The sequence below is a fragment of the Herpailurus yagouaroundi genome, unplaced genomic scaffold (genome assembly GCF_014898765.1).
Source record: "Herpailurus yagouaroundi ecotype Mexico unplaced genomic scaffold, PumYag 182, whole genome shotgun sequence".
In the NCBI taxonomy this organism is placed as follows: domain Eukaryota; kingdom Metazoa; phylum Chordata; class Mammalia; order Carnivora; family Felidae; genus Herpailurus; species Herpailurus yagouaroundi.
In genome coordinates this window covers 42610871-42682959 of record NW_024412413.1, presented here as the reverse complement: position 1 = coordinate 42682959, position 72089 = coordinate 42610871, and the positions used below count along the sequence as shown (strand labels likewise).

Below are 72089 nucleotides of genomic sequence, written 5' to 3'. Positions count from 1 at the left end.
AGGCAGGAGGAGGGAAAAGCACAGAATAAAGACAGATGGTTTTGAAAGTTGATAGAGGTTTTTGCTGTCTGTGCCTCCAGTGGATTGAAATAAAGAGGTCATGAGCTGGGGATGCTCTTTGGCATACGCTGGAGACAAGCTCTTCTTAGATGTTTTGCCTGAATAGACACAGCCTTCCCAGCAGGGAAAGAGGTATTTGGCATTGTATGTAAACATACTAGATGAACAGAAGAGACTGTATTTTGAACTATAGGTATAAGCTATAAACCCTTTCCTTTCCTGTCTCTCCCAATGCACAGAATTGACATAAAATCTCTCTCTTTTATTTGGGTATAAAATAGGTATAATGCATTAAGTACTAAAAAAGAAGCACTAGGTTGGGTTAGTAACATACTTATTGATCGCTTTTACTAATCATGTACTGCTATACAAAGCAGTTTTACATATATTATTTTAATCTTTTTTTTTTAATTTTTTTTTCAACGTTTATTTATTTTTGGGACAGAGAGAGACAGAGCATGAATGGGGGAGGAGCAGAGAGAGAGGGAGACACAGAATGTGAAACAGGCTCCAGGCTCTGAGCCATCAGCCCAGAGCCTGATGCGGGGCTCGAACTCACGGACCGCGAGATCGTGACCTGGCTGAAGTCGGACGCTTAACCGACTGCGCCACCCAGGTGCCCCTATTATTTTAATCTTCATAACAGCCTTATAGAACAGGTTTCATTATTCCCATTTTACAGGTAGGAAACTGAAGTTCAAGAACATTAGGTGATTTGTGTAAAGTCATACAGCTTATGAGAGGCAGAGCTAGGAGTAGAACCCAGGTGCTCCAAATTCAAAGCTTTGCCTTTTCATAAAAAGGAAATCAAGTCTAGAAGTAACTAATAATTGTAAAATATTATCATTGAAAGGGAGCAACTGAAGACAAATCTTTAGGCAAAATCATTTGCTTAGTATCACACAGCTCATTAGCAGCAAAGCCAAGTCTAGAATCCAGGATTCTTTGTACTACTCTGCTGACCCTTGAAGGAACTCCTTAAAGAATAATAAATTCTCGGGGCTTCTGGGTAGCTCAGTCAGTTGGGCATCTGACTTCAGTTTGGGTCATGATCTCACAGTTCGTGGGTTCAAGCCCCACGTTGGGCTTTGCTCTGACAGCACGGAGCCTGCTTGGGATTCTGTGTCTCTTTCTGTCTCTGCTCATTCCCCACTTATGTTCTCTCTTTCTCTCTCTTAAAACTAAATAAAATTTTAAAGAAGGATAAGAAGTTCTCAAGATGTAATAAACTCTTATTGAGCATGAATGAAAACCATTCATGTCTTCTCCTGTTTCCCTGATTAGGATCTTGTCATGGAAACTATAAATGGTGGTGGACATGAGGTCTCTAAAAGGGCTGGCTGCTGTAAAATCACCAAGCACCATTCTTTAGAGCTCCAGACTCCTCTGAGAAACTTAGATCTTTCTTGTATCTCTTATGTCTCTAGGACTCTGACACGAAGGCATGGAAAGTGACTACATTTGTTTTAAAAATCAAATGTAAAAAAGAACCAATTAAACATCATTACAACACTACCATATTTGAAAGAAAAATGTAAGATCTTAGAAGGAATTGTAGCAATACGTAAAAGACTACATGTTGATGTTTCTAAGCAACACCCTCCCCACCCACCCCTGTCTGCCAGAGATCTGGCTTATATTTTCATGGCAGTACAGCACATGAGCATGGTTTTCATAGGGCTTAACCACAAAGACAATAGAGTTAGATGCTTGAATGACAATCTTGGTCCCACTCTTTGCTGGCAAATGTCTTCAACTCCTAATCCTCAGTTTCTCAACTCCTAACTGGAGGGTGATAAGAACCATGGCTGAGAAGGCATCTGGGTGACTCAGTTGGGTAAGTGTCCGACTCTTGATTTCGGCTTAGGTCATGATTTCACAATTCGTGGCACTGAGCCCCCCATCGGGCTTCAAGGTAGTGCAGAGCCTGCTTAGGATTCTCTTTCTAACTCTCTCTCTGCCCCTCCCTGGCTCTCTCTCTCTCTCTTTCTCTCTCTCAAAGTAAATAAACTTAAAAAAAAAAAAGAAGAAGAACCATGGTTGAAACTGCTAGTTCTCTTCCCCAAAATCATTCTTTCCCCTCTTTCTTGCTGAAAGAACTTTAGTGGGGATGGCAATGTGCCTTGAATGAATACATTTGTGGCCTTCCTTGCAACTTTGGATGGAAAATAAGATGTAAGTGAAAGTTGTCATATGGGGATTCCAAAATTTCTCTAAAAAGAAATACTTATCTGGAAGGTGTTCCTTTTGATCTGCTCCCCATTTCTCTTCTTGCCTAGAACCCAAATAATGTGTCTGGAACTTCAGCAACCATCTTGGATCATGAGGATATAAGCCCTCTACCAACTGGGTGGTGGAAGAGAAAGAAAAAGGAGCCTGGTTCCATGATGGTCAAGAAATCACTATACCAGCCCCAACCACCCACCTCCAGATTTCTTTTATATAAAGGAGAAGTGAATCTTTAAATCTTAATGTGCTTATTTAGAGACACTTGTTGTATACAGTCAAATCTAATGCTGATCGAAGTATCTACATCAAAGACCTTTATACTAAATAAATAAGATAATTCATACAAAGCATGTAGTGTCGGGCCTGACATTTAGTAATTACCCAGTAAATGTTAGTTGCTGCTACTGCTATTACTAATGCTCCATTAACTATGATTAGTACTAGACCACCAATCGCATTGTCTTATCTTCCCCGTGCTTCAGATGCAATTTTCTTGAGAGCAAACCTTATATTTCCGTTTGTATCCCCCATAGGCCTGCCAGCTAGGCCCTGCACGCAAATTTTCTTAAAGCCATCTTCTACTTCAGTTTATTTTTTAGCTAAATCAGCTGAGGAGAATCCAGCTTATCAATCGTTGATAACAAAACCTGGAGCAAAAGGTCCAATTTTTATATAGGTGTCTGTATTTCCTAATTCTCGTTTTAAAGTATGTATTGTCTTCTTTACATGTGAATTAGCTACCGGTTTCGTTGAGGTGTGTTGTTAACGAAACATTATCTTTATTTACCAAAAAAATGGCAAAAAATCATGGCAAGTCTGCCTGTTGGACCCCAAAACCATCTGCCACGCCCCTTCACCCATGTCTAGCAATCTCACTGTTATTGTAGCTATTGTTTATTGAGCACTAACTATGAACTTGGCATGAGGCTAAGCCTTTTATGTACCTTGTCTGAATCAACTGCTGATATCAGTCCTGTGGGAGAAAGTATGATTGCCTTCACCCCTTCCTGTAGTTTAGTATAATGAATGTCAGCTTTCCAAACTCAAGCCTAATTACAGAAGATGTTTCTTAAAAGATTTGAGCCTATAGAAAACTCACAGAAGTTTCCCTTTCTTCTGTATTTACGTCCGTTTTTGGAGACTTATGTAGAGAAGAAACAGTTTTCAAAAGAGAGAAGGAGGCTTAATTCATTTCCTTTTTCCTCCAAAATAAACTCTATTTTTTAAAACTGAGGTTCATAATCACTTGTTAGAAACAAACCAAACCCTTAAGGGTCCGTAGGAACTTTACATCCTGAGTAAAAGAGAAATATTCATGATACTTGAGGAAAGCATGAATTAAGGAAGGCTTTAGAAAAATATCTTCCTTCCCCATCCATTTTCTTGCAAGATCTCCTCGCTCCCCAGGCATGCCTGCGTCCACCCTTACAATTCACAGCCCTCCATTCCACACCTGGCTCTTTTCCATATTTCTAATTCAGACACACTCTTTGTCTCTTGTGCCTTTTCTGCATGTTAGCTTCCATGCAATAACTTTGAAGTAAGAATACTGATTTTCTGTGTCAAGTTAAACGCATACAAAATAAGCCGATACCCTGATTATGACACTGGCATCGTCATAAATTTGGGGGCACCAAGGACCAGCTGATCCTGCAAAAACTACTCTGCGGACCGATGTGACACAGACACGCTGTTCAACTCGATACTGTTTTGAAAAGCCACGTTGAAATCAAAGTGTTTTCCCAGGCTCTTGAAGTGCCCGGGTCAAGAATGCTGACAATCTGCTGTCAGAGAGCGGCTGTCAGCATCCTCCTATCAAGCCCTTCCAGTCATCACTTGCAGAAGGACAAACAGGCAGCCCGCTGCCTTGTGACAAGCTCTGTGACTCCGGGAGGGAGCCAAGTGCTATGAATGAAGCCCTCTAAAAGGCCATTTTATGTAAGAGGAAATAACAGCGTCACCCAGGGCGCATACACAACTTTTCAATCAAAAACCTTTTTACTGGATGCTGAAGTAGTATACTTGTTAATGATCCCTCTTCTTTTCTCTCCCCAATCCTCTCACTAAAAGGTAGGATTCTGAAATCTCTAAGTTATCTGGTTTGGGTATTTAATGTCCTATGTTAGGTCAGACACTCTTACTTATGATTGAACTTGGGGCTATGTGGATTACACTCACCTAGTTCCCTAAAAGGGCAGCGACAAGTCTTGCCATTCTACCTATTAGGATTTCACGGATGCCCAAGGATCCATCACCCTCAGCAAACTTTTCAGGGAGTATTGCTTCTGACACCTACACGGCCAGGCTAGAAAAACCAGTCAGCTACCTCCTCAAGTAACTGTATAAACATTCAGATCACTTCAACATTCTCAGCTTCGCAGATAATTTCAAGACCTCAGGGATGACTAGTAATACTGGAAACATTCCATGAATAGTTCAGAAGTCGTATGATAAAATAAATTCCAAATAGCTTTTTAACCCAATGTCTAAATAAATGATTTTCAATAAATTAAATATATACATAAAACATATTATGTATATATACCTTTTGTGAATTTTCCTCTTGCTTAAGGTTTCTGTTAACCCATATGGATTATATTTGAAAGGTTTAAGTCACAGCTCACTTTTTAAAATTGTGGAATTAAATTAAATGTTTATTTTCAATATCTATAAACTTCTTAAGATGGTCTATGTAATGTAAACAAAAATGTGTACTTTTGGGGGGAAAAGATATGACGTCTGAATTCTTCAAGTGACAATCCACAAGAAGGACAACACCTTGAATTTACATAAATTATCTTCCATACCTCACAAAGTAGTGGTACAGTGGGAAAAGCATTAATTAAGAATCAGGGAAGTTGGGTGCCTGGGTGGCTCAGTGGTTAAACTCAGGTCATGATCTCACAGTTGGTGAGCTCAAGCCTGGCATCTCTCTCTGTTCCCTTTCCCCTCTCTCTCATTGCCCCTCAAAAAAAAAAAAAAAAAAATCAGGGAACTGGATTCTAATCTGACATTGACTTTAACTGGCTGTGTGACCGTGGGCAGGTCATTGACCCCTCTTAGCTTCATTTTTTCATCTGCAAAAAAGGGAAAGATTAAGGAGACTGTCTAAACTCCTAAAATTCCATTTTGCCCCCTGGTCTCAAACTCACCTCTCCTCTAGGAGAGGTATTATTGCCTACCACTGTATAGAAGGCAAATACAAAGGAGGGTCCACTAGCTATTGAGACAGCCATGCAGCTTCCAGTAGCTGCTGGGCCCTTTTTCTAGGCGTCAGGATCTAACTAGAACTTCTGGCAATATTTACAATTATTGAATAGTGAGCCTCTGCCTTGTAGAAGGATCACATTCACTCTCACACAACTCATATATTGATATCGACCTTAAGAGTCTCCTTTGTTGGGGTGCCTGGGTGGTTCAGTCGGTTAAGCAGCCAACTTCTGCTCAGGTCATGATCTCGCAGTTGGTGAGTTCGAGCCCGGCATCGGGCTCTGTGCTGACAGCTCAGAGCTTGGAGCCTGCTTCAGATTCTGTGTCTCCCTCTCTCTCTCTGCCCCACCCCAACTCACACCCAGTCTCTCTCTGTCTCCCTCCCTCTCTCTCTCTCTCAAAAATAATCATTAAAAAAAAAAAAAAGAGTCTCCTTTGTTGTCACAAAGGGTACAGGGTTGTCACTAAGGGTACAGTTACTGAGACCTAGCCATTCCCTCCAGTAGTGGTGTTAGAACAGGGAAACAGGAAATTGCTGAGGGATCTGTCTCTACCACAGACCACTGCTTTGTAATACGAGTTCAGGCAGGGTGGGGCTAAACCTCAAAGCTCGGAGGAAGTTAAGTCTGCCCAGTACTGTTTCAGATGTCACATTCCACAACAAAAAACTGATCGACCTGCCTTCATTAGCCATGAAAGTTACCAGCAAGAAAAGTGAACCACATACACACACACACACACACACACACACACACACGTGCACATAAATAATGGGAATTACTTAGAAGGATCATTAAAGGTAGGTATGCGTTGACAACTGCAGCCAAGCTTTGTAGAAATGAGCATTTCTTCAACAGTGAAAAACTAGAAAGAGAATATACCTAAAACTATTACAAGTTTGGCTGCCTTGACTGTGATTAGTCACAAAGCCGGTCTGCTCTTTTGAGGTGATGAGTCAGCCCTGACGGAGTCAAGCTGCACTACTTGGTAGAATTTGCTACAGCAACGTTCAAAATAATTGCAAAATAACTGACCTGTGTGAACTATGAGCGTCGGGCGAGAGGCAGCGGAGGACAATGACATAATTAAAACGTTGGGCCTCTTCAAGAGTCATTTCCTGTTTCTTTCTGCACAACAGTCGAATACTCATTCATCAGGCTGTGTGGCCCTACGGGATGGGAGTCCGTGTTTGCTCACTCTCTTATAAATGACTCTGGCAGGGTTTTGAGAGTATGCAACATAACCACATGGACTATTTTTCAAGTTTTCATTTCTGGAGTCTAAGCAAACATCAAATGCTTCAGGTAAATGCCCTGGCAGGGAATAAGCCACTTCCACATCTACTCTATCTCGGAGCAGTTAATTGTGACCTATCAGGTAACAAAGTGGACCTCCCTCTGTCCTCAGGTGCTAACGATCTCTTCAAACTAAAGTCAGATTCAAAACAACCCTTCTCAGACCAAGGACACCTGCCTACATCCCCAATCCACCCACATCCCTGAAATCTCCAAAGTCCTCTGGCCTCCACCTATGCCATCTTTGAGACCCAGACTCACTTTGTAGGCAATCAGGACCCAGGATCTAGAACACTCACACCATGACACTTGTTTGCCTTTCTATGTGGCAAGAGTTTCCAACAAGGTTCTGAAAAAGAAGCAAAGCAAGTAATAACACCTGTTCAATGGCCAGTGAGTTCATTCCTCAGGTTTTCCTCTGTCAATAATTCTGGATAGTCGTAATATTATGTTCACATGATTCTTTTGACTCTAATGTAAGTATAAATTTGGCTCAAATTCTATAAAAAGAAACCTAAGAATTACTTGATGCTATTTTTTTTTTAGTTGCAATAACCTTCTACTTCTTAAATCTAAATTATCTGGATTGGAAAACACATATGTGTATTATATATATATATATATATACATTTAATATCTATAGGTATAACAGATTTATAGACATAATATCTAATCTCTCTTAAAATGGTATCCAGATAGTAACAATGTTTTCATTTGCATAAAACTTTGCTGTAAGTAAAGTGGTTAAGTGATGGCTCTGGGACTCGAACTCATGCAGATTTCACTTACACTTCATAGTGTGTCCATAATATCTCCTCAAGGGCAGGGCTACTATTCCAACTTAAAATGAGCAGACTAGGGCTCAGAAAGATGAAATGAGCTGCCTAATGTCCCATGACTGAGCAGAGTCAGAACTAGAATCCACATCCTTGCTCTTTTCAATATGATGAACACGTGAAGATATTTATTGCAGCAATATTGATAATAGCATACAAACAGGAACTAACGGGGCACCTGGGTGGCTCAATCGGTTGAGCATCTGACTCTTGATTATGGCTCAGGTCATGATCTCATGGTTCGTGGGTTGAGCCCCAAGTCGGGCTACGCATTGACAGCATGGAACCTGCTTGGGATTCTTTCTCCCTTTCTCTCTGCCCCTCCCCCACTCATGCAAGTGCACTCTCTCTCTCTCTCTCTCTCTCTCTCTTTCTCAAAATAAATAAATAAACTTTAAAAAGGAAAACAGGAACTCACTAGATGACAGTAGGAAAATTGATGAAATAATATATCAAAACAATGGGATACTATGTTGCCATATGACTTTAAATAATAATAATTAGGATGACAGTTACCATGCTTATTTGTTGAATGCTTACTTTGTGACAGGAATAGCAATAGCCCTTTATGTGAACCACCTAGTATTGGGTTCACAACTCTGCCAGACAGGTACTATCATTGTCTGCATTTCACACATGAAAACTGAAGCTAAAATAAATTACTTGCCAAAGGGGACTCAACTAATAAGAACGAAACAATCTGATTCTAAAGCATGGTTTCTCAACTTTGGCACTGTTGACATTTTGAGCTAAATAATTCTTTGTTGTGAAGGTCTGTACTGAGCACTGTGAACACTGATACCCAACCAGTTGTGAAAACCAAAGGGTTTTGAAAACAGTTCTGGGAAACCACCAGTTGTGAAAACCAAAAATGTCTCCAAATATTGTTAAATGTCTCCTGGGGAACGAAATCTCCCCAGGTTGAGAGCTTCCACTCTAAAGCATAGGCCTAACCATTATGTTATGTATATACATTTATAAATATATTATATACATACATATATAAATATGTGTATTCATACATTCTTCCTATATATCTTAATGCACAGACATAGTCATAGATGGGGTTCCCTGAGAAATAGGTTCTGAGACTCTCAGATTTGATTGCAGGAGATTTTGGGGGGAAGAAGGAGAGGGGGGGGTCAGGCTTCCTGGGAACCTCAGCTGTGAGGAAACAATGGAAACAAGATTGGGCAGAGGGGGAGTTGAACTGCAGTGCAAATTCACTGTTGAGACAGGCCCCAACAATTCTATAGGGGTACACCCAGGTGGCTCAGTTGGCTGAGTGTCCAACTCTTGATTTGAGTTCAGGTCATGATCCCAGGGTCTCAGGATAGAGTCCCATGCTGAGAATGGAGCCTGCTTAACATTCCCTCTCTCTCCTCTCTCTCTTTCTCTCTCTCTCTCTGCCCCTCCCACCCTGTTCCTGCACACTCTCTCTCAAGAAAAAATTTTAAACATTAAAAAAATAAACACCAAAAACCAAATCTATAGGGAGCTATAGAATTTTCAGAGAAAGTTGCCTTCAAGCTAATCACTAGGTACCATTTCTCATCCTCTGGGGGGCTATGGAAAATCCAACACATATTCATTAGCATTCTGGAAGCTAGTTGTTTCATCAAAAGATCTTAGGGAATTACTATCTTCTTTATTAAAAACTCCCAGGTAATTTTTCAAAAAGAATTCCCAACCTTGAAAACGGTCCTTTCCTTCCCAGAATGGCCATGGCCTTCATAACAGCCAAGGCCTTTAGAACTTTTCTCCTAGGGGGACCACACTGTATGCACCACATAAGGCCGCCAAAAGATGCACAGATCGGTCATCTCCATAGATACTTTATTTGAAATGGAATGCATTTTGAAAATATGAAAAATAAATCACATCTCTCCAAAATCATTTGAGACATATTTATACAAACTATGACCACACTATTGAGTTCACAAATGGGATACTTTCTAAAGCATTTGGTACCTGGTGATGCTTGGTTTTCAGAAGCTGACATCTGCATATTCTAAGACTTTAAGCACAAGATCGACAGCGGCATGTAACGGACCATCGCGTCCTCTTCTCAAAATAAATACAGTGATCTTGAAGAACCACCTATTATTAAAATCTTCCTCAAAGCCTAACTGATCACCGACAGGTCGGCTGAAGAGCAGGCTGGGGAAGGTCTCACAGCTTTTCTGCTTTTCTGCGGATGTTTCCAGAGCCCTTCCGCTGCCCTCACTGGACAATAATGCCCTGGCAGGAAAACCCTGTTGGCTCCTATCCTCCATTCGGCAAATGTCCTGCCAACAAAGTCACAGACCACTTTGTCATCCAATCTCCTGTAAATCTAGATTGGCTGCTCAACACCGCAGATGAAAAAGTCACCCTTCGAATTGTGTCAAGAATTTAGAAAACAGTTCTTTAAAACCCATTCACCAGAATCCCACAATTAATACATCTTAGGTTGCTTTAAGTGAACAGGTATATTTCTCTCGGGAGAATCGCTGATATACTCAATATCAAGCTCTGTAATCCCCAAATTTAAATATGATTCTGCTGCTGAAGGCAGTTTATTGGTAAAGCAAAAGCAAATTAGTTTGACCCAACGAAGAGAGAAGGGATGTTCATAGGCCTGGTTTCACCTACAGAGCTCTGGGATCCACGGGTTTGCTGGCTCCAGCTTCACTCAAGCCTCAGACCCTCTTCTCAGCCTGCAAATGATTGGAGCCAAGTTAAAACCAAGTCGCTTTCCCCGGGGAACAGGAAACAAGCCAGTGTGCTCCCACCCACACACTGGCAACAGGCTCGCGGAGCGTCAGCTTTAAAGTGAGGGGTCTGTAGGAGAAATTCAGCATTCGTACACCAGGGCAGGAAGGAGTTAAAGCAGGCCTTTGGGTTTAAGCCAGATTTCCTCACGGTGTTTACGTGGAAAGGGATCTCCTTTAAGCAATGAGTTGAGGTTGAGTTTTTTGTTGTTGTTTAGACCTCCATTGGAAAAAAACATGTGAAGTGAAATTACACAGTTAGTTTGGTTTCTGCCATGCTGAGAGAATCCCAACTTCCTCTATGACGAAAATGTTCATTTTGAAAGGGTCCTTTATAACCGTTTACTCCCTGACCTCAGCACTCCCTGTAGGGCATACGCAGATAGATCTACGTGCATTTCTGCTAAGAAAGTATGTCTAAGGAGCTTCGTCATGAGGCTTAGCCTGCCCAGTATTACTTGTTCTTGGGGAACGACAAGAAAGCAAGTGAAGGAAGCACTGTGTGAGGCAAGAGAAACCACCTCCTGGATACTGGGAGTTACATATTTTTTCCTTCTTTCATTAATTTGTCTCCACAAATAGTTACTGGGCTCTCTGTGTACAAGGCCCCGGTGTCAACCCAAGTTCAAGGACAAAAGTTCAGTTTCCAGATGGGGACATTCCTTTTAGTTTTTCCAACTTTTTACATTGTGTTTATTTAAGGGGTGCGTCTTCTATGGACCTGCCCCTTCCCCTTTCCTTGTCTTGGATTGAAAGAATCATTTTTACCTTTTTCCATGAAGGTGATTTGTCAGGCCTCAGAATACCTTAAGTGGTTTGTATCGTTTTCTTAGAGAATATGGTAGAATTCTGCCACTGCAAATCACATTAAGTGATTTGCATTTGTGTTTTGTTTTGGTAAGCATGCTTTTTTTGTTGTTGTTATTCTGAAAAAATTATTCAGCCACAATCATTTCAAAGTGTCAAACAACAAAAAACATCCTATTCCTCTCCTTCCTAATTTCTGAGGTTTCACAGGTAAATGCTAAGAGGGGTTCAGACTAGAGAGCCACTAAGAGGGCCAACTCAATGTAAATATCACAGCAGACCAAGGAATAAGGGCTGTGGAAAGACAAGATAAGGAACCATGATTCTGGTGGCCCCATTAACAACCATAGCCATTGTGGTGGGGGAGGGGAGGGAGTGCCAGAGGAACCCAGCAGCCGGGAGGGAGCCCGGGCAGATTTTTTTTCAACAATACTACCTGGCCTATATGTGATCTAACAATGTAACAAATGTCTTTTAAAAGCCCACGTGAATCTCAATTTTTAAAATATTTGGTATGGACTTTACTATTTTTATAGCACAAAACTTGACATAAAAAACTGCGGTTTAATTGGGGGTTATATGATCTGCATGTATTAAAATGACAGTACAAAGAGGCATTCTCTAAAAATGCACAGCAGTAGTTTCTCAGAAGCCAAATCACACTTAAGAACTCTTCGGATTTGCTGTCTGAGTTGCCTGTATCCTGTACATATAAAATCTTTACAGCGTATTTTCACAACCGTGCCTTAGCCACTGAAAGCGAGAGCCCAATTCAGTTCTGCTTGCCATTTGCCTGACTTGTAGTCTTGCCCCACAACTTTTCAGATTCGGGTTGTGATCTCAAAGTTTCATCATTTCAATATTGTGCTAAACAGGAATCTGATCTTGAGACTCCTTTCTAGATGGAAGGAGAATAAAGACATCTCTAGCATAACATTCTATTTTCATTTCTTGACCACATAACATAGCAATCGCCTAATCCTGACCATTCCAATTTGGGTGCTGGAAAAATACTGATCAAGACTTTGCAGAAAAGGCAATGGGAAACAGAGACTGTCAGTAAAGCCATGCAGATAGGAAGTGATTTTCAGCCCCAGGAAGATTTGGTATCAACTATGCTCTTTTTAAGCTTAAGTAGCATCTGCCCTTGTGGATTCTGACCATCCTTTTGATTTGACACAGAGGAGGGCTTGTTCTACCTTTAAAAGCACATCCTCCCCCCTCCACCCCGCCCCTCAGACTCCTGAACAAGTGGCTGCTAAAACAAGACTGGGTTGTTTTCTCACTGAAAATCCAGTGTTTATCCTGTCCTTCCTTTTTCAATTTCTGAGTTTAGCTAACCTAACTACAAAACCTAGAACCCTCAAATTTCTCACAGAGCCGTGAAAAGTAAAACAGTGAGTTTCTCTGATCAACATTATTCTCAGTATGAATACCTAAAAGCAATGACCCCTGGTCCTTTGAAATATTTACAAACTGTATTTTAAGCTATGAGATTCTAGGGTGTATTTCTAGACCCTAGGGTAAAAGGGTCAGAAAATGTGGTTCAAGCGGAGCGTGCAAAGATCTTGGAGAAGGGTAATCTCTTGTGTGGATAAGAGCACAAATGTTCTCTTAAGCAAGCTGAGTGGTTTTCTTTCCCCCGCACTGTGTTTTTTGAAAGGAAACACCTAAGGCAGTCATACTCAGAAACCATGGAAATCTCCTTACTAAGCCCTTCAAACGGATGATACAAGCAAAGCTTTTCCTACATTACACCCAGCCCTACCGTACATTCAAGATATGCTCATCCTGCTGTCACCTTGGGTTATGGTTTAAATATTTGGAATTAGATATCACTACTATGAATTTCCTTTTAGAAAAGCAGTTAGATTTTCATAATTACACAATTTTGAACACTTAGCTTTCTTAAACTTCTACAGAAAATATATGTCTAAAGAAAAAAATCTCAAAAAAAAAAATGAAGTAATATCAGAGTTTAATTTCAACCACCTGGCATAACAATGAAAGTGTCAGACCTTCTGAAAATGCCTAGGAATAACGAATGAGTTCTTAATGGTTTTCCCCTCCACCCCGCCCTTCTACTTTTTTCTTTTCCAGGATTAGAACTTACTAGGGAATAGGTTTTTGAAAATAAAAGTTTCTCTTTTGGAAAACGGCCTACATTCAGAAATGTCTTAAAACAAGCATTAAAAAAAAACTAATAAATAATCATAAATCAAAATACATTAAAATAAAATTACAGTACATCATCGTTCCTAGAAGGTCCACCATACTGGAAGAGCCTTTCAAAGGTTCATAAATAAAGCCTTCTGGACTGAAACCGTCTCCTGCATTGTGATGAAGAGTATGCAGAAAACTAAGAGGAATCTCAAGTTATCAGTCGGGTGAGGTCCAAACTACTCGATCTCGTGCAGGGCGGGGAGACTTTTGTTTTCGATTCAAGTGAAGACAATAGACAGGTGTTCGTCCCACTTCAAGTCCTCAAAACCTGGAAAGAAATGACAGGCAATGAAGTAAGTGGCTCAGAATCCTCCACCACCCAGTTCTCTTCGGGCCAGTCCGGTGCACAGAGCGTGCTCGGAAAGACACCGGGGTCTCTCCCTCGAGTGCCCAGACACAGCGAAGCGGCGCACGTGGGAAGCGACGGAGGGAGCCCGCGGCGTGGCTGGGAAGCGCACCACGGGCCCCCGCGCGGGCCAGGGTCGGGAGGAGGCCGGTCCGCGAGGCCTCCCAGCCTGGCCCGAGTTCCCCATCCTCCCCTCTCTGCCCGGCCTTTCCAGGCTCCAGCTTGCTTCCCTTCTTTCCACATCTGCAGAAACTTGTAATAATTTCTCATTTGCCTCTTCAAGCGCCAAACCCGTGACTTAGGCTTCCTACTCCTCCGCACAAGACCTACTCCCCTCGCGCGCCCCGAGACCTACTCCTCGGAAAGGCCCTGAATAGCCCGCGTTGCCGGGACCTTACCTTGTCTGGCCCGGGTGCTGCCCCCTTCAGGCAGAGTTGGAGGTGCTGCGGAGGAGCCGGTGGCCGTGCGGCTGCGAGAGCGGTTGTGAGAGCGGTTGTTGGTGCGAGTGCGGTAGTTGGTGCGGGTGCGGGTGAGGGTGCGGATGCGGATATGGGTGGAGCGGCTGGGGCTTGGGTTGGGGCTGCGGCTGAGATTGTGTCTGGGGCTGGGGCTGAGGCTGGGGCTGGGGCTGGGGCTGGGGTTGGGGTTGGGGCTGCGGCTGCGGGGGCTGCTGCTGGACCAGGTGCTGCTGCTTCTGCCGCGTGGACTTGACCGCCAGGATAGCCTGACGGTTCTTGTACTGCACCATCTGCAGCGTGATCTCGGCGTTCCAGCCCTGGTCCTGCGGGCACCGAAAGTCGATCTCCTTGCCCTCGGCCATCACCACAGTGAAGTACATATACTTGCCCTTGCGCTCCACGCAGTCCACGGTCTTCATGTTGGAAAAGTGCAATTCCTTGAGCTTGACCGGCGGCTCGAGGCTGGCCACGGCGGGCCCTCCGGGTTGGGACGGTTCGGCCGGCCCCTGCCCGGGCTGTTGCTGTTGCTGCTGCTGCTGCTGCTGCTGCTGCTGCTGGTGTTGGAGCTGCTTGGGCGGGATGAGCAGCAGCCCCTCCTCAGTGAGGATGCAGCACTTTTTCTTCCAGAGCTGCAGCAACCCGTCGCTGCGCTTCTCCAACACACCCTCCTTCAGCGCTTTGCAGCCGCTGCTCTCCAACATCCTCCCGGCATAGGGAGGGGCGCCGATCGGCTCGGCCTCTCCACTTCCAGCCGCCCGGGCCGGGGGCAGCAGCAGCAGCCGCGCGCCGTCCTCGCCCCAGCGGCTCCCGCGGCCGCCTGCCCGGAGCGCGCAGAGAAGGCTAACGCGCAGGAAGCAGAGCGACGGCGGCGGAGGCGGCTCGGGGTCCGGGCAGGAGGGCAGCCGCGTCCTGATGCGCCACAAGGTCCCGGAGCAGCGAGCCTCCGGGCCTCTGCCGTCCTCTTGCGAGCGCTCACTGAAAGGCACTGGCCGGGCCCCCTCGCGGCGCTTTTGAATGGGCCATCCCCCCCACCCCCGAGTGACACCCAGCGGAAAAGGCGGCTCCTGGCGCCCGCACCGCGGGGGAAAGCCCAGCTCGCAAAGGCGCTCTGCCGCCGGCGCACGCCTCATTAACTTGGTGCCTTTCCAAAGCGGGCCGCGTCCACGCCCCCCGCCTCTTGCTCCGCCTCCCGCCGCCCACTCTCTTCCGCGCTCGTTCCCTGCGCTGGCTGCAGGGACTCCAGGCCCGGAAACTCCTCGTCTGTACGTAGGGCGACGGCCCTGGGCGCCCCAGCTGCCCGGCGACGAATGCCGACACCCAGAGGGCGCCGAGAGGCCATCCTCCGTCCCGCCTATCCCGGCCGGCGGGGCTCTGTGCTAACAGCCTCAGAAAATGAACATAGGGCTGCGAGGGTGGGTACGGCTACCAGACAGTGCCTGGAATGCCGAGCTGTCTCGCTGCCCTCGGGGACCAAACCCAGGCATTCGCGATGAGCCCGGAGATCTCGCAAAGCCAGTGTCCGCGGGAGGAGGCTGGGGATAAGGCTCGCGAGCCGCGGAGTCCCGCGGAAGTGTGAGTCCCCCGGACCCTACGTAAACAGCTCAGGGCACAAAGGCCCCAGAGGACACGCTGTCTTCACACTCCTATTTGCTCACAGTCATTAACTAGCTCTTCTTGGAGCAGAGAGGGCGATCAAGGCCATTGCGCTACGTATGTCCGATTTGGAAGGGTTAGAGAAGGGGGACTCACTTCACAGGACGTCTGGCCTTCCTTTTCTCGACCCGGGACCTCCGGCACTAGCCAATCTTTACCCGGGACACAAGCTCTCCGGATTCCTTCTTGACCCATCCGTACGGCCTGCAACACCTCACAACATTAACTCAACTCCAGTTACAAATCCGGGAAATGTCCAGGGCTGAGACACCTCACACTTTAAGATACAGCTTAGCGCTCCAAACAGCCGGTTGGCCTCCACGGGTCTCTCTCTTTGGGAACGCCTAACGGGCGAGATCTGTTTTTGCACTCTCACTTATCTGTGACCTGGGGGAGGTAATGCTGTACTCGCCCGTAGCTCCCTCCTACTACACTCATTTTTTTTAAAAATTCTATAGAAATTCTGGAAAACAAAACAAAATAGAGCACAAACCGAAACCAAACCTCTTGGTGGGGAAATTCATCCATGAAGTAAACAGACCCAACTGTGAATCCACCCTGAGGATACAAAGAAGAAACACACGAAGAAATGAGGAATGGACAAACCCGAGTTGGCCAAAGTAAGAGGAAAAGACTGCTCCTTGTGCCCAAGAAAGGCGGGAGGAGTTAGCTCATCAGCTAGTTTCCTATGGCTGAAAGAAAGAATTCAACAAGGGAAGAAATGAGATGAGCTTGTGGGAGGAAGAGTCAAATCCTTTATGTCATGCGAAAAATTTCCAACTGAATCCCAAGGTAATTGAAAACACAGGATAACTTTTAAACACGGGAGGGTCCTGAATCTTAACGTAAGAAACAGTGTCTGAGCAAATGAGACAATTCCGGCACCGTCCTTAGTCCCACTGAATTGCATTTGGCAGGTTCTCAGCGCCTTCCAATTGTTAATGGAGAAAGGCAAGTATTTGAATCATATAAAGATTTCTAGTACGATTGTTTAAAAATGAACGATTCCGTGTACCAGTGACAAACCCTGCACCTCACAGCTCGCTTCTCTGCCTGCCTTCGCAGGACAAGTGAACATTCCAGGGAATTTCTACATGACCAGCTGTTCATCTTTTTAACAGAATGTCATTCTTCTCATTTGGGAAGGATAGTGTGCAATTCAGAGTCTCTGAGAGAAGGTGTAGTTGAGGAAGACGTTTCATGTGGAGAAATGATACAATACAAACCTTGGGTAAAAAACTAAGATGTAATCTTGAAGTGGCAAGCCATTTTCTTAGGAGAAGGGATATTTGGTGTTATCTAACCTTTCGCAGCTAATCAGGATGGGGCAGATGCATTCTGAATTACTTCAAAATGTCTGAAAACCAGCATGGTTTTCAAAAGCACTTACTTTAACTAGATACCTTACCACTCCATTTCCAGCTGGGTATTTCACAATTATTTAGTCAGTCTACAATGTGCCTTCTCTGACCACAGTGCATCGATGATTGGAAATCGCAAGCGTGTAGGAATCTTGGAGCTCAGTGACAACTTTGCTTAGTTTACTTCAAAAGTCACTACCAATTCACAAAATGGCCCCCTTGGCCATTTTTTAAAAAGACCATGAAATAAATTCACACACACATACAAAAATAAATTACAGGAAATAACTGTAACCCAAATACCGCAACTTTAGCCATAGATATAATGAGACTCTACAACTGTCACAAGTTACTAAAGTTGAGAAAGCACACTAATGAAATCATTGCTTTGGTAACCAATTTGAAATGGCAGATTCAAACTGTCTACATCAGGTTGTACATCAGCAACACCTGACCCAGTTGATGATTTTCCCCTCTTGGATAGCTCTTCACCTGGCTTCCAGGACATTGCTCTAGTTTCCCTTCTACCTCCCTGGTCACTGTCTCCGGATCCTCTGCAGCTTCCTCCTCTTCCCCCATCTTTTAGTCTTAGAGTGCTCGGGAGCACAGTCCCTGCTTCTCCTTATCTCTACTCACTTATTGGTCTCGACCACTCTCATCATTTTCAGTGACATGCCAGACTCCCCAATCTGTATCCAACTACTTGTTGCTAAAGAAGAAAACAAAGGCCACCACACTTAAAAAAAAGTAATAATACTAACATGCCAGGCAAGAAAACAAATACTGGTGAACACATTCACGAGAGTTTACTAGAAGGAAGAGTCTAAGGGGATTTTTAGGCCATAGAAAGTAGGGTTCACAGAGCTTTTGCTAATAAAAAAAAAAAAAAGAAAAAGAAAAATCTCTCTCTGGGTAGGATGAAGTCCACCATAGGTTTATATACAACTGGTTAAAACAAATTCCTGGATGGAACTGATTCAGCAAGGATCTGGGGTTAAAGCCATGGTGTGTTTTTTAATTGTTTTGTTTCATTTAAAAAAATTTTAATGTTTTATTTAAGACAGATAGAGACAGAGCACCAGTGGGGATGGGGCAGAGAGGGAGGGAGACCCAGAATCAGAAGCAGGCTCCAGGCTCTGAGCTGTCAGCACAAAGCCCAATGCGGGGCTCGAACTCACGAACCGTGAGATCATGACCTGGGCTGAAGTCAGACGCTCAACCGACCGAGCCACCCAGGTGCCCCTATTTTGCTTCATTTTTAACAGCCTTCAGTTTTGATATGTTCAGGCCATGGTTACTGTAAACTGAAATTTTTTTGTTTTTACTCTTCTGTACAGTATCATTTGGATGTCTAGTAAAGGACTCAAGTATATGTCCTCCCAAACTTGTCTCCTCACCCTGATCTGCTCTACCTGCAGCCCTTTTCTCAGCTGATGGCAATTCCACCAGTACAGTGGCTCAGGCCAAAACCCTTGAAGCAGGATAGCCCTTAAAAGTTGAGAGGCCCTTATCCAGAGCCTTGAGCTTTAGACGAGTCAAAATGACATGCGTATCTGGAGTTCATACTCATTTTAGACCAACTCCAGGTACTCAGGATCCCAAATACCCTGCCTAAATGGCCTCAACTATTGCAGAGAATGCATTACATCACCAGTGTGTGTGCACTGGTGTGTTAAAGGGGTGGACGGATTTTGAACATGCAGGCTAGTATATCGAAACAGATGTGTAGGAGGCCCCTTGCCACACAATTCACAGACAGGGATAGGAAGAGAAGGAAGGACTGAGGATCCGCTCTACTCTCACGTAATGCTGTGGCACTGGACTTTAATAAATCAGACCTGGCTTTTCAGGTGCTTATGTAGATATAATTGTCAAGATATGTGCATTGAATATATTTTCATTCAGTGAAGCTTTTAAGTATTTAACCATTTGTGTCTCCATTGCAGTCTCGCCCCAGGACTGCAAATATATAGAAGCGTGCCTCCCTTGTAGTATATCCTTCACTCATGTGGATTGATACTCAATCCACAAATTTAGTCAGGAAATTCCATCAACTAGGCCTTCAAACTTTATACTCTGTCCATATCTCTCCACTTCTTTCATTACTGTCTTATAGTTTTCAACAAAGCAGTCAGGGTCATCTCACTTCCTCCAAGTCTGCTCAAGTATCATCTCAATGAGGCCTATACTATCACTCTAAAATTGCCACCACCCCATTCCCCTTAATTTTCTCCACAGTATGTATTATCTCCTAACATCTACTGAATAATTTATTATGCCTATAACTTCAGTTCCCCTTCCTATAGAATGTAAGTTCTTCAATAGAGCAAGGATCATTGTTTTAATGTGTCTCAATCACCTCATACAATTCTTGGCAAATAGGAGCTCAGTATATGTACAATTTAAACTGAATCAGAAGCCCCTATCTGTCCTAAAAAGAAAATCAGGGGTGCCTGGGTGGCTCAGTCGGTTAAGTGTCTGACTTTGGCTGAGGTTGTGATCTCATGGTTCGTGGGTTCCAGCCCCGTATCGGGCTCTGTGCTGATAGCTCAAAACCTGGAGCCTGCTTCGGATTCTGTCTCCCTCTCTTAAACAAACAAACAAACAAACAAACAAATAAATAAAACATTAAAAAAGAAATATAAAAGGAAAATCAAGCTCTTCAAAGGCTTGTAACGGATTTTTCATAATGCATCCCTTCAAAAGCTTTCAAACTGTAAAAGACTTTATGGAAAATTTTCCAAAACTTTCCATACCAATATGTACTTGGTATAATCTTTTAAAATGGGTAACTACTACACACACTGGGCCTCTCTCTAGATCTTCCATGCTTTTATATTCTATAGGTGCTATCTAGAAGTCCTACAAACTTTTCTGAGCAACATGCATTTTAACATTATGAAAGGTATTTATACAAACTGTCATCCTACTGGTTTCTAATAAGAGTAATCAAAAAGAGGGAAAAATAATGGAACGGAGTTGTAGCAGTTTCTCCTATTTGGCATATAGCCAACTACTTGTTTAAAAGTCCATTAGGGGCACCTGGGTGGCTCAGTTGGTTAAGCGACCGACTTCGCTCAGGTCATCATCTCACAGTTTGTGGGTTCAAGCCCCGCATTGGGCTCTGTGCTGACAGCTTGGAGCCTGGAGCCTGCTGCAGATACTGTCTCTCTCTCTCTCTCTCTCTGCCCCTTCCCTGCTCACACTCTGTCTCTCTCTGTCTCTCAAACATAAACAAACATTTAAAAAATTAAAAAAAAAAAGTCCATTAATCGATATTGACTTAAAGCCATTTAACAGAACTTGGTAATTTAATAACAAAAACTACTTACTTTCACTTACAACTTGATTACAAAGTTATAAAATCTATGAACTTCCTAATTTACAACACATAGTAGACTCAGCAATGATTAAAGATTTAGATACAGCAAAGTTCAAGTATCTTTCAAAAAATAGCTAAAAGTTCAATGATCTATGAAAATGTCTGGTCACTCTAACACCTGAAGGTCTTACACTGTAATTTAACACTTTTTAGCCATTCAGTTCATTTTAAGATACTACTCAGCAGAAATCCTTTATTGAAGACTCTAATCTTCAAAATGCAGTTGGAAATGTTAAGTATTCTCAATTAGATACAGGACTATCCAGACTTCATGGGTGCATCTGCCTACCTGCCTTTTTCAGCTTCTTAGTTGATGAACTGATGCCTCCTAGTGATCGATGTGTATAACACAGCTTAGAACAAGTGGGAATTTGAAAAGGGTGTTTGGTGCCCTATATACAAGGGTTTTAAAAACTATTACAACCCATTTGTGGTTAAAACATTGCCAATCAGCTATCTCTGTCCTTTCTGCCAATAGCCCAATTCAGGTTTTTCCTCTCATCTACTCTCGTAATAGCCTAACCACTTGAATCTATACCATTCCTGATGTTACATCGCTACTAGTTCCATTCCTAGAATGATAGAAAACTTTTAATCGCCTCGCACTGTACAGAACATTCCAACTCCTTACCCTGGCATGGAAAGCCAGGCTTTCTCAGACTAAGTCCTACCTGCCTTTACAATTTAGTTTCCTTCCAATCAACCCTACATTAGGTTGTCACTTACTCGTGCCGTCTTACTTCACCAAGTCTTTTCCAACCTCAAGTCCTTTGCTCTCCAAAGCCCAATTCAAATCCCACATCTTAGATTTCTTTAGGCTGAGTTGATTCCTTCCTAATCAGATCCCTCTACTTGTAATCAGTAGCTAACATCTCAAATGAGTGTTTTTAAATTGGACCTAGTAGCACAATGGATCATGCTAGAGGTTGGTGATGGTGCTGATTGACAGCACTGGCACCAAAGGACTCTAAAAGTTAGATCTGGTGGAAAATGTATTATTCAAAATAGAGAAGGCATGCTGAAGACACTATTGACGAGGTCCAACAAGAGTTCAGGACTAATTTACTTATTTTAGCTTTGAAGCGACGAATGAAAATATGAGTGGATGACATGGAGCAGGGATCCAGCTCTCCTTTTTACCCTGAATCCAGAATGTAGGAGATATTAAATCTGAGCAGAGAGGGAAGTAGCCCAATGAACTCTAAGAGGATATGATAAACTTGCTTGGGTACTGTAAATACTGTCAGAAAACTGCTACTACTCAAAAGTATTGATACTCTAGCCTTCAGGGTGGTAGTAGGGAAGCCTCAGGTACTCTAATGATTGACAGTGAGCACTGGCGAACTTGTTTTAAATTTACTTTAAGCATTGCCCTAGCTGAATAGCATTCAAGTCTCTACCCTCCATTAGCACCTAATATCCTTTCCGAAGTCTGCTTCTATTCAAAGGAGGTAAACGCTCTTGTTCGCAACTCAAATATTTATCTCAGTCACTTGGACTAGATTCCGAAGATGACTCCTTTTGCAGTCTTCTATTACAACACAGCACATAGTCTGAGAGAATATTCAATTTGACCATTATCGATTATCCATTAAAAAAACACATTTAGTAAATGAGCAAAGGCCTTTGTTGGGCATTAGAGGAAAAGAGAAGCAGTATAGATAATGCTTTCCAAAAATTGAAGGATTAAGGAAAACGGATATGATAAACTTGAGTGCTGTAAATGGCAGGGTTACTTTAGAAGAGGAACTCAGGCTATAGGCCAAGACTTGGAGGGCAGAGGTTGTGTCACAGAGGACAGGACTGACAGGATAACCGACGGAAGACAGGTGAGTGAAAGGGATGAAATGAATTCTGTGGGGTAGCCAAGCCCCCCAAAATGGAGGTGCTTTTACCAGACAGAACCCAAGAAATCTTTTTATGGCAAGCTTTCACATTGCCATTAAACCTAGAAGCAACCTCATGGTTGGAGGAAAACAAAATTGCTACCCAACTCCTAACTACATGAGAAACTACATTTGAGTTTTTAACAGGTCAGAATCTAGATCAATAGTTTTTTTTAATGAGATCCCATTTACACTTCTGCGAAAGTCATTGTCTCAACCTCATTTGTGTACCCAGTTTCAAGGAAAGCATCATGTGAGATCAAGTGAAAAGCCTCAGATGAAGTATAGGACTCTGGTCAGAACGCAATTCTTTGGACTGTATTCCTAAATGTTAACCTTACCAGGGCCCATTTACCTATGTAGTAGTTACTTGCCTCATGTGCTCAGGATATACATGATCAAACAATCCTTTTCTAAACCTGAAACTCTTTGGTGTATGTGACCAATGTGGCTATCTTAACCTCCCTCCTCCCAATTCCTCACAAACTCAGCTTTGGCTCTAGATGTCCAGGTCTACCCTATTTACCAGTCTCCCTCTGGAGCTCTAAACCAGGAATCACAGGCTCTTTTTTGAAGATAACTGCTGAAAATCTTTTGCCTACTTTAGCCCCACTGCTGCCTGAAACCTGGACATGATGGATAAGAGCCTCAGAAGCCATTTCAGCCAATAAAACAATAAAACAAACAAAAAAGGTGGAAGCCATATGCCAAGGACAGGAAAGCAGAAGCCTGAGAGCTATGAAGCACTCAAACCAGCCCCAGCGTCTATGTTTACACCTAGGAGAAAACGCTGTTTAACTCTCATTGCATTTGGTTTGTTGTTTGGCCAACATGTCTATGCAAACCAGGTACATATCTGAATGCTGTTTAAAATTAAGTCTGGATTAATCTCTGAAGTACATATCCTGAAATCTCCAGCTTAATTAAAGTGCTATATAACCACTAGTGCACACATAATACCTGCAAGGAAGCCAGTGAAAGCTTCTCAGTGTGTGTAGGAGCATAGACAGAGGCCAAACAAGTGGACATCAATTACTGGCTCCAAAATAGCCCAATGGTGAGAACTTGTTACTTAACCATCCTCAATCAAGTATAAAGAGTAAATAAAGCATTATTTCTATTATCTTGGTTTTGGATCTTTCAAAAATGGTTAAGATTTATGCTATAAAAAGTCGCACCTAGTTTTAAAACAGTATAGCAATGTTCTTCTCTGAACTCCTCACAATATATTACACCTAACCTTTAGAAATCTATACTTAATAGTTACCTTATACTTGCCATTTGTTTCTTTACTCATCAACCTTGACGATTTTATAATTAAGAATAAGCTAATTATGGGGCACCTGGGTGGCTCAGTCAGTTAAGCATCCGACTTTGGCTCAAGTCATGATCTCACATCTCGTGAGTTTGAGCCCCGTATTGGGCTGTGTGCTCCAGGTCCAAGCCTGGAGGCTGCGAGTTCTGGGTCTCCCCCCCCCTACGCCTCCCCCACTCACGCCCTGTCCCTCTCTCAAAAATTTAAAAAAAAAAAAAATTTCTTTTTAAAAGAACTAATTATGTGTATGTTTGGGAACCTCAATTATCAAGAATAAAGTCAAATGATAAAAGATTCTAATATGATAGAATAAAACATTCTTTCTCCATTAACAGGCATACAGTATGTAATTTAAACTTTCTAGGTTTCTGGTCATTTTGGAAAACTGTTGTAGCCAACTCTATTTTCAAAACATTAAAAAAAAAAAAACCATGGCCATTAAAAGATTTGTTCATTTACTCAAAATCTTATTCTTCCAGCAAGGTGTAGAGTCCCCTTCCAGAATTAAACCTGGGTGGATTTGTGACTGATTCTATAACCAATAGCGTACAGAAGTGATGACCTCCCAGACTAGATCATAAAAAAGATGCAACTCTTGGAACCCAGGTATGGTACCAGAAAGCAGTGATCTGGCCACATCCCAGCTGAGGGCTCATCCAGCATTAACCACCTGCACCTGTGCACGAAGAGCCTTCAGATGATTCCAGTCGCTATCCTTCAAAAGCTGCCCCTAATGTTGCTCAGTACAGCAGACATGAACTATCAAGCAGAGTCAACAAAATAAATCTCAATGTTTAAAGTTTTGAGAGTGGTTTGTTATGCAGTACTAGGTAACTGCAACTACCGATACTCTCCAGGATCTCCTAAAACCCAACCCAACACAATCCAACTTTGTCTATTTTCTCAATATAAGCCACCCAGCATGTAGGAATTTCACTAAAAAGGAACTTGGGAGTATCTTGATTGACTTAGGGAGACTGAACTAATGAGAACCCATCATTATCTTGCTATATGACCTCATACAATAGAATGGCTTGGTATAATGGAAAAGCGTCCTGATAAATCCTACTTGATCTACATGTACAAAAACTTACTGTACACCTACCATCTTCCAGGCCCAGTACTACAAGTTGGGAAATTCCACAGTGAGCACGCATCCCTAAATTTCTCAAACTGGGAGAACCAATTCACAACTGAAGGACAACCACAGTAGGTATTAAATCAATGCAAAGAGACTCTATGTTGAGTAAGATACATGCACAAGACTAGTGCCAGGAAAAAGGTGAAAGAAAAGGTAGCCAAGCAGGGCTGACAGACTGTGCAAATGCAGGTTACATAGGCTGGGCTGTTGATATCAAAGTTATCCTAAAGGTTGTAGGCCCACTCACCAAGCCAAGTGAATAGCAAGGAGTTTTTGCTTTTAGTTTTGAAACTTACACTGACTAGCTTAACTGAAGTCTAAAATCACATCTGATTTCAAAACAGACACCTGTCTCATTGTCCACCTTTAGGTCCTCTGTTGCAATGTCCAAAGTCCCAGGTAAAAGTCAGGGCTGAACAGTGACAACTTGGGTGTTTTGGAGCATTATCTAAATACTATCAAGACTCCATAAATTTTACCCTAGTTTCTGTATGCAGGCCAAGGCAAAAAAATCAGCATATGAAAACAAAATATAGGTAATGAGATTTTTTAAAAACCTAGCTGATTTCAGAAAACAAGTTTTCTATTTTAATTTTTACATCGAAAATTTTAAAACGGGGGAATAGGTTTATTGTCTATCATCCAGTCTTAGCCTCCCTGTTCTTTTGTAAACCAAGTAGGGCACTTCTTAGCCAAGAGCCATTTTGCCTTTAGAAAAACAAAACCACATCAACTATTTCTAAAATTAGATGCCAAAAATCAATGTAAAAGGTGATCCCAACTGTAAGTCCTAGATTTTCTTGTTTAGGAAGAAAATTTACTAAATGCTTATTACATACGTATCTATATGTAGATAGACACCGAGCACTCCAAGCACAAACACGTTATTAGTGCTCACCACAATCTTCACAAATCAAAACAATGAAGCTGGCTGAAGAGTGATAGATGAACCTCAAAGCCTGTATTTAACCATTCTACTACCCAATTTAAAACTATTTTATTCCTACATTTATTTAAAAATGAGTCACTAGATTAGGGGCTTATAAGGCTTTACTCTAAAGTTAGATCTTTTCCATTTTTATCCATAGTTTCTTATTCCTACAAAGCAACCTCACCTACAATTCTCATTCCTAGGTCCACCTATTTGATGACGGTAGTTACAAATATGGACTGGAGAAAGGGTAGGAAAAAATACTGTGTTGGAATACCTTACAAGTATTCAGTATGCATTCAGTTTTTAAATCTATTTTCACTGGCCAAAACAAATTTTACTGCACAGTAACATTTCCTGATTTTGATTACTTGTACTGTGATTCTGCAAGAATGTCTTCATACTGAGAAGATAACAGCATTTGGAGGATGTAAAGGACAGGATGTCTATAAACTGTCAAATAGTTTAGGAAAAAATGTGTATACGTGTGCGTAAGAATATGGAGCTATGTAGCAAAATCAATAAATGGTGATGTAAGAATACACAAGAATTCTTTCAACTATATTTTTAGAGTGAGAGTTGCACGATCTATCATGTCTTAGTTTAAACACTGCCTTAATGGAAAGGTCATCCTCACTTGGAAGTACTCAACAGGTGGTTTTTAGTGTTTTTAAATCGCTTAAAAGGACTTCTATGGCCCAGTCTTCCATGGCTTGGCCCCTTCTATCTCCATCCATTCTTTCAACACCTTTAATGTGCCCTAGATTGTCCTATTTCAGGACCTTCAGTGTATTTCCTCCAGTACCTTCCCCTGAACTGCTCTGCTCAAAGGCTCCTTGTCTCACTACACAAATGAAATCCCAGCTAAAAGCTGTCACGTTAAGTTTTGAGTCTTCTGGTAGAAACTTTACCACTCCATGAAAAATGTGTAAGAGCCACAATTGCTTAACTTCATTATGAATACCAATACCATTAAACTCTTGATATGAGGTCTGTCAACTTCTGGCACTTCCATTTTTGGTCATTTATCTCCATTTCCTTCTTCTTGGCTTAAGTTTAAAATACACGAAGAACTAAAAACTACTTTTAACAAACATCTTCTCCTGAATTTCAGAATAATAAAACAAGCAGTTAAGAAATCTACAAAAGCTACAAATTCTCAATTTCCAAAATGAAAATTAAGCAACTGGATTAATGACTTATTTCCTGCTGGCAATTTATTATTTCTAAATTGTTATGCTCAATTTCTCATCTATTTTACACTTAGTCAATACCTTAATTTTTTAACGGAAAAACCTAAAAGTACAGAATGTCAAATGGAAGAAACACAAGATACAAAGTGTATTGTATTTTTTTAAATATAATTAATACATCAATTAAAAATTTCTCATGGATAAACACTCATCCTTAAAGTAATTTCACACTCCAAAGATGTTTCCATTTCTCACAAGTCACATAAGTGATCCCTAAATTAGTCCAAGAACTTGGCTTTTCCCAAGTTATATTCTGATACCTGGATTTTTAAACCAGTATACAAAATCACCACTATACATCTATAAGTTAGTTAATTTCACCATTATCATTTACATTTACTTTTCAGCTATGAGACTTAGTGCTTTAAGTAGTAAATTACCTAAATTATGAACACATATTTTCAAAACAAAATCCAGTTCACAATTACGAAGTGTGTGTGTGTGTGTGTGTGTGTGTATATACACACACACATACACTGCAGAAGATTAAAACAACTAAAGTAGCTTATGATTTCTCTTTCCTAAGGTTCCTATTAAGAACATATGCTTCTTCTAACCTACCCACTTACTCGATACATTTAAAATTAACATTTGGCTTGACTTAGTCAAAAATATAGACTAAAATTTTTTTAAGACTAACCCATAAAAATGGACTCAAATTCTAAACCAAGCCCTGAAATCAAGCATTCAAAGGATATCTGAATATTAGTTTAATATTTCTGCATTGTATAAGGTTTTTAAACAATGATTCAAAGTTTTATTTTTATTTTTAATAATGGAAATGGCCTACAACTCAGATAAACTCAGATAAATTCATACTGTCTGACAAGCAGCAGCAATAAGAACAGTTAATTCAATTATCGTAGGGGCCTTATCATATACCAATCAGTATCATTAACCTATTCACAGAATAATGAAAATGTTTCTATCAAAGCTAGTATCTCCCCCCTTTCAGGTTTGTTATTAAATGAGCTAAAAAGGAAACAGAGGTAGAATCCCATTTTTCTTAAGTATTACTCTGTAAGCCAGTTCCACACTATTAAGAAATACTAATAACTGCTTCAGTGAACTAGAGAAAAGAATTCTGAAAAATTACATAAATTTAACTTTCAGACATCCGTGTTAAACTAAAAAACTAAGTGATTTATGAAACTGTTGTTTACTTACCATATTTTGAATGACCATAAAATGACAAAAAAAAATTTTCTAAGTATTATATATATATATATAAGATTTTGCCATTTCTAGACAGGAAAAATAGAACTTCTTGGTAATCAGTGCCTGAGCCAGGGGAAACTATAAACTCAAACTGTAAGGACAAAATTCAAAGTGTCTCAAAAATGTCTGTAGTTAACTAAGGGTAAAAATCTTTCTAGTCGTCCAATAACAAACTCCATTTAGCAAGGCTTGGGAGGTTGCTCTTGAAATAAATTCACAGGTCATCCTGGCCTAAGCACAGAATAGCATAGTCTAAACATCTCTACTCTCTGCTCTTCCAAAAAAAGTATATATAAATATATTCATATTTTTAAAAACCACCCAAAATATCACCAGTACATTTTATAAAATTAAATGCAAATTTTATTAAGGATTTCAAATTACATATTTCAAATTTCTAGAATGGAATAGAACCATTTTGGAACTGGAGAGATGGCGTAGATGAACACTGATACCCCTTGCAATGCCAACTTTAATGAGAAAACAATTCCTCTGCAAACCACAGCCCCTTTATATAACAAGATGAAATCATATCTGCCCCTTCACTTTGGCAATAGCTATTACCTAAAGGAGTGAAAGAAAAAAAAAATAGTGGTTTTGCTACTTAAGTTCATTAAAAATGGGATTCTATCTTTAGATTAAAATTGGCTGAGTTCAGAAAAGGCTGTGATCAGATGAGCTATGGGTACAAAAAAAAATTCAGCAAGGAATGTCTAATTAAAGCAACCAAAAGCATTTTGAAAATAAAGAGGAAAAACACAGGATGTTTTCATGGCATTTTTTTCTCCTACAAACTATTGCAACTGGTTAAGGATTTCCAGTAGTTAATTAAATTCTCAGGAGAGGAATGAATAGTATTATACAAATAACAAAATGTATTCACATTCCAAGATCTTAATACTAGATTTTCAAAAAGGAAGCTCTGTCACCTCTAAAAACAAACTCAATATAGTTTTATTAAGAGCAGGAACTCTAGGCCATCCTCTAGTCATAATCCATTTAATCCACCCTCACTGTCAAAGCTTTTAGGCTTGTCACAAAAAATTAACAGTAATTAGCCTGAGGTATTTTAAATGTGGCTCTGTAAGTCTCAATTTTAATGGCATTTTCCTCCCTAAAAATGGTCTTCTTTCTACTTCAGTCCCATGATCTCTGTAGTATTTCACTACAATATGGTCATAAACTAAAATACCTAAAAGCAATCGTTGGACCTTTTGAAAGAGTTGTTCATCCATCCACTTATATTAAGACAGGAGCCACACAAAGATCTGTAAGAGTGTTTGTTGCCTGACCAGATCCAGAATAGAGGTACTTAAACCTTTGTTTTCCAGTTGAATTATCAAACCCTGGTATGAATAAAACGTGAATATTATACTTGTGGTACAAATAGGTTCATATTTTTGAGCTTTAAATGAGATTGAGAAACATTTCATAAAACTTAACTTAATATGCCTTAACATATCTGTGAGGTAGTTAGGTAAACAGTACTACCCATTTTAATACACAGTAAACAGAAGCATGGGTAAATGACATACTTAAGCAGTAAGAATTGGAATTAACTATAGAGGCATGGGGCCTTCTCTCTAGTTCTAACCAAATGAAATAAAATTTTAATCTTTTTTTTAAAAAAAAAAACATTACATCATTTAAGATTTTCTCTTTCTTTTCTATCCTCTCATATTAGCAGATGTAGTACCTCTCCCAAAGTTGACACTCTCTTCTTCCATAATATGGTAAGCTGGGTACAATGCTTATTAATCCAAGCTAGGCCTCTGTTTCTACCTGAATTAGTACAAAATTAAGACATTATCTTGTGAGAACTAAAATTATATGACATTTTTATTTTAGGCTGCAAAAACAAAAACAAGCAAACAAATAACAACAAAAAAACTTGAAATAGGCTTGTCAAATGATGTAAATTCATCCTTTCCAGGGAAGCGGAAGGTAGACCCTACCATAAAGAAAAGATGCTGAGTTAATGGAGGTTAAATTTAAAAGTACAGTTAAAATAATGAGGCTTAACTTTTGAAAACAGGTTTTATTCACCTCCCTATAGTAACCAATAACCACACTATGAGTTAGGTTTCTTTACTGTGGTTTCCTTACTAGGTATCTCTAGCTATGTCACCTAGAATACAAAATCCATTAATAATCTAAGTTATCAGATATGGTCTTACTGGAAATTCTTAACCATATTTGTCTTGACAAGTTCTGTTTTTTGTTTTTTAAATGATGAATTGTCTTAGTCTAAGTCACTGCATTTCTGCAACAAAGTAATGAAAGGCACAGCTAGTGCAAGCAAACTTAAACCCAATTCAATTACCAGCTAAAAAAATATTTTGGTTCTTCAGGGAAAAAAAATAAGCGAATCAAAAAAACTGTTCTTTTAACAGGGCTGTTCACTTTCATAGCTATAATCTAAATTCTTTGTTACATGATAAAAATTACTCCAGAAGAACCAAACCATGTAGTGATGAATGAACATGCATGAAAGAATTTATGCAATCGATAGAGCTGGCAGAAAAACTACAGTTAAAATGCTAAGTAGAACAAATTGGTCTTTAAAATTATCAGTTCCTTTCCTTTAAAAAAAAGTACTGAGTCTACCAAGAAAATATAAAAACATAAGGCTGTAAGAAAATAATAGTTGTGTTTAGGCTATTACAGTGCAGGTTATCCTCAAGGCCACATACATCCTGCTTCACTGCTGCTTGCACTCTGCTGGGTTTTGATCCTTCTGTTAAAGGAAAACAACAAGTCAATCTATCTTCTTCTACCTGCTTCAGTTAATTTTCAACAGTAATTAAACTACCTTAATTATATTATCTCACTGTTCTACCAAAATTTGTGCCAAATTAAAGAAATAGTATATAGCAATGATGGAAAGTTATTTATTCAAATATCAGCAAGTCACAAAAATGCTAAAATAAAGCCCAAATTTTACATTGTAGAATGAATTCCATAAAATAAAACACACTAAAGCCATAATCTTAAAAAATAAAATAACCAAGCAATTTATGTTAGTCATATTATCAGTATTTTCCTTCTTATAGATCAATTATTGTTAAATCCTAATTCCATTAATATTAACTTTCAAGAGTAATTCATACATATTAGAATACTTAAGATTATTTTTAACTACCCCCTCTCTTACCTGCTCACTAAAATATCTTCTGGATATTTTACAGAATTTAGCAAATGAGTGAATACATTTAACAGAAACCTTAAGTTTCAAATGAATCCTGATAAGGTACTTTGTATTTTGGGGGAGACAATGGGCTTTACTAGCCCTGATATGACAAATTCTCAATAACAGATTGGGACTCTCAGAAAAAAGGTGGTTGGGAGAATCTAACACAGTATTATTGCTTCCCTATTCCCAAGCACTTTTGCATCCAGGTTACTTAAAAACTGACCTTTGTTTATAACCTATCCTTTGGAGGAAAAACAACCTAAGAACACTAATAAGTAATTTTAAATGCTTTAAAATTGTGAAGAAGAAAAAAAAAAAAGCCCAACATAAAGGGCATTAGAAGTAGAATCTTAGGGTTTATTTAGCCTGAAACTATGGAAAATAGAAAGTCAGAACCAAAAATAAAAGTTTCTTAGGAAAGGTACACTGGAATATCATATACTATTGAAATACCAGTGAAGATTAAAAAAAAAAAATGTATGTATGTATATATATATATATCTCCAGTCAATAAGACTTACAAAATAAACTTTATATTAAGAAACATCAACTCTTATGTAATTTGCCTTAAATTTAATAGAAAGCAGCACTAATTTTGCTCACCTTTGAGTCATAGTCTGGATCATTTTCCTCATCTCCTTCTTCTTCCCCTTCCTATATTAAAGTTCAAAATGCATCCATGAAGTAGGTACACAGTAGGAAGAAATGGCTCATAACGTATGGAGAAATTTTAATACAAGTTACTCTATAGGTCAAAAGATTTTCATGATTACAGAGTTTGGTGACAATGCAATTTAATTTGAAAGCTTCTAATATGAAAAATTTCCCAACACAACTTGAGACATCCAGAGAGCTTTTATTGAAAAGATTTACTGCAGCCAACGTTGAAAAAGTTTACTGCAGCTTTTGACTTCTTCAAAGAGCTGATAACCCTGCAGCAGAACAGAATTATTTGAAATAAAAAAAATGTTCTGAGTTTTGCAATTTATTTATTGAAACCTTATACATACATTGTTTGGCTGTAGAATTCTAAAACCGTATTTTTTTCCAAAAAGTTTTTATCCCGTATCACAGAGTAATGATTATAGCAAAGGAATACATAAGTCACTCAATTCGCTTCTCAATGTGTTAAACAGAATTATTTGCTCATTTGGTAAACATTACCTCATCCGCTTCTTCACCTTCTTCATCATACTAAAAAGGGAAAAAAGGATGAAGTGTGAATGTAGCTAACAAACATTTGAGAGTAGCATTACTTACAGCCATCACTGTCTCCACTAAGATCTAAAAAGAGGAAAATACTTTCCCTAAGGTGACTAATTACAAATTACATAGCTGTAGGAATCAGTTCAGTGCCATTATCTAAATCTGACGATCTAAAAAATTAAAGAACACAGTACAATCGTGGGTGTGGTCAGACAATTATTACTATAAATATTACCTTCCTGTACTTATGTGAACACATTGCACAAAAAGGACCTAAAGCCTACTGGAATGATTGTCATTTAGCAATAAAGATATCCAAAATATTTGAGGGGAGCCTAATTTTACCTTAATTGTTGTTTAATACTCCTTTGGATAAAAATTCTATGTTTCCTAATATTTTTATGTTAAGTAATAAAAAACATCTTAGGCATGTTTTTTGTTTGGTCAAAGACAAGGGCATTATAGACCTCCAACAATGACCAAACACAATAAAGTTTTACTAATTCGGAGAAGTCTAAGATCCTAGGAGGACATATTTAAAGCAATTCAGGAAAGTTATCTAGAGGACATCAGTAATTAGCCTTTGAATTATTCTGTCTTTTAAAAAATCACAACTATTCATTAAACCTCTCATCAATTGTGACAATCACACCCTCACCAAATTATTTCACTGCAGGATTCAGATTCACTCACATCATCATCATCGTCTTCAATAGCTTCTCCAGTAAAGTATAACACTGATCTTGGGATTATACGCTCACGTAAAAAGTGACCAATTTCAAAGTCTGCAGCAAGGATAGCTTCAGCATCATCATCCTTTAAAAACAAAACAAAAACAAGCACAAAATTTAATAACTGCTATTTAATTAGGCACATGCAAGACTCTTGAGTTTAAATCCTACGAAGCAACACTCAACTTCACTTTTCGTCATTTTAAAATTAGCTTCTGTGTGTGATTCAGTAGTCATCTACATATACCTTAGGTCTACAGTTTTTAATAAAAAGAAAGGTAAGCAATGCAGTGTACATACTCAGAGAAATTTGGGAAATAAAAATTAGAATTGGTTATTGTTTAGTTTTTTTCTGGCTTAAAATTAAAATATAAAAGCAACTTTGTTATGGGACTGTAATTTTCCTTTTAAAATATTAATTACTGAAAACACCCAACGGAATAATACTAAGATACTAAGAATCTAAGGATTTATAACATTAGGTGTACGACACATGATGAAACAACATGGAGAATCACTACACACTTCCTAAAAGTAGTACTCTAGCAGGTATATAATGCCAAATGAGAAAGAATCCTACTTAATAAATACAAAGTCGATCCAGGATTTCTATTTAATGACAAAGCACAACACAAAATTGGTGCTGACATTCTTCAAAATTAAAATAATTCCATTAAAGTTCTACGATACCAAACAATGAGTAAACATTCCATGAATGTTCATTTTGATTCATCAACATAATCCACTATAATGAACATCCAAAAACACACAAAAGGGCCAGTGGACTTTGAAGTAAAGACTTCTAATCACAGGTGGTAGTCTAGCTGTAATTACTCAAGATTGTTTTGTTACCATCAATATTTGGAAATAGAAATTAAAAAAAAAAATCACTTGAACACAAACTCCAACCCATTTGCTGACATGAAAATAGCATGAAACTATCTCAATGCTCACAGGTAGGTCTTTCAACCTAAAATTCGGGTGCTGCTTTACAGCCCCCTTTTTTGTCCTATAAAAGGTATTTTGAGCCAAGCCACTTACTACTCTTTTCAGGCAGAAATACTTGCCTTTTACACATCTGGTCCAAACCTTGGCTGAAACCATTCTAATTCGAAAGTATTCAAAATAAAACATACTTTCTAATTCCATATGTATAAAACTATTTAAACTGAGTTAATTTAAGTTCAAAGATCTGGCCAACAGAAGAGCAAATTCACAACATACTTAGCCTACCCTGCCTGTATAGACCTCTCAGAGGTTGTTCCTCTTTCTAGGCCATACACAGGCACAATCGCAGCTCTTGGCATATAGTCACATAATACATGGCCACAGTAAGAAACCATATTTCCACTGGAATAACACAGAAAGAGTTCTGACCAGAATGGTTAGGAGTTCAGTAAACAGTACAAATGGTTTAATACCTTCTAGTTTCAATAAGAAAACTACAATCTTAACAACTTGAATCCCCTACACAATATTTGCAAGTCTCAAAAGAAAAGAAAGCCTTTAGCCTTTCCATTTTTCAGTGGAAGCACTATAAGCATTTTGAATGAAATAATTTCAGATGCATAATGGTCTTTTCCATGCACTGCAAGCCTCATAACAAAATTCAAGTAGCAACTATCCAACTCCCCACGTTTGAGAACCAATTCTCTAATTTCATATGTAATTAACAATTCAATAAATAAATAACAATTTAACTTACCAGGTCTCCACTCTCGGGAACTGCAAAATTGAGAAAAGAAATTCAAGTGAGTAAGAAATTAAAGAAAGCTTGTAATAAAACAACCATCAATACCCAAACTAAAACACTGTTTACCTTCAGGAGGGGCAAAAAAATTAAAGAAAGAGTCGTTGGAAACTGTTTTGGTCACAGTACGAACTGTCCCACGTCCCTTGTGTTTCTGCTTCTTCTTAATGGTTTTCAAAGTGACATTCTTTCCTTTTTTCCAATCTATCTGGCACCTTGCAAAACAAAGGAGGAAAAAAAAAATCTATCGCAATTAACATATTACATTTAATTGATATAAGAACTATGATTTATCTAATTAAATATTATATTTAATTACAAATTTTAGAGGGGAAAAATTGGCTTAAATGTTTTTAGTAGCATATAAAGAGAAAATTTTATTTCAACAAATTTTTTCAATAAGATATTGACAATTAGCACAAATTCACAGTACAATAAATTTAAACATGCACTCCTTTGGACAACTATCTGCAATACCGAAAGCCAAGGAGAATTCTAGGAAAATAGGTAAGCTCTTCCCAGAACATTTTACTGAAATGTTTAGTGATAAACTATGTATGTCTCTATGTATCACACACACACTAGGAAATACCAAGCATCACAAATTCTAAGTAAAATAAAGAGATAAATTCTGTGAAAGTAGTAAAATTAAACTCACCCTGTACAACCCATAATTTCTGGTCCATCAAAAGAAAAGGGATCAGAGTCATCTGGTTCTGACCTCATCCTGTATGTCTTTGTCAACACTTCATTTGTGAAATATTCATTGGGTTCAAAGTGAAATTCTAAGACAAAACTCTTAAAAAAAAAATAAATAAATAAAAACTAATGAAATTCCTACATCATAAATATCAGTGCTTTAGTAAATAAAACTTAATCTGTTGATTTGTATAAACATATAAACTTCTAGGTGATAATACTTTTCCCACTCTGGGAAAGGGTCAGATAAACCCCAAATTCTGTTTAAAAAGCAAAACAAGGTACAAAATAAAACTGGATAAAACCTAGTTCAGCTTATAACTTCTATTTAGTAACATGTTTACAAAACAGGTTAAAACAGCTGAATAAACTGACCAAATACTCCCTTCTTCCATCCCCACAAAGAGGACTTTAAATCTTACTCTAACCTGAATTTGACAGATGAAAAAGCCCAACTGGACCACACACAATAAAAGAATCTATAGCCTGTAGTAGCTCTGCCCATACTTCACATAATCCTGTTGGTTTTGGGGGAAGTGAGGGCCCTTTAACATCTTCTGTTTTATGTAATTCTCAGACACATGCCATTTATCTTCATTCATTTATTATTTGAGACAGAGACAGAGAGAGAGAGAGAAACCGTGCACATGAGACCAAGCGGAAAAGAGAAGCGGGGTGGGGGGGGGGGGAGAGAGAAAGAGAGAAAGAGAGACATAAGAGAAGGAGAATGGGGTAGAGGGGGAGACAGAAATAATCCCAAACAGGATCCATGCTCAGCTCAGAGCCCAACGTGGCGCTCAATCCTACAACCCTGGGATCATGACCTGAGCCAAAATCAAGAGTCAGATGCTCAACTAACTGAACCACCCAGATGTCCCCCAGACACATGCCTTTTAATGTGAAGTATTTTTTTAAATTCTGTTACCTTGCTATTATTTTTTACCTACTTTTAATCTAGTATCAAAGATTTACGAGATTTCAACAATAGTTTTGTGATCAGAAGGAGGGAAAGAAATAAACGCTGCATTTCAATTATCAACATCCAAACATTTATTTCCTACCAACAATTAAGAGTACCAAGTATAAGTTTTAACTTCTTTCTCATCCCCATCTCTAAGCTTTGAGTACCACCTCTTTTCAGAAACTTCCGTATATCTACCTATAAACATCTAATGTTACAAGACTGAAACTATTTCAAAGTTCTTTTACCATGGGCTGGCCAGCATCTGAGAACTTCACTTTAATATCTTTTAAGTGCTTCAGAATAGGTTCATCATGTTCCTGCAAATTAGGAAAATATTAAAATGAATATCTAACATGGCATTTTAGGATTAGTGTTGTTACTGGACAAAAACACTTAGCTAACTAAGACATTTATAGGGAGGTTTTACATAACAATTGTGAACCAGAAGACCTACTCTCCAGATTATGGCTTATACTAAAGCTAGTTTACTTACAAGCTCTACTTATTTCTACTGCCATTGGTAGAAAAAAAGTGACTCGACAGAAAACTACATCATCATCATCATCATCATCATCATCATCATCATCATCATCAGACTGAATAGGCTAAAGAATACAAAACCAAGTCTTAGGCATGTTTGCTTTAAAAACGCTTCCTTTTCCAGCAGCTTCTTTTTCCTTTCATTCTGCTGGGTCCTTTTCTACTTCGCCAAAGTAGAAATGAAGTAGTCATTGTTCCAAGATTTCTTTTTCTTGACATTAACTTCCAACAATCACACTACATGGCAACAAATACTACCACACAGGTGGTAGTGGCTCAAGAAATGCTTCTGATTAAGACAGGAAAAGTTTCCCAGAGAAGGAGACATTTAGGTTGGTTTCCCAGAAAAAGTGACAACTGTAAGAGTTAAAGATCTGTATGTTATTCTTTTAAAATGCAAGTGTTCCTTGGAATATTTGTTTCAGACTGAGAAAGTCATTTTGGGTAAGACAAATGGAATTTTAAGTCTCCTCCTTCCTATCTCCAATACCAAGCACCTAAACACAGAAGGCACAAGACTGTAACAAAACATTGCTCAATGATAAATAATTGTCAAAGGGACCATTTCATTATCTAATTTTTGAAAATGAATTAAAATTTATTTGATTACATTCATCAAAGACACATTTCCCTTCTACAGATAACACAGGTTTCAGAAGACCACAACCATTCCATAAAGGTCAATAATGGAGAGACTAGTGTCATCACAGCCATTTACACTTCAAAAGTACACTGGTGTTATCATAAATAAAATTACCTGAACCATATCACTGAGCAAGTCAACATTCTTAAAAACGGTCAACCAGAATTCAGGAATTCCCTTGGGGTCTTCTTTTTCTTCATCTTTTTTCTCATCTTCAATCTTGGCTTTTTCTTTCAGCTCCTCCTTGATAAATGACAGCATACATTACTGAATACCTATATCAGACCTCTGATAAAATATTACCCATCCCCTTAACTTACATCCAGTGGTGAAGTACAGAAACCAAAATATCTTCAATCACCAATTGTAACTTTCAATCAAATTATAAGTTCTGGTCCAATTGTATAAACACTGCTGTTTACCATACCAAACCTTACTTCTATAAATATTGCTAATTACCATACTCCTCCAAAAAAGAGAACCACTAGGAGAGAACCTTATTATAAACCATAGGGGTTGGGGCGCCTGGGTGGCGCAGTCGGTTAAGCGTCCGACTTCAGCCAGGTCACGATCTCGCGGTCCGTGAGTTCGAGCCCCGCGTCAGGCTCTGGGCTGATGGCTCAGAGCCTGGAGCCTGTTTCTGATTCTGTGTCTCCCTCTCTCTCTGCCCCTCCCCCGTTCATGCTCTGTCTCTCTCTGTCCCAAAAAATAAATAAACGTTGAAAAAAAAAAATTAAAAAAAAATAAATAAATAAACCATAGGGAAATAGTTTTAGAGAAAAAAATTTTAAAGCTTCAGGGGATAAGTAAATAAATAAATACCTTACCCAATGCCTCACCCCTTGGTGTTCTTGACCAAAACACTATATTTGCTTTATCAACCAACATTAAAACAGCAATGTTGGAGAAACAGGGTCATGTAACAGAACACTGCATTTGTGTCACAACCCTGCCATTTATTAGCTGTAGGCAGGTCACTTAGAAGCTTCCATTTCAGGGGTGCCTGGGAGGTTCCTCTTGATTTCAGCTCAGGTCATGATCTTGTGGTCATGGGATAAGCCCTGTGTGGAGCCTGCTTGGAAATTCTCTCTCCCTCCCCCTTCCCCTCCCCGCACATGTGTGCACACGCTCTCTCTCAAAATAAACATATAAACTTAAAAAAAAAAAAAAAAGCCTCCATTTCATCACTTGAAAAGAACAATCCTTTGCATGTCATCATGAAGTTCAAAGGAGAATTTTATATGAATCTATAAAACTTAAATACTATAAAAATGTAAGGGAAAATGAATTTTGTACCCAGATGAATTTGGGTACAGATGGTGCCAGGTCTAACAGTGGCTCATCTGCACTCACTATCCATCTTACAATAAAATATTTTCAAGGGATAAAAACACAAAGTTGGTACCAACCGAAATTTCATCCTCCTCATCTGGTTTCCATTCACATTCCTCTTCTGTAGGTTCATAAATTGCATTAATGATCTCAAATCGCTAAAATGATTTAAAAAGAAAAGCTTACATAAAAACACTGATATCCAAGGCAGAAACTAGCTGTTTCTTGTTAAAGACGCTTATAGTTTTAATGAATGCATACCACAACCTGAATTGCTATAATTGATTTCCCAAATACCTCTTAATAACCATCTGGCTGAGAGGCCTAAAGACTTAACCACCTGCAAGTTTGTTTATATTTCCAGAGCTTTATTATAATGTCATATTTCAGATAAATAATAGAAAGCATTACCTTATCAAATAGAGGCTGATAGAGAACAGCATACTTTCTTTCAAGATCATGAACTTCCTCATAGAATTTGGCTTCTATCTGTGCACATTTAACTTGAAGGTTTTTGAGAGCATTCACTCGTCTCTTAACTACCCTAGGCAAGCTGAAAGGTTGGAATGCACCAGTTACACAGCATCATAGTAAAATACAAGTCATACTTCTATCATATTGAAAATAAAGCAAAAAAGTCAGTGAATGATAGTTTCCTAGTTGAAGCAAAAGGTATACTCTAACTAAAATAAATACATGGACTTCTTGACTGAAATATTTCAAAAATGAACATTTAAATAGATACAGTAAGTTGATAAGAGAATGTAAATCGTATCAACCCTAAATCTTTCATTATAATCAAGTTCAGCAGTAGACTTGTCAATGCTGGCATCTATGCTGTAAAACAGACTATTTTTTAAGTTCAAAAGTCATGGGCTGATCATCTTAACTCTGAGAATAATGACAGTAACCTTGATTTTAAAAAGAAAAAAAAAAGTATGTGTATCTCACCCATACCAGCTATTTTTAGGGAAAAGGAGAACATATGTATATTAGAAAAAAGGATGGTATCCTACACTATTATTTCTTATTTTGGTCTCTGTATTTAATTTGGAATTTGAAATTTTATTAAAAATATGACTGTTATGTTCCATGAAGGGACTTTTAGTAAGATATAATTCATATATCATGCAATTTACTATGGGGGTGGGTATAAGCTTCCCGAAGTATGATTAAACTTAGGAATCCCCTACCACCCAAAACATTTCACTCAAAATTTATCTAACTTCAGGGAATCTGTACAAAAGATCCAGAATCCAGATTAGAATTTCCTGCCATAGGCAGATTGTTGTAACTCAAACAATTCTCTTACTTAACCACTATTTTAGTTATGTTAATCAGAAGTAGAAAACAAATTATCTACAGATACCATTTTTTTATTTCTTACAATTAAAAGTAAAAAGCTTAATGTTTAGTCAAGGCAGTGAAATAGCATGGTGTGCTGCCCACCCCCACAGCCTATCTTAAAGAAATAAAAATTTAAAAAAAAATTCAACCCTAGAAACTTTAGAACTAAGAAGGAAACAACTATTTCAGGCACTTGCACGCACACACACCATGGGCAACTTCTGAGACTAACAACTGCACAGGGTGAACTGCAACCTAGAAAAAGGAGGAAATGGCCAGAATGGGTAGCAGTGAGGACAGGCTAGAAGAAAGCTTTTTAAATTCTGCACTTTCCTTAGAACAGTCAGTGCCTGTCCCCTTCACCCTTCACAGAGCCCAGTGCCAACATTTTTAGGAGCTGATAAAAGCTGGACTGGCTGAAAGCTTACAAGCACTCATTCCTCCACCCCTCCACTCCAGGTACTCTTTCCAAAGCAGCCAAAAACAACTGCCTAGAATTGACAGCCAACTTTTGAGTCTAAGTTAACTGGAGCTCTCCTTAGGTTCATCCCATCCCCTCACCTCAAACTCCATGGGACTATCACAAACCAAAGCTTGATCTTTAATAATGATTACCGAGGAGTAACTGTTATCAGCCAATGAGCCTAAGCTCTAAGTCCAAATAACTAAACACTTGAGGAGTACAATCTCTAATGAAAGAATGAAATATTTATCATCTGAAGCCGTATTATTAGACAGAACAATGTAAATGTATTTAAGGAAATGAGGGAAGAAACAAGACCAAGAAATCTAAAAGTGGAAATATTAAGTATGAAAAATATAGTAGCTAAATTATATAACCAACAAATAGGATAAACTGGATAGGTTCAAGTGAAAGAAGTCCAGTAAAGTTGAAAAGGTCTCCAGAAGGCAGCAGGAAAGACATACAGTTATGATTTGGACGACAAAAGTAACAACAGCTAAAAGACAGAAGGGAGGTGGATAGCTCAAGAAATGAATAAAAAATTTCTCAGAGTCAAAGTAATATGGAACTCCTCACTCTCACCCCTAAACAGGTTAATGAAATTTATGAATATCAAAGACCAAAGAAAATTCTAAATGTATTCAATGAAAAAGCAAATAACATATGAAGAAAAAGGAATCAGACCGACATCAGGCTTCAAAAGAAAACACCATATACAAGAAATGCATTTTTAAGATACTTAAGAATTCTGAACTTACAATTTTATAAACCAAACTATTATTCAGATATAAAACAAAATAAAAACTTTTTATGAGGCTTATCAGGCTTCAGGAAATATGCCACAGATACTCGTTACATTGATTAAAATTAATTTTTGAAAAAGTTAAAAAAAAAACAACTCGGGAACACTATATAAGATATGGGCAGCCAAATATCTTGGTAAATTTTACTGATGTTTTGATGAACAAAAAGAGGACTAGAAGATGTATATTTATAAACAATACAGACATTGGTAAATTTAAGAAATCAATAGGGGTATTAGGTTTTGAGCCTCTTTACCATAATAACAAAAAGTAGAATGCAGTAACTTTGAAGCCAGCAGAAGACAACCAGAATTATTTAATGGAAAGCAGAAAAGGAGGAAAAAGAAAGTATGATAAATTACAAAATAAAATAATAGCAATTAAGTCCAAAAACAATACCACCTTCAAGAAATGCAAAGAGTTTGAAACCACTAATAACGAAGCGAGCAAACTTTCTTACTAGAGATAAGATACAAGGATGGAAAAAGACATGCCAGGCAAAGGAAGGAAGGAAGGAAGGAAGAAAGAGAAAGAAAGCAAGCTGGAATAGCTATCTTAATATCAGACAAAACTGAATTCATAACAACAACAACAACAAAAATAACACAAAATACAAAAGAGGACATTTTAGTCTTGTAAACTAGAACAGAAGGACAAGATGTATACGTCACAAACATATAGCTAATAATACAGCTTCAAAATATACTAATCCACAACCAATAGAGATTAAATAGAAAATTTTAACACATCCTTCCCAGAAACTGTTAGTTCAGGCAGATAATCAATAAGCAGAAATAAAGAGAACTTGAACACCACAATTAATAAATTTGCACTACTAATTCCAGCATATAGATCTTCACTCTACATTCATAGAACATTTATTAAAACAAAGTATTAAGACCATAAAAGATTTAAAAAAAAATCAATTCAAGCATTCAATTCAAGAAACTGGAAAGAGGAAAAGAACAAATTCAAATAAGAAGGGTTCTCAAACCCCTAAGGCCAAAGTCCATTTTTAGAAGAGTTCTACCAACTGTTCAACGAACAGTTAATTCCTATCTTATTCAAATTGCTTTGAAAACAGGGAAAAAAGTAAAAGCAGCTGTGTCTATTTCATTAAGCAATCGAAATCTTCACTCTAAAACCAGGGCTTGGAATTACCATCCCATTGAAAGTTTCTGTATTGTACATACATACCTATGTACATACACACCCAAGTTCAATTCACTAATGAATAACGACCTTACATAAAATTATTAAACTAAACTCAACAGTGTAGGTTTATTCCAAGAAAGTAAGGTGAGTTCAGTATCTGAAATATATTTCCAAACTGTATTTAATATGACTTAATAGATTCAAAGAAAAAGTCAAAAGACCATCTGAATACAGAAAAAAAGGTCACAAAAAATCCTACGTAGACACCAAATGTAATGGAGAGATTTTATATCCATTCCAGACTGGAAATAAGACAAAGATGCTCATGTTTAATGCTAACATTTAACACAGTACTACAAGTCCTGGCCAATACTGTAATGAAAGAAAAATAAACGTGGTGTGACATAACACAAAAGATTAGAGCTAAAACTGCCATTACTTGCAGACAGGATCTTTTGCCTATGGGAGGAGAACGAAGAACAAAGAACAAATTACTACCAAAGTGTAGCAAGATTTCTGGATACAAGATCAACAGCAAATAAATAAATAAAAATAAATCAATAGCACTCTTCTTGACATCAACAGCTAACATGGAGATACAATAAAAGATACTACATTCACAAAAGCAACACAACTAAAGTACACAGGAATTAACCAAGAATAGACTTTGAAAAAAAAAATTTAGAGTAAGAGAATATGATCTCAATAAATACAAAGATGTGGATGACACAACGTAACATTAAAAGGATAATTCCCTACCATGTTAATATGTACACTCAATGTAACTCTTATCAAAAATTTTAGTGTGTTGAGAGGGGCTGTTTTCTGTTGTTTTATGAAAATCCCTAGAAACTTACTAGCATCCATATGTGGGATGAAGGTCTACATACTGTTAAGCCAATCTTAAGAGTGTGTTCCATAGGGAATGAGGGGGAGGGGAAAGGGTGGAAGAAGATACTACAGGGAGAAAGATTAAATCATCACCCTGCTAGATATTAAAACATACTAAAAAGCCATATTAATTAAAACCAGTATTAATTAAACCAGAAGAGTGCTGTTCAAAGACAAACACAGATGTTTATAAGAAACTGGTATGTAATAAAGGTGGTATCACAAATAAATGGGTGAAAAATCAACTGTTCATGGTGAGGTGTGATAAAAACAAGCTCATCAAAACAAAACAAAAAAACAAAAAAACCTGAATGCCTAGCTAAATACAAAGGTGAACTCTAGAGGGATTATTAAAGACCTAAAGATGAAAGGCAAAACTAGTCAATAGGAACTACAGAAAGAACTAGGAAGGACTTGTTAAAACTTGAAAAGAATGAGCCACAGGTCAAAACCTTAAAATATAAAAATTAAGGATTGTTTAATGGAGAATGCTAAGGATAAAGTTAATAGAAATGACACGAAAGATTTACAAGTCTAAAACTGATGACAGATTAACACCTAGAATACACAGAAACTCCTGGAAAAGACAGTACACCCCAATAGGAAAATGGACAGAGGGAACAACAAAAGAGCAACCTAAAAAGCTCACAATCATGAAAAAAAGCTCAAAACTCAGTAGAAAACAGAAAATACAAACAAAACAAAATATGCCCGTACCTCTTCGATTGGTAAAAAGCAAAAAACACCCATAAAGGTGAATGATACCAACTGCTGGCAGGGACACAAGGATAGAGCAACCTTCAATGCACTGGCTCTAGAAAGCAAGCTAGAAGTATTTAAAGTTTGCATACCTCATATAACAATCCCTATGAGGTAACTACATAACCCAAAATAGTTCTTTAGGAGGGCATGCACAAAGATGACCATTACAATGGAATTTGTGTTGATGGAGCTTGGAGGCAATCTAGATATCCATCAAAGAATAAGCGTATAATAGAACATGGTGGACACAAATCACCGCCAAGTGACAACATTTAGAAGCTAGAAACTACTGACTAGAGATTACATACAGAAAGCAATGTGGATGGATCCTAAAACCATAAAGCCAAGTATGAAAAAACAATTATAAGCAAAATAAGATACATGTGCTATTGTTAATGATTTATAGGACCAGTGAAATAAATAAGAAATCATTATTTCTTGTAATCCTGTGCACTTCTAGCAAACCTCCAAACAAATCTCAGAAATGGTTAAGATCAGTGTATTTCCTGTGGAGAAGAGTCAAACTTTGAAAAGACCAACTCTAAATTGGTGGTACTCGGCAAAATTTTAAACTCCCAATAACCCTATATTAGATACTAACAGACATTAGCTTTCCACTATTACTAATGTAAGTCCTAGATGGTCTTAAAAATAGGTACACTTGCAATGTTGATTATAGAAGGATAAATAAGGACTATGGAAAAGAAGAACTTGTACCTTTCAATGTATCCTGTTGGTGTTTCTACCAGACCATCAAGTCTTTCTTGAAGGGCTGCAAGAATCTGAGGATTTTGCATCATCTGAACAGTCAGCTGACGCGCTTTAAAAAAAAAAAAAAAAAAAAAAAAAAAAAAAAAAGGGCATCGAAAGGATTTTATGAAAATGTATTATGCTATTTTAATAGGACAATCCAATCATGAAGTTTTCCTGACTAGCCCATAAATCATTGGTCTGAACAGAGATGGGCAGCAAGCGGAGGAAAATCCACTCTAGGAAAAGTTCAGATTCCTAATGATCTAATACATCACCATCTCTCAAGGCCATTGCTACAACTCCTGTGAATAATATCCTTTCTCTTCCTACTACAGTGCGTTTCACACACCTTCCGTTTTTGAGAAGCTCAAAGCTTCATCCGGATGCCTACCTATGACTGTAGATAATGCTTTGAAGCAGACAACACACACTATTAGAAAACTGCAAATACAGTTTCAATCCTGGGACAAAGACTGTGGAGCGAGTAACCTAAATGTTTTGTTTGATGCTTAATAGTATAGTGTGCTTGTGTATGTCTGAATAGAGAATGTTAACAGTTGAAACAATCAAGGTTGTAACTAAAGCCAAACAAAACATGATTCATTAATGGTGTCTAAAATCATACTTAAACCAAAAATACCAGATTTAGGTGAAACAAGTTATTTTGCTATATCCTCTCTTCTTCATAAACAGACATTACACAAAATTGATATTAGCCTTCCCAGTTGTGTTTTTAAAGGTCAATTCCTAATACTAATTTGATTATTGGATGATGTCCAGTTGTGATAACCAACATGCCTTTAGAAATGTCAATAAGGGCCACTAAGGATACAGACCTATATATCTTTCGAGAAAATGTTGTATGATGAAAGCTGAAACTAACGTGCAGTGGTCTTTTCACAATTAACCTCCATCTGGCTTAACAATGAAAAGTTGAGTCATCTGGTACTTCAATATTCTTGGCCCATACCCACAGGGCATAACCTGCAGGCATAACCTCCGCTACCATTGCTACTCCTCTTCCTTCTAGAATTACTTGCTCAAGAAAACTGTGATTGATTTTTGTTTACATTTAATACTTATCTCTTTTTTGGTTGTTTGGTTGAAATGGGTTTAAAAAAGACTGACATACAACTATAGGTTTTCTACTATTAAATACTGAACATTTTCAAATCACTCTAAGCTAGTGTTGTTTTTTTAGAAGTACCACCAAAAACAACCTGTAACATTTCTAAATTCAGACAAAACTCCTGGGCAGCTGTCTGACACAGTTAGGCCATGTCACTGCAGCAGCAAGAGGGTACACAGAGTGACTTCTGATGGGGCACTAACTGTATCTGTACCTTCCCCTCCCTTACTACCATTCCATCTCAACCCCTCTCTTCCCCTCCTTTCTTCCCCACCCGAATATACACATACAAACTGTTATTGAACTAGAGGTATGGGCTATGTGGGTAAGGCAAACAAGGATCCAAAAGGGAACAGTATTTGTTAGTACCCTCTAGAAGACATGTGCCAGCAATCACTGGCTCCTGAAGTAATTTAAAATAATACCTTTGATTTTTGTTTCTTCACCAGTTTCTTCTTCTTCTACTTCTTCAACATCATCCAAATCTTGATCAAGTTCAGACTGTTCTTTGCTACAATATCATAGTATCACACCAAGGTTCAAATGTACCAATTACCAAAAAATAAATAAAAAATTATAGAAAAACTTCAATTTATTTTCTAGGTTAATATGCCTCTTTCAAAAATATGAAATAGGAAATTCAAAAGGTAATTCAGTTCTCTAACTTCATATGTAAACAAGCACAAACTGGAAGTACATAAAATTTCATTTAAAAGCACATGGTCAAATATAAAGTTTGTATTGCACACTTTTTTTTAAGATTTTACTTTTAAGTAATCTCTACACCCATCCTGGGGTTCGAACTCACAACCTGAGATCAAAAGTCGCATGCTCTACCAACTGGGCCAGCGAGGCATCCCTCTATTTCAAGCTTTAAAAATGTGGTTTAGTAGGTTTTGGTACAGGCAATGAGAGGTCAGGAAGTTATGTGCTCTCTACCCAATATCCACTGATATCACTGAATAACAGCACCCTGATTTTATAGGACACGGCAATACACCAAGCTTTAAAATCCTACATTTCTCAGCCTACCTCTTAGCTAGGTGGGTTATGTGGCTCTGTTTGGGCAATGAGTTAAAAAGTCGTATAGAACTTTAAGTAAGCCTCCTACATAGGATGGTAGACAGCTGGGAGGCCTCATCTTGCTGCCTCCCTAGAATAGGGATGTGATGACTAGAGTTCCAACAGCCATGTTGGACCATGAGGCATCCTAGAGAGAGAATAAAAGTCAACAGAATGAGGGAATTTAGAAGAATAAGGAACTGGATCCTTGACGGCTATGGAGCAATCCCATCAGCCTGTACTCATTATCTTTGGACTTTCCTCCTTTTTCTTTACTTCACAGTAGAGATGGGCAAAAAGTTAAAGAGAAGACCCGAGTCTACTGCATGCTTGGAGCAAAGCCAGGAGGATGGCACCATTGAAAGAAAAGGAAAAAGCAGGAAGATAAAATTCTCCCCATTTCATCTTAAAAACCTAGTTTTTTTTAAAAAAATTTTTTTCAACATTTATTTATTTTTGGGACAGAGAGAGACAGAGCATGAATGGGGGAGGGGCAGAGAGAGAGGGAGACACAGAATCGGAAGCAGGCTCCAGGCTCTGAGCCATCAGCCCAGAGCCTGACGCGGGGCTCGAACTCACGGACCACGAGATCGTGACCTGGCTGAAGTCGGACGCTCAACCGACTGCGCCACCCAGGCGCCCCAAAAACCTAGTTTTTGAACATGCAATTTCAACAGGAATTAAAAAGGGAAATAAGGATATCTAAGTTAATGTATAGGTCTTCATATAATTCCTTGTGTGATTTTACATTTTAATATCTGGTTTAGAGATTTAGTTACTTTCATGTTTAGAAACAGCATTTGGAAAATTAATTTTCATATAGAGACAAATATAGAATAGGTCAACTGTGTTCTGCCAGCAAGATTTATGTTCCTGTAACTAAGGAAAAAATTCCAGCCTTCTCATCAAATATACAGATTATTCTGAAATTATACAGATTATTCTGAAATTATCTTTTATTATAAACTTCAACATACTCAGACTTAAGATCACTAAAGACCACAAAACTATTCCTCCAGTGTGATTTTATTAATTTACTGAACATCTACATTTTAAGGCTTTAAACCAGGGGTCCACAAACATGGGTCAAATACAGCCCATTATTTTTGTAAATAAAACGTTACCAGAACACAACCACATTAATTCGTTTACTCATGGTCTATGGCTGTTTTCACGCTACAACAGCAGAGTTGAGTAACTCCAACTAGACCCCAAGGGGCCTAAATATTTATAAATTAGGTCCTTTGCAGAGAAAGTTTGCTGACGCCTGCTTTAATTCTCCTTTCCTCCCATCCTCCTAGGGCTCACAAGCATCCAAAATTAAATAAGGGGATGGTGGGGTATCAAGCTGTCACAACCAATTTCTTTTTTTTTTTTAAGTTTAAAACAGAATGAAGGTTGCAAGGTTAAGATGGCAGATTGCACATACTCCTCTGATCTTAATCCTCCCCAAATCCCTACTACAATTATGATAAAGGGGTTTTAAAACAAAAAAATACATTGAAGGACAAGGAGACAAGAGCAGCAACTTCACTGAGAAATGAAATCCTTAAGTTAGCAATAGGAAAAGCTGAAAACCAGCCCAAACACAGAATCTTAAAAAGGACACTTCTAGAACTAGAGCTGGGAGACTGACAGTGGAGAAAATAGGGAGAACTAAACAAAAACAGGTAAGTAATTAAATCCCCAGATCCTCCCATTCTATCTAGCAGAAGCATGGCAGTTTCTTCTCTGGAAAGGGTTAAGCTGAGAGCTCAGCCTCCAAAACCACAGGTACAGCTAAGAGTATCTCAGATATAGGACTGTATCACTCTAGAATGCTGAATGTAGCAACCCTTCCCTAGCAACCTTTCCCTAATTTGGGTTCCACAACACTGAAAGCCAGATCTTTACCCAGACACTCTTCACTGGGGTATCTGACCAGCCCAGAAATAAAAAAAAAAAAAACAAAAAAACAAAAACACATCATCCTGATAATGCGGATTCTTACAACAAACGCCTACCCTGATGATCTTACATTACAATCTAAATTAAAAGCCTCCCCCACTCCAAGAGTCAAATTTTCCAAACAACTTTTTTTTAAACCTCCCTCAATTGCATGTTCTCCCCACCCCAGTCTTAGCAGACAATCAAGTATTACCTCCTATTTGAGAAAGGCTCTAACATGGAGACAAAAACAAATAGGGGAAAGAAAAATTTAGGAGTAAACATACTATAAAGAGGAAAAACATCCAGAGAAAAGATATGACAATCCAGAAAAAAGATATTACAATCAATGAAATAGGAACAAGATGCTATAAAAACAGGAACAGAGAGAAAAGACACTCCTGAAAACTAAAATAACAGAAATTTAGAAACTCAATTCAAGAGTTGAAAGATAAAGTTTCTTCAGCTTTGCCCAGAAAGAAGAGCAAAGAGATAAAGATGGAAAATAAGACAAAAGATAATTAGAAGAAGCAGTTCAACAATACAACATAATAGAAGCTCCAGAAAGAGAAAACAGAAACAAGACAATCAACAAAGTAAGTCGAGAATATTCCCCAGAACTGAAAGCCATCAAGTTGCCAGACTGAAAGGGTCCACCAGTGAATGCCTAACACGAGAAATTAAAAAAATAGATATAACAATCTGAAAATTTCAGAACTCTGAAGCCAGCGTAGCTTCCAGAAATAAATATATATGTATATATTTAAGACAAAAAGTGTCACATTACAATGATCAAGAATTGACTTTGAACTTCAACACAGCAATACTGGAAGCAAAGTAACAATGGAGCAATGCCTTCAAATTTCTGAAGAAACAGGATTCTCGAATCAGAATTCTATACTCAAACTATCAAACGTAAGGATAAAATAGTTATTTTCAGTCATGTCAGATCTCTAAATAATTTACTTCCTTTGTACTTGTCCAAGAAAGTACTAAAGAACCAAAAGAAAACAACATGGGATACAGCAAACAGCAAACCTGAGAGAAGGAACCAAAGGAAAGGAACAAAACCCCAGGAAGATAATAAAATAGATCCACAATGACAACTGTATAACCAAGGTTAAGCAATTCAAATTGGAGCAGGGCAATACAGGAGGGCAATCACTTTGAAAGCCATTATCACTAAAATACCTGCTGCCATTCTTTTTATGTGTGGAAGGACTGGCCAGATTCTTAAATGTACTTGAATCTGATGCCCTTGTGCTAAATTTTCTGCCTTCCTACCTCCATGACCTGCTGCCTGCACCTTGTGGATATATCATCATAGCATATGTCCTCCATCCAGAAGTGTACAGTTTTAATCCATTGCTAAGTTATGGGAAATCATAAGCAACAAATAGTGCAGTTCACCCATTCTCCCTTATTTCTTCAAGATACCCATCCACACTAGAACCCTGCCAGAAGCCAACTTCATTAAACCTGTTTCTAGAGTGAACGGCCTTGCCCAATGAAGTCTTGAGGAAACTTGAAGCCAGAGTATGACCCAGACAATCTTTTTGCTTTTTGTTTTCCTACCTTGGAAACTTCAACTAGTAGTAGTAATATTGCTTTTCTCTTGCAGCTAAGTTTGTGACTGCTTTTCAGATTTTCAAAATTAAACACTGATTAAGAATGTGTAGGTGTTAAAAATTAAACTGGTTAAGAATGCATAGGTGTTAAAAATCTAAAGAAAAACAAAGAAATGAATTAGACAAAAGCCAAGACAGTATTTACATGTCTGGAAAGGTGGGAGGATGCAATTGAGAAGATGGATACTGGGTTTCTTCTAATAGTAATGTTGTACTTTTAAAAACTTGAATGTAAATATCCTATTATTCTTAAACTCTATGCATACATTTTATAAACTTTTTATCTTGTATGTAGGATACACTACACTGTAAAGTAAAATCTCTGGGAAATACATGCATGGTAAAAATGAATTTCGTAAGTATTTCTGATTCATTATTGTGCTCAGCACTTTCCTAAGAATAAACACTAGCAAATGGTTTACCGTATTTATGACAATGATTATATATACTCTATTTTGTCTTAGATATGCCATACCCCACTTTTATAATAGCAGGTATTACCATACATTTGCATAATGTTATTAATACTGCTGTTAACCATACCACAGTACAAAGTGAAGCCTATCTCTGGAAAAGGAGAAAAAAAACAACAACAAAAAACCAATTATCTGGCACTTACTTGTCAATGTCTGCCATGTTGTAAGAACTCCAAGTATCTATGGAGAGAAAGGTCAATGTTAACAATACCAACAACAAAATACACACACACACACACACACACACACACACACACACACACACACACACGCCAAAATCTGCCACCACCTATTGTACTAATTATGCCCTCCTGGAGATCTCTTTTAAAAGTTTAATAATTCTTGTATCAAATGTCAGCCCTTTAAACAACTTAATGGCAGTTATAAAGCCCTGAGTTCCAACCTATATCAAGTAAACCTTCCCCATCCCTTCAAATGCACCTCATGTCTTATCACTGGTAACCACCATACCCCCAAGGCTATCCTGGATATGCTGGCATATTGTCAACAAACTCTTGGTTACCTGATGTCAACACTGTTAGAACTAATCAGGGCATATCCTAAATTCTTTCTTACTATAGATAAGTACTGTATTAACTTAGAGAATATGGGTTTTAGAGAAATAAAACTTAAGGTAAAATGTGTTATATTCAGGCAGAAAAATGGCTGAATGCCAGAGGTAATGCACAAATTACAAAAAAATAATCTAAACCAAGCTTAGGATCCCACATTAAAATCAAGTTTTTAATCTTTTAAAAATCAAACCACAGACTTTAACTCTCAAAATGCTACAAGACGTGATTCCTCATATCAGCATGTTTTATATGCTTATTACTTACAGAGTTAAGAAGAGTTATTGATTTTAGCAGTCAAGTCTTAATATCTGGAGTATTATTACTGATCTAATATTCAGACTTTAAACAAATTATGAAGAAAATATTTCTTCCTAATAATGTATCCTACTCTATTTTTTGTTTTAAATAATTTCTACTAGCATTAATATATTTCTCTAGTGATGCTGGGTAATTAGCCAACATTAACAAAATACTTAGCAAACAATAATGAAGAAATACTAATTCAAAAAGAAAAATATAGAATATTAGTCAAAGAAATACAAGTGGGATTCTAGTTTGTCTATCAAATCAGCAAGGATTTTCTTTTAATGCAGGGAAAATGGTGGCGAATATATGCATTTTTTTATGTTTATTTTTGAGAGAGCAAACGAGCAAGCGAGCGAGAGAGACACCAGGCTCAAACTCATGAACCACAAGTTCATGACCTGAACTGGAGGCTTAACCAACTGAGCCACTCAGGAGCCCTGTGAATATGCATTCTTAAATGTGGCTAGTGTTACCATGAACTATTTTCTTTCTGGAGAGTAATTTGGCCATAGGAATATAAAAAACCTTAAAATATCCATCTCCAGCCTTAATTTGAGACCCTAACATGAAAAAAAAACCTATGAACCTAAGGGCCTGTGCTTTTCATGCTGGCCTAGAAGGTTCTTCCACAACTTCGGTTAACACATCTTTTGGCTCTTAGCTCAAAGTTTAATGCTTCAGAGAGACTTCTCCAACCTGTACATTCTGGCTAAATAATTTCTTGGTTGTACAAACTCCTATAAAGCTCTATTTCTTTCCATCATAAAATGCCTTGGAGCGCCTGGGTGGCATCCAACTTTGGCTCAGGTTATGATCTCACGGTTTGTGAGTTCGAGCCCCGTGTCTGTGCTGACAGCTCAGAGCCTGGAGCCTGCTTCAGATTCTATGTCTCCCTTCTCTCTGCCCCTCCCATGCTCATGCTCTGTCTCCCTCAGTTTCTCAATAATAAACATTAAAAAATATTTTTTTTTAAATAAAATGTCTCGTTTGTAATTACAGATTAGTGTTATTATTTGACTAACGTCTATCTCTCCCAACTAACCAGAGCACAAGATTCGCATTTAAGGGATTATATGTGCTTTTGCCAGTCACTGCATCCTTCAAGACAGCAAGCACATACAGCTTACAGGCACAGCAGCTGCAATCACTTACCTCATCAAAAATAAACTTAGTATTAGCATGGAATGTGCATACAATGAAACGCTCTGCAGCCAAACTGAAGCAGATATGAGCTGATATGGAAAGAGCATAGGGTGTATGGCAAAATCCAACCTGGACAGGAGTGTGTGTGTGTGTGTGTGTGTGTGTGTGTGTGTGCGCCCGCACATGTATTTATATGAATATGCATACTCTTGCACATAGTTTATGAATAAAACATTTCTGTAAAGATCTACCAGAAACCTAAGAGTAGTTACCTACTAAGACCAGGAGAAAATGAGAACTTATGTTTCATTCTCCATTACTTGCTTTTCCCATATACAAATACATTTTGCTAAAATTTTTGAACTTGCTGGGTTGAATATATAGCCTAATAAATCCAGCAATTACCAAGAATATGAAACTCCTCAAAACTTCTAAATTCAAATTTGTGTAACATTTTAACATGTACTCAGAAGAATGGCTACACTGCTTTGTGGAGTTACATTTAGAATTGTAACTCTTAAAATGAAATTCTTTTGATTCTTTATTAAAGATGATTCAAGACAGAACAGGATGGCATTTACTTCTTCGGAGAGGCCTTCTCCAATCTGCCCACTCTAGCTAAATTAGATTTCTTGGTTGTACACATTCTTGTTTTTTAAAGCAGGCCTAATTTTGTACTCAGACCATTTGGGTTGACACCAGCTTCGTGAAAATCTAGCTCAGGCAAACAACTTCTGGTCTTATTCACCATCTCCAAAAAAATAGGAAAAAAAAATTGTTCCTTCACTGAACTGCTCTTATCAAGATGCAAATTCATAAATGACTTGTGTTTGGTATCCACTAAACACTCAATAAACACAAGCTACTTTTGAATTCTGTCCAGTTTTAATTACCTTAGCACAGGGTCAGTATTCTGCAAAATTAACTGCGGAGACGATTGTTAAAATGTACAGACTGACCAGTGAATGCACCGTGCTAACGTAAGATGTTAACATTAAGGAAAACTGGGTAAGGGGCATACAGGAACTCTCGGGAGTATCTCTACAACTTTTTTTGTAAATCTAAAATTACAAATAAGTTCATTTAAAAGAAAAAAGATTGATTCCCATGCCCAGATTCTGAACCAACAGGTCTGAGACCTTGGACCCAAAAATCTGCATTATAAACAAGAAACCCAGCTTCTGAGGCAGGTGGTTCTCAGATAATCAGATCACATTGAAGAACACAGGTTTCAGTCAATACCTACATTAGTTTTTTCACTGCACTCAATATTAAATAATCAATGAGAATTTTATTTATCAGACATAAAATTGCTCTCTAAAAGATCTGAAGAATTTCCATTTCTAGTAGTGACAAGCTATATTTTGCAGACCAACTCTACCAATAAAAAATAATTGAAAGTACAGAATAAGTATCTATTGAAATCTTAAAATCAAGGAAAATTCCAATAAGACAGCAAGGAATTACTAACCCCAAACTAAAAGCAAAATGATAATCAGAAAAAGACCCTGAGAACAAATGCCAATCTCAAATCTGAATTTCAGTTTTAACTACTGACAGGTGAAATCAAAAGCCCTAGACCTATTCAAGATGGGAAGAAATCTTTATAGTAACCCTCCATATCAAGCAAATGCCCAAAAGTGCTGCATTATCAGGGATAATAAACCAGTTCTCTTGGACAAAAGCCCAGATTCACTTTATCAGTGTGGTCCCAAAACCTCAAGCCCTGAGCTTAAAGCGGTCTCTGCCTGATAGTGTTCCTAAGCACCCACATATCCAAATGTTAAGTGAAAGGCACCTTCATCCTAGACCTCAAATAATTCATACAAGTTTTCAAGAGCAGTAAGGGCAAGAGAAAAGAATACAACAGAAAGCTGTCCTTATAAAGACCTAAACGTTGTCAAAAGGACTGTAAACAAACTTATAACTATCATAGACAAATAACTAGGCTCAGTATCTGCAAAGAACGGCCATCTATTAAACATCATACGGCAAATTTGGCAAAGAACTAAATAGAACTTCTAGAAATAGAAATAATGGAAATCAAACTAAACAAACAGGTTTATCATCACTTATCAGAGAAATACAAATCAAAACCACAATGAGATACCACCTCACACCTGTCGGTATGGCTAAAATTAACAACTCAGGAAATAATTGCTGGTGATGATGAGGAGAAAGGGAAACCCTCTTGCACTGTTAGTGGGAATGCAAACTGGCACAGCCACTTTGGAAACCAGTATGGAGGATCCTCAAAAAGTTAAAAAATAGAACTACCCTACCACCTAGCAACTGCACTACTAGGATAAATACTGATTTGAAGGGGTACATGCACCCCAGTGTTTACAGCAGCACTATCAACAGCCAAATTATGGAAAGAGCCCATGTCCATCAACTGATAAATGGATAAAGAAGGTGTGTGTACACACACACACACACACACACACACACACACACATTGGAATATTACTCAGCCATCAAAAAGAATGAAATCTTGCAATTTGCAATGTGGATGGAGCTAGAGTGTACTATGCTAAGGAAAATAAATCAGTCAGAGAAAAATACTATATGATTTCATTCATATGTGGAATTTAAGAAATAAGAAGTATAAACATAGGGGAAGGGAAGGAAAAATAAAACAAGATAAAAACGGAGAGGGAGGCAAACCATAAGAGACTCTTAACTATAGGGAACAAACTGAGGATTGCTGGAGGGAGAGTGAACTAAATGGGTGATGGACATTAAGGAGGGTACTTGTGAGGAGCACTGTGTGTTACATATAACTGATGAATCACTAAATTCTTCCCCTGAATACTACTACACTACACTATATGTTAACTTGAATTTAAATAAAATCTTGGGGAAAAAAATGGGGGGGAGGGGGGAACAGGTTTATCAGTAGACAAAACCAAGCTAGAAAGATAATTGAGGGAAGCAAGCTTAGAAGAAATCTTCCAAAATATGGCAGACACTAAAGGATACAAAATACTGATGTTAAATGATATTTGAGAATACAATGAAGTCCAACAAATATTTAATACAAGCTCTAGGAGTAGAGAAGAGAATGTAGAAAATATTTGAAAAAATTAATAGGCAAGAATTTTCCAGAACTGATCAAAGACAGCCCTACAAATCCCAATCAGGATACATAAAAAAGAAACCCACACTTAGATATGTGAAAAAGCAAGACATTAAAGACAAAGGGGTCTTTTAGTCACCACAAAAGCACGAAGAGAAAACATTCAGATTAATTTTAAACCCACAAAAAGACAGCTGTCTTCTCTTCAATAGACACCAAAAGACAACAGAATCCTCAATTTGCTGAAAACAGCCAAGGATCTTAGAATATTATACCCAACTAAAACATCCTCTAAGAATGAAAGTGAAACAGATACTTTCTGGAAAAAACACCTCTAGCACTTTCACTAAGAACACTCTGTTAAGTATATTCTTCAGGCAGAAGGCAAGTGATCCCAAACAGATGTAATTTGCAAGAAGAAATAAGGAGTAAAAAGGATGATTGCATTTATCTAAATAAACATTTTCAAATACCACCACTGCCTAGTGTGTTAAAAATGAAAACTATCACAACACTAAGTTGGGGTGGGGAGAGGGTGGGGGTAATGGATTAAAGTATTCTTACGTCCCTCAGCAGGCATGCTATAATTTCCGGGATGACTTACAAAAAATTAGAAACCAAACATGCAATTTCCAAAGTAGAAGAAAAATAATTTAAATTTATAAGTGTATTTTTATACCAACCTAAAAGAAAAAAAAGATAGTCTGGACAAACGGAAAGCACATAAAAAATATTTAAACCTAAACATCATAATAATGTTCAATGTAAATCAATTAAAACTCCCATTAAAAATTGTCAGGGAGGATTTAAGAAAATCCAACTACATCGCATTTATAAGAAACACATCTATAACATAGGATATAGAGTTGCCAAGTAAAATATAATCCTAACCAAAAGGAAGCTGGTATCACTGCATTAACATCAAGAAAAATAAACTTCAAGGAATAGCATTACTAGAAATGAAAAGGTCACTCTAACAAAAGATTGAATGAATTCACTACCCAATATATGTAGTATTTGGAAGATCTCAATTGAAAGACATAGCTCATGATATCGTGACTGAAGGCAAATCTTAACCTGAGAACTTGTACACAAAGAAAATCTTCCACTGAACAAAGAGAGAAAACAAGTGAGTGAATTAGACCACTGATTATTTTGTGGTCTTGTAGTAGCTAGACGTCCAGAGACGTGTTATCAAATAACTTCTCACCATTCCAGAAAACTGGATTCTGAATTAAGTCCTCTTTACTTTCAGTAAGAGAGCTAACCTTTATGAAGCCTACTCTGTAAGGGATTATTACAGGCTTCCCTTTACCTGCAGGTAGAATACTAAGCAACTTGCTCAGCAACAAATGTGACTCCCGAAACCCGTGCCCAGTCCACTATTCCAAAAACCAAAGTGCCTGCTCTATCAAAGCCTACGTTACATAGATTATACAGTAATATACTAGTTGTTATTCCTTTACAGAAAATGACTACTTCATGTGGAAACAGCCAATCACTAAAGATTACAAATGTCTGAAAGCAAGAGTTGAAGGGAACTGGTAATATCCCAAAGATAAGATTTCCCTTTACCTGAGACCTCACATCTCCCTCCAAATACACTTTAAACAAATCTATATTTAAGACACTGTTGTCCTATTAATACTATTTTTAGTGGTCCAGAGGCTCAATAACTTTATTTGACTCCAACACAATCTTATAGTTTGAGTACCATATTCTTTAGGCTCAGTTTTTCAATTCCGGGAGGTCAACAGCCGACTTAGAACGGACTTGTCTTTGAGACCCAAGCAAAAAGGACTTCTATTTGAGAACACCGCATACCTTCTGTCCAAGGGAGCTCATTATCTAGAGTATCATCTGATCCAACAGCAGAGAAACATACCTGGGCTGGACTAAAAACTTGCTAAAAATTCACCCAGCATTAATGAAACCAATTTATTTACATGGTGGGGGGAAATACACACACACACACACACACACACACACACACACACGCACGGCAGACAAAAAGCTTAGGAGCCATCACTTTACTATATGAAAACAAATTTCATGTTGGATGACTCCATGACCATAAATACTGTAGCTTTTCTACTGGAGCAGAGTGGAACTTCAGCAAGTGTGCTTTATGAATTCCAAGCTGATATATAGCTCACAGTTTAAATCAAGGGAACCCACTTTAAAAACCAATACAAAAGCCTCATAAGTCATCACTGCTCGGTTATGTAACCTTGGATAAGATCTTTGACTGCTCTGTACTTCAGTTTCCACATTAAAATGTTGATACTACCTACCTCTAGGATCATTAAATTAGTTAATAATACACAGAGTAATTTGTGCTGTTACGTTATTTATCCCTGTTGTGTTCTTCTGTACCCTCTTTACCTTAGAAAATTAAACGTAATAGGTAATTAAATGTAATTAATAAGCTCTTCAAAATTACAGCCCCCTTCCCCAATAAAAGTCAAAATGTACAAAATTTCTGAACAAGTAAAAATGTATCAAAGTGTGTAGCAGTAAAAGTGCAGTGTTGGTAACCAAAAGTACAGGGACCACTTTCTATGGCAAGTGCAATAATGTGATCTAGTGGTCTCATATCAATGTACTAAATAACTTACAAGGATGGGCAAAAGCAACAACGTTCACCTTCTAACCCCTACTCTGCCCAACAAGGAGAACTTCTTATTCAGATGAAATTGGTATGAAATGGCGCTTAATATTACTATTAAACAGGTCTTCCATAAAAAGAATGTTATAAATACCGTCCCCCACTTTTTCTTTGTAGCCTTCATCACAATTCAACATTGTATATCTATGACTCTTTTTCTCATGTGTTAAGATATTATGTCCACATAGATGCTAAAATATTTACTCTAGGAATCAAATAAAAACAATTACAGCTTTGATCAGACTTGAGAATCTGAATAGACTGATCATCAGTTTTCAAAACTGATCAGGATTCATCCTAATCTTATTTTCATTAACATTTCAAATTTATAACCAAAAAATGAGCAAAGTCTTAGTTCATTTTGACTTCTTCATACCTTAAAGTCAAATAGATTTTGCCTCTTTTAGCCCCTTTTCCTACAAAAGATCTGTTTTTTACATTTTTTTAATGTTTATTTTTGAGGGGTTGGGGGGGGGGGAGACAGCGTGCGAGCAGGGGAGGCGCAGAGAGATGGAGACACAGAATCCGAAGCAGGCTGCAGGCTCTGAGCTGTCAGTACAGAGCCCAACGCAGGGCTTGAACTCATGAACCACGAGATCATGAGACCTGAGCCAAAGTCAGACAATTAACCGACTGAGCCACCCAGGTGCCCCCCAAAGGGCTGTTTTTAATGTAATCTGGGGAGTTGAGAATCCAATCAGTTACCTGGACACAATAATGAGCAATAGCATTTTGGATTAAATTAATTCTGGACAAGTGTTGGGTTTGAGTTGTTTTTTTAATCTCTAGAGAACAAGAACAGTCATGTGCCACATTTAGCATTAGCTTAATATTGTCAATAAGTCCAATATCAAAAATAAGTATTTTGCAACAGATAAAATTACACATTTTTCAAACTGATAGGAATTTAAAATTACATTTATCAAATTAACACAATGTTGACCTGATATGATAATCCATAAAGTCAAGCTTTCATAACAAATGTTTAGTTCCATCTATCCTCCAAAGGACCAGTCGTACTAGAAGTAAATTGCCCATTTTAATTTTGACCATTAATTTGAACTCTTAATTTTTAAAAAATTGTTATTTTATGAATTTGAACAACTTCAAACAAGCATGAGACTTAGTCCCAGATGGTAACTGGAAAGCTTATTTACCTCCCAATAGTTTGAAACAAGTTACTCTATAGGTAAGGTTTCCCCCCTTATCCAAAGGTACAATGTTACTACTTCCTAAGTAAAATAAGTACAAGAGTGTTAATGTAACCTGACAAGAGAACAGGACTTAAATATTAGTCTTAAAAGGTATTTTGATGCTAACTATTTTCAAAAAACAGCAAATTTTGTTTTGTAGCTCTTCTGAAACCAGGCAAAGTGTTACGAGCTTTTAAAGTGCAGTCGTTACAGAACTAGTTACTAATCATTTATCAGGCAGTGAGGATCTAAACTAGGGGCTTCTTGAGCCGGATTCATTCTTTATGTGCTCTGAAAGCCTAGACCTCCCAGACAGACCGCATTCCCCGCCTCCTTTCACTGCCTCCATTTATGGGAAGTTGAGGCTTAGACAAGACAGCAAGCTACTAACTTGGCCCATTTAAGTTTACATTAATGCCTCCTTTCCACCCCATACTTCCTCCACCTCCCCATATACCTTAAAAACAACACAGCTAGGTAAGTAACCTATTTTGGGAACTTCAATAAAGGAACTAGTTTGTAAGAATGCAAAAGAAGTCCTAACAGAATTAAGAAGAGTGCAGGCCAAATCGTTTATTTCCATCTTAGAACCGTTTACAGGATTAGATTAATTAGGATAAATTCTCCCCTAATATGAAACCGTGGTCAAGACACCCATCCAAATTCTAAGTGTACTGGAGGTACACACACACAAAATTTTTGATAATAACAGCTACCATGAACCCTCTACGTGCGTTAATTCTTTAAGATCCTAGCAGTGGAGGCCCTACTTCATCATCCATCACCTACCACACCAATAAAAAGATAAAGACCAAAGATCAGCAGGTAGAAGTTTGAAAGCCAAGGGCTGCCGGACTTATTTACTCACTATTAGTTCCCACATCCCACCACCTCCCGACAGCTCTCCGGAAAGTTAAGGACAAGCCACCCGGGGGTCTCCAATCGAGCCCAGGCGGCGGCCACGTGTCGAGGGAAGCCGCCCGGGGTTTCCCCTCCCAGCACAGTCACCGCCTCCAGTGGGCGGAGAGCCCAGCAGCCTCGCAGCCTCCCCGCCCCCTCCGGGCCTCGTCCCTTCACATCCCCTCCCTCCCATCGGAATTCGCAGCCTCCGCCGTTCTTTCCATCCCCCAGCGGCCTCCCTCCGGGGATTATTTTTGAGGAAGCGGGGGAGTCGAGGAGGCGGTGGGCTCAGCACTCGAACCCGGCCGGCACGCCGGCCGTCGCCCGGCCCCCAGCGGCACGGCCGCCGCTCAGAGCGCCTGAGCGAGACCGCGGCCTCGCTCCCGTCCGCGCGGAGAAGCCGGTGGGGCTAAGGGGGCCGCGGCGCAGCCCAGCACGGCCCTCGGGCTTCCCAGGCCGCACCGACCCCCGCGCCTCCCCGGCCGCCCCCGAGCGTAGCGCCGGCCGCTCCGGAGGGCCCCGCGGGCTACGGGCTACCAAACTCTGCGGACCGCTCGGGCTCCGGCCTCACGGGACGACCCGGGAGGCCCCAGAGGCCAGCGGCCCCCCGCTGTCGGCTCCGCGTCCCTCCCCTCCGCGCAGGCCGCCGGACCACTTCTGCGCCCCCCCTTTCCCTTTCAGGCCCCCATCCGTTACCGGTGGTTAGCACGGGGAGCCAGGCGGCCGGAGCTGCGCAGGCAGTGACTCAGGGCGGCGGCGGGAGGAGCAGGAGGCGGCGCCGCGAGCAGATGGCGCTAAAAAAGACCCGAGAGCCCGCCGCTCGCGCTCATATACAATTAGCGTCAGCACGTAGGGCCCGCTCCGCCGCCCCCCCCAGGCCTCGCCGTCTCTTAGCAACTCGGGCGGGAGGCGGGCCCAGGACGGGTTGCCTAGCAACAGAGCTGTCCTTCTTCCCCGAAGACCTCCGCACCCTCCGCGGCTCGCTCGGGGTCCCCGGCTGCCCGCCTCCGCCCCCTGCCGCGCGCCGCGCCCTCTCTTTTCTCCCCGCCGCGCTGGGAAAGAACCCGCAACGCCTTCGGCTGCTGGGAAGGGCCGTGACCCGCACGCTAGCCCCTGGAGCACCTCGCTTTCCTCGGCCCGTTGCAGGGCCAGCTGCCGCCCGCCCGCCCCTGGCCCGGCCTGATTCTCGCACCTCCCCGGTCCCCGGCAACCATTTTCTCTCCCCGCTCTCTCTCTTTTTTTTTTTTTTTTTCCCCTCTAAGAACAAGAGTTCTTTCCTCCTGACCCCCTTGGCGGCGTCTTCTGCCCGTTTTGCTTCTCCCAAGTCGGCGGGTCTCAGTGGCTTCCGAGGCTGCCTCCTCATCCCTACCCCTCCATCCTTTTCCCTAACGTGCGGCGCGTTAGGTAGCTCGTTCTTGGGACGGATGAAAATGGCATTATTTGTTTACTGTCCGTGTCCGTATGCTTTATAATGAGGACACTGTTGTTTCATCTTGCTGAAAAAAGTAAATTTGATGTAAATCCTCAGGCCTGTGAAACATCATGGCTGTTTTTCAATTGGTGCTGGATTGACTAACGTTAACTCTTAAACCAGTGGTTCTCAAGAGTGTGCTCCCCAGACCCTTTCGAGGGGGGAAGTCAAAAGCATTTCCATAATCGAAAACGTTATTTTCCTTTTGCGTTCTCATTCTCTCATAAGTGTCCAGTGGAGTTTTCCAGAAAGTACATGACATGTGACATGGAAACATTGAAAAAGGAAGCAGATAATAAAATCCAGTCACCTGCAGTTAAATCAGACATTAAGGAGGTTTGCAAAAAAACGAAAACAATGCCCCTCCATTTTTTTGTTTTGTAACGTAGTTACTTTATATATAAAATGTTCTTTCATGTTAATATTTAACTGGTTTATTGTTTTTAGATGAAATAATGAATACTTTCAAAGTTTCTTAATTTCTGATATGATAAATATCAGTATCTAGGATGCACAGAATAGTTATTTGGGGTCCCCAGGTTTTAGCCTATAAAGGGGTCATGAGATCAAAAAGTTTGGGAACCTCTAAATGCTTCATTCCTTTACATTTCAAACTGCCTGGAGTCATCTATTGTAACGTTTACGTTTAGTAACTGTGTCTATTCTATTTTAGAGGGTACAGTTTTTCTTCTTGGCATCCCCAGCCTCATTAAAATTACTTGCCTTTCTCACTCTGTGCTACACATGCCTCGGTTTACCCTTTCATTTTGGTTCTTCATATGCGATCCTTTTTGTTTTTTCTCGATCTTCTTTCTTCATAAAGATCCTATTCAACAATGATGTAAGGTTAACAAATATTATAATAATATCAGTAATGACTCCTCATGAAGAATCCACAGTACATAAACTAGGTAGACCAGGGCCCAATATGTACATATACTTGGCTCTAATTTCAATGGAAGCCTCAAGAGCATTGCATTCCAATCGAAGCTATGCACGATGCAAGGTAATTAGCTTATTGAAAATGAACTAGATAACTTTCACCTCCGTTCCTTAAATCTTTGTGGTGGTAGAACTTCTGAGAGCAAATTGAGAAGTTAGCTGGTTTTCCATCCTGCTCCAGGAAGCCCCACCAATTTCTGTCACTGGTCTAAGGCTCCTAATTTCTGATGCTTCACTTCTCACCCCACTTTATATTCTTTCCCCTTTTCTCCAGCCACCTCCTCCAGCTCTTCCTCCAGCTTTTTCCTTCCCTTCTTCCAGTGTATCTTAGCCTAAGAAATGAAACACTATTATATTGCTAATAATGCATGCCTTTTAACATGATCTTTTGAACCTAGTTTGTAAATCTAAAACTCTACCATTTAAGTCAAGAGAAGGTCAATCATTTATACATTCATTCAACAAACATGTTAGAAACAACTTGAGACTGGAAATACAGCATTGCAGAAGAAAGACAAGGTTCCTGGTTTTACTGAACTTCTGTTCGAGTGAGGTAGGGCAAGTAACAGACAAGAAATGAAATAATTTTTGATATAAGTAAGTTAAAGAGCTATGAAGAAAATAAAATGAGACAAAGGGGTAGAAGGTGACTGACTTGTAGATACCGTTGAACTTTTCACATTGACTCCTCTTAGACTCCCAAAACACGTAATGCATTTAACTCATCTAATTTAATTACAATAAATGGTGGCCCTGGTCACTGATCTTGAACCACGCTAAATCTTTCATTTAAAGTTCCTTGTTATGGGGTGCCTGGGTGGCTCAGTTGGTTGAGCATCTGACCTTGGATTGGGTCATGGTCTTGCAGTCTGTGAGTTCGAGCCCCGCTTCGGGCTCTGTGCTGACAGCTCAGAACCTGGAGCTTGCTTCAGGTTGTGTGCTCCCTCTCTCTCTGCCCCTCCCCCACTCATGCTCTGTCTCTCTCTGTCAAAAATAAAAAAAACATTTAAAAAAATAATAAAGTTCCTTTTTGCTTTATCCCCCATTATTCTCATTTGGTAGATTTTTACATCATTGTAGCCCAGTGGTTTAGAAGAAGTGTGGCTTTGGAGTCAAATAGCCCAATTTTCATCTAGATTTTGTTGTGAAAGTTTAAACAACATGTAAGTTGCTTAACATGATATTTGACAGAGTTAACACTCAATAAAAGTTAACCATCATAAACTTCTTACTGAGCTTTTGTTTTGTTTTTATTTTATTTAAAGGTTGAGAGAACTCCCCTGAAGCTCCCTCTAATAATATCTGACACTATTTCTGTGAAATATTTTATCAAAAGCTATCTTGTCACAAATCTTAAAACATGTTTTCCTGAACTGAAATAATCCACACGAATTACCACAAAAGTACTATACTCCACATTTTAAAATACTGGATACAGACACTGTAGAAATCAACCTGAAAAACCGATGACAGAGATAATTTCTTAAATGTGCTTATGTCTGCATTTCAACCCCTAAATAATGGAAAAGTGCACAGGCTTGAAGGACAGGCATAGGTTCAACCCAACATTCTGTGACCTTGCAAAAGTATTTACACTCTCTGACCCCTAGGCTTCTCCATCTGTAAAATGCATTAATAATTCTTTTTTTTTTTTAATTTTTTTTCAACGTTTATTTTTATTTTTTTGGGGACAGAGAGAGACAGAGCATGAACGGGGGAGGAGCAGAGAGAGAGGGAGACACAGAATCGGAAACAGGCTCCAGGCTCTGAGTCATCAGCCCAGAGCCTGACGCGGGGCTCGAACTCCCGGACCGCGAGATCGTGACCTGGCTGAAGTCGGACGCTTAACCGACTGCGCCACCCAGGCGCCCCAATAATTCTATTTTTTAAGTTTATTTATTTTTGAGAGAGAGAGAGAGAGAACAAGCAGAGGAAGGGCAGAGACAGAGGCAGAGAATCCCAAATAGGCTCTGCACCTCCCTGCATCCAGGGCCCGATGCAGGGCTAGAACTCACAAACTGTGAGATCATGACCTGAGCTGAAATCAATAGTCAGATGCTTAACCGACTAAGCCATCCAGACACCCTATAAAGTGCAATAATAATTCTAATAAAATCAGGGGCATCTGGGTGGCTCAGTCAGTTAAGCGTCTAACGTTGGCTCAGGTCATGATCTCACGGTCCATGATTTCAAGCCCCACATCAGGCTCTGTGCTGCCAGCTCAGAGCCTGGAGCCTGCTTCAGATTCTGTGTGTCTCTCTCTTTCTGCACCTCCCCTGCTCATGCTTTGTCTTTCTCTCTCTCTCTCTCTCTCTCAAAAATAAATATTTAAAAATAATAATAATAATTCTAACAAAATCAACCTCTTCATTAACATGAGATAGAGAAATATATGTAAGTCCCCAGAGCAACAACTTGTACTTTAACTCAATGAACATTTATTGTCACCAATTTTTCAGTATGTAAAGTGTCTAATGGCACCAATAATAATTAGCATGTAAAAACTGCACAAGATATATATAAATAACTTATTTTAGTTTTGAATCTGGGTCGTTTTTCTTTTTCATTTTTCCCCCCAAATTATTCTGTAAATGCAACATAAAATCGATCAAAATTCCAGTGGAGAATTTTGGACAAGTTGTCTTAAATTTTTCTATCTTCTTCCAAAAAAAGATGAATAAATTTTCATTTGAAAATATATTTTGCTATCATTTCTAATTGAAGATTGTATAAAAATGACTGTAAATTCACATGCAGTTGTACAAAATAACACAGAAAGATTTATGTAAATTTCATCCCGTTTACCACAATGGTAACAACAATTCACAATCTTACTCAGATTTCCCCAGTTTCACCTGGATCCACTTGTGTGTGTTTCTGCCCTTAGCTCTATACAATGTTACAGTGTGTAAGTATGTGTATCTATTATCACTGGCAAGATACAGAATAGCTCAGTCACCACAAACATGGATCTCTTATGTTGCCCTTTGATGATAGTTTTTTTCCTAATTTACGTGACAAATATGGTTCTACCTTCCCAGATTTTACTTTTTTCCCCCACCTGCTTCACAAATAGACAAAATAGGCAGAAAATAGGCCATTCCTTTGTGTGGGTCTTCAATAGTTTTTACCTTAACTATTTGCAATAGCTTTGCAATTGGGCTCCCTAATACTGACCTCTCATTCTTCTCTGATTCACATTGCCGAAGTTATGGTTCCATATACAAGTCCAATCTAATCTATTTTGTCATAAACCCTGCAATGGCTCTTTGATGTCTACATGACAAAATAATGCCAACAAAGCCCATCTTAATCTGAATCCATCCTATTTTTCTAGCCATACCTCCCGCTACTCACTGTCATGAACCCCATACATTATGACTTTGAATTACTCACAAGACCCTCAACATGCCAAGTGTTTTTATACCTTCTGCTCTTCTCTTCAACTTTTCTTTCAAAATCAAGCCGAAGTGTTTATCTTGGGGAACCTTCCCTAACTCACCAAGGCAGATCTGGTTGCACATTCTTGTTTGTTTTCAGACAGCTTTTTTGTATGTATGTTCCCATGTTACCTTCTGCCCCAACACACACTATACTAATTAGTTTCTATAGGGCAGTGTCCTTGTTTGTGTATAATGACTAGAAGGACAAAGGCCTTCAATAAATATTTGTTTGATAGAATGAAGTGAAAGAAAGGAAAGAAGCAAAGAAGAAAGCACGTGAAGGAGGGAGAAAGGAAAGAAAAAAGTCATTGAAATCAAACTGGAAATCATAATACTTTATTAAGTGATCTTTTTTTGAAGAAAATTGTATCAATTCTACATTTATGATAGGGTCCATGTAAGAAAATTTGAATCTAGTCTATGCAAGAAGATTTTTGGATATGGTTTAGGTGTTGAGATACTGTTTTTCCTCATCTATAAAACAACTTGTTAGTAAAAATAGGAAATATTGAAATTTTTGAGATCATAATGAATAAAGAAAATAAATTTGTGGTATTGTTTGGAGATAATGGTGGTGTCTATTATTGGGAGACTAGTGAAATGTGGTGGATGCATATCATAGAGTATTAGGCAGCAAAATGTCAAATGTAATATGGCAACAGGGATAGATCTGTGAAATGTAGCGCTTGCAGAATAAAACTACAATTAGGTACTATTACACACCTCTTAGAATTGCTCAAATTAAAACAAATGGTACAAAATGCCAGTAAAGATGTGGAATAATAAAAACTCTCGGTCATTGCTGGTATGCATACAAAATGGTACAGGCAAGGGTACCAGCATGGGTCAGTCAGTTAAATGTCTAGATTCAGCTCAGGTCATGATCTCACAGCTCATGGGTTCCAGTCCCGTTTTGGGCTCTGCGCTGACAGCTCAGAACCTTTGGATTCTGTGTCTCCCTTTCTCTCTGCTCCTCTCCTGCTCATGTTCTCTCTCTCTCTCTCTCTCAAAAATAAATAAACATTAAAAAGAAATGGTACAGTCATCTTGGAAGACAGGTTGGAAGTTCCTTATAAAGTTGGATACACACTTACCATTTGATCCAGCAATTTCACTCCTGGGTATTTACCCAAGTGAACTGAAAACTTACGTACACACACACACACACACGCACGCACGCACACACATGGAGGTGAATATTTATAGCAACTTTATTCCTAACTGCCAAAAACTGGAAGCAATGAAGGTATTTTCCACAGATGAACAAATAAACAAACAACGTACAATGGAATACTACTCAGAAATAAGAAGGAACAAGCTAGTAATTTACTCGACAACATGGATGAATCCCAAATACATTTCTGCTAAGTGAAAGAAGCCATATTTAAAAGGTTATATAGGATATGATTCCATTTATATGACACACGGGAGAGGTGACATTACAGGGATAGAAAACATATAAGTGGTTGCCGGGGGTTGAGGAGGCGTGAAGAATTGATTCCGAAGGTGCTACGCAGGAGGAGATTTTTTTTACGGGAATGGAACTGCTCGGTACTCTTTTAGTCGTGAATACTTACAGGCTTTACACACTTCTCAAAATCTATTTACTGGGTTCAAATTTTTAAAGATCAACCAAGATGTTGAGGGTGAGGGATCCTAGGACGGTATTCAGACTGACTAAACTAACTGTATTACAAATACATAATACAGTACCATTAACAGTACAGGTAAAAAAGGAGCTGACTTTGAAAAAACAGAATTTTGACTAACAGGCTAAATAAAGGCAAAAACAGCTGTACATAAACACTGTATTCTGTTTGATGAATTTGTTTCTTAGAGAGGTAATTAGTAGAAATTCCAAAACTAATTTATCTGTATATGAGGCGTTTGTATTCATTCATTCGCCAGGGGTGCGGTAACCAAGTACAAAACCGGTGCCAAAGCAACGGAAATTTTACTGTCTTACAGTTTTGGAGACCAGACGTCTGAAACCAAGGGTTTGACAGAGTTGGTCCCTTCTGAGTGCCGTGAGGGAAGGATCTGATCTGTTCCAGGCCTTTCTCTTTGGCTCATAGATGGCCTTTTTCTACCAGGAGCTCCACATTGTGTTCCCTCTATGCATATGTTTGGGACCAAATTCCCCCTTTTTTATAAGGATGCCAGTCATATTGGATTAGGGCTCTTCCTAATGACCTCATTTTACCTTGCCTTCTCTTACCTCTATAAAGATTACCTCCCAGTATGAGGTACTGGGGGCTAGGACTTCAACATATAAACTTTAGGAGGACACAACTCAACTTGTACTTATTAGGGTCAAACAAATACGTAAATAATCGTAGATGATGGGAGTTAGGTCTGTCATTATCAGAGAAAAAGATCATAAATAAGCAAGTACAGAAGGCTAATATGAACCCTCTGGTGGTGGACTGGGCCAGAGATATCAGTATGAGTTCATGTTTATAGACAGATACATACATACATACATGCATAGACAGACAAAAAGATGTGTGCATAATAGGTTTAGTATATATGCATGTATTTCCTAGCTCTGTCCATTTAGAGGGCCTAGAAGCATTCTAGTAGCAATAAACATGCCCATCACCCAGATTTTGATTTCTAAATACCATTTTTTCCAAGAGAAGGAGATATAGCTGATTCTAGGACTAAGGAGGGAAAATACAAGATAAGTCTGGAACATCCTTACACCATTATAAGTTTGAATAAACATAAAATAGAAGTGATGGGGGCATATCAGAAGGACACAGGAGTCAATCTGAAAGAGTTCCCAACGGCCCAAGCTGGAACAATTCAGCACCAAATTAATGATAGTATTGGATTATAACTCAAAGAATAAAATAAACATCCATGAGTCCATAATGATACAGAAACTATTGAATGAAAAGTAAATAGTGGAGAAGGGACAAATCTTCCTTACAGAAGAATTCCAAAGAATCCATGTAGATACTTCCCACTCCAGGAGGTGAAGATTAATTCTCTCCCCCTTGGTTATGGATTGGCTTTAATGACTCACTTCCAAAGAAGAATAAAGAAAGGGGAAAATTTTAACTTTATAGTAGAGAAACATGACAAATATCACCTTAACTAAAACGATCAAGGTTAACATCATCAGTTATAAGTCGTGTTAATATCAAGAACTCCCTGATGGGATGAAGCAGGAATTAGTATTAAACACATTGTAGGGGGTGGGGTGGGGGAGGGGTAGAAGGGAATGAGAACGAAGTATAGAAGTAAAAGGGGACCAATTTCTTGATCTAGAAAGGTCGTATCAGGGACTTAGGAGGAGTTGCAAGATAAGTTTAAAAAAAGAAGAAAAGCGGGGCGCCTGGGTGGCGCAGTCGGTTATGCTTCCGACTTCAGCCAGGTCACGATCTCGCGGTCCGTGAGTTCGAGCCCCGCGTCAGGCTCTGGGCTGATGGCTCAGAGCCTGAAGCCTGTTTCCGATTCTGTGTCTCCCTCTCTCTCTGCCCCTCCCCCGTTCATGCTCTGTCTCTCTCTGTCCCAAAAATAAATAAACGTTGAAAAAAAAATTTAAAAAGAAGAAAAGAAGAAGTGGAATATGGTTATGCATCTCTTGCCAATACCGGACATTCAGCATCTTTCATTTCTCAACATTCTATCTCTGCAAAATCAGATTGTGATTCATATTTTGAAAAGTTAGCTCTTAAAGCTAGAAGAAGCAACGAGCAGTGAAATTAGATTTGTCGTCAGTTGTAGCAGAGTAAATTTGAGCAATTACAGGATACTAGAGATAAAGTATTGAAATAAATTTAAAGTCAACAGTAACAATAATAGTAATCACTAATATTTATTAAATACCTTCTTTGCGGGGCGCCTGGGTGGCGCAGTCGGTTAAGCGTCCGACTTCAGCCAGGTCACGATCTCGCGGTCCGGGAGTTCGAGCCCCGCGTCGGGCTCTGGGCTGATGGCTCAGAGCCCGGAGCCTGTTTCCGATTCTGTGTCTCCCTCTCTCTCTGCCCCTCCCCCGTTCATGCTCTGTCTCTCTCTGTCCCAAAAATAAATAAACGTTGAAAAAAAAAATAAAAAAATAAAAATAAATAAATAAATAAATACCTTCTTTGTGTCACACACTGTCCTATAACGTTTTACAAATACTAGCTCACTTAATCCTCACAACAACCCTATGAGATACTACTATAATTATCCCCACATTGTAGGTGAGGAAATTGAGGTCCAGAGAGACCTGGGTCCTGCCCCTAGCCCACACAGCCCATCAATGGCGGAGTCTGGATTTACATTTGTGGAACCTGGCACCAAAGCTGAGCCTGTAACGATCTCTTTTCTAGTTAAACGAATAAGATGTCCCAGAATTCAAGGAATTCAGTCCAAGAGAAACAGACATGTAAACAAGCAGTTACAACTCAATGTAAGTGCTAATAATGGAGAAGTAGGTATTAGAAAAGATGTCACAGAAGTGACACTGAAACCAAATCTTGAAGAGGAAGTAAGGATTTGCTGTGTGATAAGAGCAGGACAGCATTTCTGGCAAGAGAAAAACCATATCGAAAAAGTTTTGGTCT

The 72089-nt window shown here is 38.9% G+C and overlaps 2 protein-coding genes across 6 annotated transcripts; both read right to left on the bottom strand.

The window, feature by feature from the left end:
• Positions 1-13145: 13145 nt before the first annotated feature.
• On the bottom strand, positions 13146-15362 carry PHLDA1 (pleckstrin homology like domain family A member 1). The gene is made up of 2 exons (XM_040491378.1): positions 14158-15362; positions 13146-13681 (listed from the first exon to the last, which is right to left on the bottom strand). Exon 1 carries the CDS (start codon positions 15345-15347, stop codon positions 14184-14186), a length of 1164 nt encoding a protein of 387 aa, XP_040347312.1. The 5' UTR covers positions 15348-15362; the 3' UTR covers positions 13146-13681; positions 14158-14183.
• A 13331-nt stretch (positions 15363-28693) lies between these two features.
• On the bottom strand, positions 28694-62502 carry NAP1L1 (nucleosome assembly protein 1 like 1). Of its 5 annotated transcripts, none has more exons than XM_040491375.1 (16): positions 62371-62502; positions 51954-51990; positions 47144-47229; positions 45554-45656; positions 39827-39968; positions 39493-39573; positions 38198-38323; positions 37146-37217; positions 35896-36035; positions 35307-35452; positions 35193-35212; positions 33450-33572; positions 32715-32744; positions 32154-32204; positions 31023-31094; positions 28694-30308 (listed from the first exon to the last, which is right to left on the bottom strand). In XM_040491375.1, exons 2-15 carry the CDS (start codon positions 51968-51970, stop codon positions 31059-31061), a joined length of 1173 nt encoding a protein of 390 aa, XP_040347309.1. In that variant the 5' UTR covers positions 51971-51990; positions 62371-62502; the 3' UTR covers positions 28694-30308; positions 31023-31058. The 5 variants fall into 5 exon arrangements, with proteins under 5 accessions (XP_040347309.1, XP_040347307.1, XP_040347308.1 ...); XM_040491373.1 differs by having other exon boundaries at positions 38198-38326; positions 62371-62501; XM_040491374.1 differs by having other exon boundaries at positions 31051-31094; positions 38198-38326; positions 62371-62501.
• Between the last annotated feature and the right edge of the window lie 9587 nt (positions 62503-72089).

Bases quoted from the DNA above. Each gene is read 5' to 3' on its own strand.
- NAP1L1 (XM_040491373.1), bottom strand. The intron at 39,574-39,826 runs GTAATGCTTTCT...AAATCATTTTAG, and splicing joins ATCAGCCTCTATTTGATAAG to CGATTTGAGATCATTAATGC. The intron at 38,327-39,492 runs GTTGGTACCAAC...TCATTTATCAAG, and splicing joins ATGAGGAGGATGAAATTTCG to GAGGAGCTGAAAGAAAAAGC.
- PHLDA1 (XM_040491378.1), bottom strand. From the start codon at position 15,347: ATGAGGCGTGCGCCGGCGGCAGAGCGCCTTTGCGAGCTGGGCTTTCCC.